Here is a 72,089-nt window from a genome sequence, read left to right on the forward strand (position 1 = left end):
CTTTCCCTTGGTACCCTTCGAAGGGTGCTTCCTTTTCTTCCCTTTGCCTTGCCCAATAGCCAAAACAGGGGTAGATGTTGGAGTAGGAGTAGTAGAGGTAACAACCGCCTTACCCTTAAGACCGGATTCCGCGGTCTTCAAGAGTCCTTGAAGCTTGCTGAGGGTAACTTCCTCCTTGTTCATATGATATGTCATTCGAAAATGATCATAACAAGAAGGCAAGGAGTGCAAAATGATATCAATTTCCAACTCCTCAGGGATGTTAACATTCAGCTTCAGCAAACGGTCCACATACATTTGCATCTTTTGCATGTGGGCCGTGACGGATTCACCGTCCTTCATGCGGGTAGTTATTATGGAGGAGATTATTTCGTACCGCTCCTGACGAGCACTCTGATGGTACCTTTCCATCAGGTCTTGGTGCATCTCAAAAGGGTAGAAATCTTCATATGACTTTTGGAGCTCGGCTGTCATCGTGGCCATCATGATACATGCCACCTTAGTAGCATCTCTCTCATGAGTCCTGAATTCAGCGATCTCCTCAGGAGTAGCAGTAGACTCATTAAGTTCTTTTAACTCCTTATCGAGGACATATTCCTTGTCCTTATAACGAGTAACCATCCTGATGTTCCTAATCCAATCCATGAAGTTGGAACCATCAAAGATGACTCTCCCACAAAGATTCATGAGAGAGAAAGAACCAGTTGGGTTAGAGCCTGAAGCATTAGTGTTGGAAGACATCTGAAAGAAGAAAGCAAGTTTAGATTAGATATATAGAGTCCTTAATAAGAAACCCAAATGTAATATTAAGGCTAGGATCCAATCACAATATATTATACTTAGAAGAGGGATGTCGTAATCTAAGTAATAATATATTTGAAAGGTAGGTGAATGACGATTCACCAATTTCCACCACGAAAACGAAATGATTTATTAGGTTTAATTGGATTTGAAATTCCTAGATTCTTTTGAGATTCATTGAACTTTTCAATGGCATGTTCTCGATTGTGCCCTTCAAGTTTTGTGACTGGGATGCTGAGGATCACAAAACAAGGTGTGAATAACCATGCTAATTCACTTGGTACCCTTAATATTATCACCTAATCAATGTGTCGGTTAACCACACACGCTCCATTAATCTATGACAAACATTAAGTCACCCTTCGTGATCCTTACTAGTCCAAGTTAGTGTGCCGGTTACCCACACACGCTCCACCAACGACTTGGTAAGGTACAAAGTGTGAATTCCATGGACTAGCATCATGTTCACATTTTTCCTAAAGTAACTAAGATTGGGAATTAAATAAAAGGTTTAGTTACTTTATAATATTCATTATACTTTTAATGAGGATTTAAAGTCATTGTCCTACCCGTTCGGCTAACGACCCTCCACCGATCAAGCAAGCGGTGGGTGAGAATGGATACCCATTAAGTCTCCATTTTATAGGCAACAACCTTATACCCACCTTATAGACCGGCTTCGTGAATGAGGCCTACTAACGGTATAACGACTTATTCTTATACATATATATAATAATTAACCATTAATGTTATGAATAGTATAAGGGTTGAATTTTAACTATTAGAACTCTAAGGGTTGGAATTAAAGTTTATTAAAGTGTGTGAAACTTTACAAATTCCAAAACTTGAGGGCAAGTTTTGTAACTATGCAAAACTCTTCATTTCATAACTTATGAATTAAAGGTTCATAAAAATGAAGACTCTTCATTTTCATGTAACTTATGTGTTTTAAGTGTGTGTTAAATAAAGGTGACCTTTGGGAATCCATAACTTGAGGACAAATTATGGACTCCATTAAAACACATAAATGATCAACAATTAATTCTAAACAATTCAGCAAATAATTCCTAAATACATAAGAACATGAACATGATCTTCAAAATTTCAAGAATCATATGAACACATAAAATCATGGAATTTTGATATATGCTATTGTAAATGGATTAGAACAACCATTACACCAACTAAAATAAGTTTTATAACACCAAAACAGTTTAGGGTAATGTTTCTAGTCCATTTCCAGCAGCAAAAGTCGAAAATATGCACTCAGTCGATCCTACTCGTCGAGTGCATGAACCTACTCGACGAGTAGGTTGAAGTTTGCCTTGGACTCGTCGAGTCCCCCCATGGACTCGGCGAGTCCATCATGCAGACAGCAACGATTTTGACTTTTTTCACTATTTTGCATCAAGTATCAAACAAGCAAGCCTAGGCTCTGATACCACTGTTGGTCTTGAGCAATCTAACACTTCCTAAGTGTGCATGCAACCCTAATAAACCTTGGATCTATGTTTGTCTAAATACATGCAAAATAATAAATTTTCCAAGGTTTATAACCTATCTAACATGGCATGGGGAACATTTCAACATAAAAGAGTTAGAAGAGATTACATACCTTTTGATGAGTTTGGTTCTAAGGAGTTTGAGGGCCAAGCACCAATAATGTGAATGCCTCAAATGGAATCACAAAACACCACAAACTCTTGGAAAACTTTGAGAGAGTATACACACTTGTATATATTCGGCCACACACAAGCACACACACACACTAGTTCACTAGTTGCCATTTCATGCTCCATAAGCATGCTTATATAGTGTACATGGTTGGGGTGAAGCCCTAATAACCCATGTCTTTTCCTTTCCAAGGATCCATGGGTTAAAAGCTCCATGGATCATCCATGGACTTCCATATAAGCCTAGCCCATTAACAAATGAGTCTTAGCCCACACCATATAAAACCAATAGCCCATAATCTAATTAGTCTTCCTTTTAATCTCTAAATTAATTCATAATTAATTTAAGACTAAAATTAATTAAATAACATAACTTCATATTAATATATTATAACTCATAATATATTAATAAACATATGTGTATAACTCTCATAAAATTATCCATAAATAGTTTGGATGAGATGCAACCCAAATGGACCATGCCGGTCGGGTCAAGTATATACCAAATAAGTTATGGACTTAGACACCTTATCCAACAAAAATATCATGCAGTTATTTGATTATGCAGTATGTTAGAACAGTATGATAGTACTAGGATAGGGATCTTCAGGAATTGCATGATAGAATTGCATGATTACATGATTCCTACTAGCCTAGGGTTTTCCTTATGAGATTGACATCATTATTATAGTTGCTTGTGTATGCATCATGAATATATATAATTAAGATCTTATAGCCTGAGAATGTTTGATTTGGACTTATGTTATGTTCTTATTGATTAGAGCTTAGGGTATGATTGGATATTCGTAAGTCTATAGGGTCCAGCGTTATGTATGGCTAGCATACATGAGTGTTACAGGGTTGGTGGAAATTTCATGGATGGGTGGGTTGTGTGAGGCCGGGAGGCCGGTTACGAGATATTTAGCATTCCTCTAGGATTGAGGATCGAGCGCTCGCCATGTTTATGTATATTGTTAGGGTGTTGTGGTGATACGTGAGACAAATATGGGTAGGTGTGGAAGGTATTATGGGCTCGTTCTATTGAAAGCACAGGACCCATACGCGTATCAAGGAAGTCACAACACCTAGGGTTGGGTAGGGAGTTGGTCCCCTGTCATATTATGGATTATCAGAGATGTTTTTGGTGTCTTACCAGAATGATGGTTACGAGACATTTTGAGACCGGATCCAGGTTAGGATCGGGAGCTGGCAGCCAGGATAGGCCAGCATTGTCAGAGGACCGTGTCAGTGAGATCATCCGGGAGGTGATCGAGTTTGTTTGGGGATAGTTACCGAAGATGTTTGGGTCTATTAAGACCACCATGATTGAGTATTTCGACGAGCGCTACGCAGCCATTGCTGAGGCGGCTACCGCAACAGCTTAGCAGCTGTAACGATGGTAGTGGGAGGTGCTGGTCAAGCCTTCCAGCACCAGGAATTGTTACTAGGACATATTCTGATGAGCATAGGGCTACAATTACTTGGTACCAGGGAGATATTGTATACTCGTTACATTCCGCTGGTTGAGCGGGAGAGTCTAGCACATGAGTTTCTATATTGAGGCTTCGGGGGTTTTGATCGAGGCCAGAATGTGAGTCGCGGGGACTCCAGAAAGGAGTGATGATTATGTTCAGTAGGGGTTTTGTAGCTAGAAGTAGACTGGTTAATTGATGGATTGGAATGTTATTTTATAGGGCAAGGATTGTTCCTGTTCAGTCTTTCAAAATCGAAGGAGTTATCAGACGTGTGACCACAAGATCAGGTTGTATCCCAGCTCGGGGTCAGTTAGTCGTAGGGTTTGGAGACAATATTCCAGAGTTGGTGAGCATGGGTGGGTCGATGTGGCATAAGTATTTTTGAGGTCCATATTGCCTTGGATCTCTTGTATCGGACGGTAAGGATTGATTGTACGGTCTATTACACTTTTGGGATTGTATACAATGTCTTGGGAGTAGTTATAGCCCGGGTTAGGGAGGAAGTTGTTTCAACTACTGCAGGTCAGTTGTGGATGATCAAGTTGGTGAGTGAGTCAGGGTGTGAGACCCTGAATGATATGATTTCTAGAGCCGAGAGCGGGAGATTTGTTGGAGCACTTTGGGAAGAAAGGTATTATATGGGAAATCTGTGGACAGGGTCCCACATGATGGTTATTCAGCATTGTCATAATTTAGTGGTTTTAGTAACCGTTATTGACTGGCGGGGGAAAGCATCAAGGGAAGTAATGTTGGATTAGTGTCTAAGTCCATAACTATATTTGGTATGTACTTGACTCGACTCGGCATGGTCCATTTAGGTTGCATGGCATCAGAACATTTGGATAGATCGTTTGTGAGAAGAGGACATTTGTGACATATTAATATATTATAAGCTCTAATATATTAATATGAAATCATGTTATTTAATTAGTATTGATCAAGAATAAATCTGGATTTAATTTAGTGATCAAAAGAGACTAATTAAATATAGGTATTAACTGTGTAAATCATTGATTTTTATATATGTGGGCTTATGATCCATGATTCCTTATGTTGGGTTTAACCCATGTGGTGATCCATGTATACTGCATGGAGGTTAAAATCCATGGAGCATAAGAAATGGGAAAAGTCATGGGTTACATGGTGTAACCCTAATATGCAAACTATATAAGAACCCCTTTAGCTCAAACAATTCGCACTACTGATATATATATATATATATATATATATATATATATATATATATATATATATATATATATATATATATATATGAGGGCTTGCTGATTTGAGCATGAGTGTCTTCTTTTCATGGTTATTCCAAGTGTTGATGATGTTGTGTGAACCATTTGAGGTGTCACACTTGGGGCACTAGGCTCTCGAGCTTCATGGAGTCCAGCTACATCAACAAGGTATGTATTCTATCTATTTTATTACCCAAGTATCAAAGATTGTATGCTAGTTAGGGTGATACCTTGGAATATTCATATTTGCATGTATAATAGAGAAAACATAGATCCAGGGTATTTAGGGTTGCATGTACACCATAGGAGTGTTAGAATGATCAAAACCCAACAAGTAATCCGTTGTTGAGATATTAGTTGGATCATCTATTTTTGGACTTCAGGATTTGGGGGTGGGATCATTCGAGCTTTAGGGACTGTTGGTTTCCCGGGGATTCAGGAAGTGTTTATCTAGTTATTAGAAGAGTGTGATCATTTGGGGTTTTCCAGTAAAGGAGTAATAATTGGAAAGGCCTGGTTGTCGTCAGATTGATCGTTGGAAAGTGAGAGGGATTGGGAATTCTCAAATTTTAATGTATTGTGAAAACTTAGTTGAATCTAAGTGGGGGAGAATCCTCCCGGAATGCAGAAGCAGGATTGGTTTTGAAACTGGGATAAGTTTCGCATCATTTTTAGGGAGGAAGACTGATGGGTTTTTGAGCATTCTAACACTTCCTAAGTGTACATGCAACCCTAATAACCTTGGATCTATGTTTGTCTAATAATCATGCAAAGTTGTTTTCCAAGGTTATGAACCTATCTAGCATACATAGGGTACAATTTTATTTGTATAAAAGATAGAACTACATACCTTGATGTTGAAAGTGTTCCTTGAAACCTTGTGAGCCTAGCACCTCAAGTGTGATGTCTCAAATGCTTCACACAACACAAAATGCAAAGAATAAACTTGAGAGAATACTCTATCACATGCAAAATCAGCCAAGCCCTCTTATTTCTTAGTGTCACTGATTTTGGGGAGAGTTACATTGCTTATATAGTGTGTTGCATTAGGTAAACCCTAATATTCCATGACTCTTCATTTCCTGATCCATGGGTTAACTCCATGGAGCATCCTATGGGTGGAACCCAATTTGACAATCCATGGAGCCTCTTAGCCCACTATATAAGATATGGAAGATTTACTTAATCTACCCATATATCTAGTTAGTTATCTTTTGATCACTTAATTAATTCTAATTAATTCTTGATCAAAACTAATTAAATAATATTATTAATATATTAGAACTTATAATATATTAATAACCATAAGTGTTATTTCTATCATTTAGTTTATTCAATTGCATGATGCCATGCAACCCAAATGGACAATGCCGGGTCGGGTCAAGTATTTACCAAAAATAAATATGGACTTAGACACCTTATCCAACAGTCTCCCACTTGGATAAGTCTAATAACTATCACTGCAATACTTCAGGAACCGATCGGCAATCGTAGCTCTTTCAAGGTCTCTCGGAACTAAGAAGATGTTGATACGCCATTTAAGATAAGTGATCATATAATCCTCTGTTCATGATATCAGTCGGACAATTACATGGAACAATGTCTTACTTATTGTCCAACAGTTTGTTTCCCGATTCCCGATTTGTTTGACAAAGACCTTAATTGAACACATCAACTTACTTTTGATCGGGCCCGGTACATAGGTCAAAACAAAATCATCGAGGGGCCCAGATATCAGCTTCTAATCCAAGAAGGAACAGATAAACTTCGACTCATATTTTTGTTCTTCTACTTGTTGAATTATACACAAAAGCACATTTTATAACATCGAGTTACAATGCGTTTTCATACAATCAATGCATAACCAATTCATAGGCAACAAATCATATCTCTAGGTTTGAAGACTTATATGATGTTACCGTCTCACGATCACTCGAGATAAATTCCATGAAGTGATTCCAGTGAGCGTGGGTTGATTCCAATGCTCAGAACTTATGAACACTCATGAAGTGTTATCTTATATCCTGACACCTACAACCAACTTCATGACAGTCTTACTTCATATCTACTTCCAACATATGACTGACTGTGAAAAGTTTGAATAATATGTGAAACCACAACATACTCTTCTGGAAGTCAAAACATGCAAAAGAAATTATAGTAAACGATTGACAAAAGATAGTAACACTTTACTCATAAATAAACAAAACTTTTATTCATCATCAAATGTCAATTACACTTTACAAATTTCATAATTTATCTAACTACTAAAACTTATATCATCCTTCAGCCCTATGCTCCGAGCATGTTGGAGATGATTAACCTTACTCAGTCCCTTCATGAGGGGATCTACTGGGTTCTCATCTGATGATACCCTCCTTGCCACGAGGATTCCTTCTTCTATGCGATGTCTGATAAAATGCTATTTTCTATGGATGTGTCTGGATCTCCCGTGATCCCTTGGTTCCTTGGCTAAGGCAACATCACTTTCACTATCGCAGAAAATTTCCATGGGCTCCTTTATAGCTGGTACTACTCCAAGGTCTCCTATGAAGTTCTTCAGCCATATAGCCTTCTTTGCTACCTCGCTTGCTGCTATATACTCTGATTCACAAGTGGAATCAACCACTGTCTCCTGCTTGGAACTCTTCCAAGTGATTTCCCCTCCGTTTAGGGTGAAGACCCAACCCGACTGAGAGCGGAAATTATCCCTATCAGTCTGGAAACCAGCATCACAATACCCTACAACTCTCAAGTCATCACTCCCACTGAGTGTAAGGACCCAGTCCTTAGTCCTCCGTAGGTACTTGAGGATATTCTTTACCGCAGTCCAGAGTGCCTTGCTAGGGTTCCCCTGATACCTGCTAACCATGCTCAAGGCAAAGGCTACATCAGGTCGAGTACATGTCATAGCATACATGATTGATCCTACAGCCGAAGCATAAGGTACTTGACTCATTTCTGCTATCTCAGCTTCAGTACTTGGGCTCTGAGCTTTACTCAATCTGGCATTACTCTGGATAGGTAACTCTCCTTTCTTGGAGTTCTGCATGTTGAATCTCTTCAACACCTTGTCCAAGTAGGTACTTTAACTAAGTCCAATTAGTCTTTTACTCCGATTTCTTAAAATCCTTATCCCTAGAATATAGGCAGCTTCTCCTATAACTTCAAAGAGAAACACTTCCCAAGCAAGGACTTAATTTCCTGCAGAGTTGGGATGTCATTTCCTATGAGTAGTATGTCATCCACATACAATACCAAAAGCGCTAACTATACTCCCACCAGCCTTGACATACACACAAGATTCATATTCACTCCTAGAATAGCCAAATTCCTTGACTTTCTCATAAAGAAAAGATTCCATCTGAGAGGTGCTTGCTTTAATCCATAAATGGATTTCTCAAGCTTACACACTCTATTAGGGTACTCGTTACTGACAAAACCTTCTGGCTGACTCATGTAAACATCTTCAATCAGCTTTCCATTAAGGAAAGCGGTTTTGACATCCATTTGCCATATTTCATAGTCATGAAATGCAACTATGGCTAACATAGACTTAATCTTGGCTACTGGAGAAAAAGTCTCATCATAATCCACTCCAGGAGTTTGAGAGAAGCCCTTTGCAACCAGTCGAGCCTTATAAGTGTGTACATTACCATCCATGTCAGTCTTCTTCTTGAAGATCCATTTGCACCCTACAGTCTTACGACCTGGTACATTCTCAACCAAGTTCCAAACTTGATTGTCATACATGGATTGTATCTCGCTATCCATAGCCTCTTTCCATTTAGCAGACTCAGGGCCTGCCATGGATTTCGCGTAGCTGTTAGGTTCATTAAGACCTACTAGTGTCTCACCACTAATAAGTGTCTCACCTTCTGCAGTAATATGGAAACCATAGTAATGCTCAGGTGCATTTCTTACTCTCATGGAACGCCTCAGAGGTACAGACTTGTCAATTGGCTCAACAGGAGTTTCCTCCTCAAGTTGAGGGCTAGGGTTTGAAGTTCCTTCACCACTTGACTCTTGAAGTTCTTCAAGGTCAATTTGCCTCCCACTGTCTCCTTGGCTTATAAACTCTCTCTCTCTCTCTCTCTCTCTCTCTCTCTCTCTCTCTCTCTCTCGAAAGACTCCTCTTCTTGCTACAAAGACCACATTATCACTAGGTCTGTAGAAGAGGTAACCAAAGGATCTTTGTGGGTAGCCGATGAAAATACACTTCTCGCTTCGGGGTTCTAGCTTATCATGAGACTCGCGCCTTACAAAAGCCTCGCAACCCCAAATCTTGAAGTGGTCTAGTTTGGGTACTTTACCAGTCCACATCTCGTGAGGAATTTTGACAACTTTCTTTGTAGGGACTAGATTAAGAATATGGGCGACAGACTCTAAGGCATACCCCCAGAATGAGATTGGTAGCGAAGCTTGACTCATCATGGAACGAACCATATTCAACAAGGTTCGATTACGCCTCTCAGCCACACCATTCAACTGCGGTGTCCTGGGAGGTGTCAATTGTGAGACAATCCCACATTCCCTAAGATAGTCGAGGAACTCTGAACTAAGATACTCACCACCTCTTTCGGATCAAAGCATCTTAATGTTCCTGCCCAATTGATTCTCGACTTCGTGTTTAAATTCCTTAAACCTCTCGAAAGTCTCTGACTTATGCTTGATTAAGTAGACATATCCATATCCACTGTAATCATCAGTAAAAGTCAAATAATAACGATTAGCATCCCTTGTGGTATGTTTGAATGGTCCACCCACATCCGTGTGTACAAGATCCAACAAACCTTCACCCCTCTCACAAGAACCTATGAAGGGTGACTTTGTTATTTTTCCAAATAAGCATGATTCGCAACTATCATCTGACTTTAGGTCAATGACTCCAAGACTCCATCCTTTTGGAGTTGGCCTATGCGTTTCTTGCTTATATGTCCAAGACGACAATGCCATAATGATGCTTTATCCAAGTTATTATTATTAAGAGAATCAATACACAAAACATTATTTCCTAAGTTATCAACCACAGGTACACTTTCATACACACCATCACAAGGTAATGCTTTAAAATAAAGAATATTATTAAAGAAAGCATTAATCAAACCAACTTCATTATCAAATGAAAAGGTAAAACCTTGTTTATACAATGCATGAAAGGAAATAATATTTCTTGCCATTTTTGGCGAATAACAACATTTATTCAAATCTAAACTAAACCCACTACTTAGCGATAAAGTATACACTCCAATCTTGGTGACAGGTGAAGCTTTCCTATTTCCCATGATCAAGTTTATTCTTCCTTGCTCCACATTCTCACTTCTTTTTAGTCCCTGCAGATCAGAACAGATATAAATACCACAACCGGTATCAAGGACCCAAGAATTAGAATGAGGTGAGTTGTTAGATAAGATAGTGTAAATACCTGCATGGTTGGGTTTGACTTTCCCATCCTTCACATCTTGCTGGTACTTTGGGCAGTTCCGCTTCCAATGTTCCTTTTCATGGAAAAAAAAGCATTCAGCCTCTTTTGGGTCAGAGGAAGGAGTGACGAAACCTTTCTTGGTTCCACTTGAAGAAGATCCATCAAGGGTCCTAGCCTTGGTACCCTTCGAAGAACTCTTTCTCTTCTTCCCTCGGCCTTTCCCGATTACCAATACAGGGGCAGAGTTGATAGGAGTAGGAGTAGTAACAACCGCCTTACCCTTAAGACCACTTTCCGCGGTCTTTAAGAGTCCTTGAAGTTAGCTGAGAGTGACCTCTTCCTTGTTCATGTTGTATGTCATGCGGAATTGATCATAACATGAAGGTAAGGAGTGCAAAATGATATATATTGCTAGCTCATCGGGGAAGTTCACATTAAGCTTCAGCAAGCGATCCACAAATCTTTGCATTTTCTGCATGTGGCCTGTGATGGGTTCACCATCCTTCATTCGGGTTGTTATCATGGAGGAGATGATTTCATACCTCTCTTGTCTTGCACTTTGATGGTATCTTTCCATCAAATCTTGGTGCATTTCAAAAGGGTATAAGTCCTCGTAGGACTTTTGGAGGTCGGTTGTCATAGTGGCCATCATGATGCATGCCACCTTGGTGGCATCCCTTTCATGTGCCCTAAAGTCAGCGATCTCTTGAGGAGTAGCAACTTTCTCATCAATCTCCTTAAGCTCCTTATCGAGGACATATTCTTTATCCTCGTAGCGGGTAATCATTCGGATGTTTCTGATCCATTCATTAAAGTTGGATCCATCAAAAGTGACTTTCCCACACAAATTCATTAGAGAAAAGGAGCAATTAGGATTAGAGCCAGAAGCAGCAGTGTTTGCAGACATTTGAAAAGAAGGAAAGTTTAGTTTAGAAATAGAGATAGTCCTTAATAAAACACCCAAATGTAGTATTAAGGCTAGGACCCAATCACAATATATTATACTTAGAAGAGGTATGACGTAATCTAAGTAATAACATATTTGAAAGGTAGGTGAATGATGATTCACCAATTTCCACCAAAGCCGAAATATTAAAAATATTTAATTTGGTTCTTAGAAACTCGTAGATTCTTTTGAGATTCAATGAACTTTTCAAAGTCATGTTTCAATCTCGAGTGTGCTCTCCAAGTTTTGTGACTGGGATGCCGAGGATCACAAAACGAGGTGTGAAGTAACCATGCAAATTACTTGGTACCCTTAATGTATTACCCCTCAATCGATGTGTCTTAGAAATAGAGATAGTCCTTAATAAAACACCCAAATGTAGTATTAAGGCTAGGACCCAATCACAATATATTATACTTAGAAGAGGTATGACGTAATCTAAGTAATAACATATTTGAAAGGTAGGTGAATGATGATTCACCAATTTCCACCAAAGCCGAAATATTAAAAATATTTAATTTGGTTCTTAGAAACTCGTAGATTCTTTTGAGATTCAATGAACTTTTCAAAGTCATGTTTCAATCTCGAGTGTGCTCTCCAAGTTTTGTGACTGGGATGCCGAGGATCACAAAACGAGGTGTGAAGTAACCATGCAAATTACTTGGTACCCTTAATGTATTACCCCTCAATCGATGTGTCGGTTAACCACACACACTCCATCGATACTATGATAAACATTAAGTCACCCTTTACCTACCTTGTTAAGTTCAAGTTAGTGTGCCGGTTAACCACACATGCTCCATTAACGACTTAGACAAAGTGTAAAGTGTAATTTCATGGATTAGCACCTTATTCACATTTTTCCTAAAGTAACTAAGATTGGGAATTTAATAAAACATTTAGTTACTTTATAATATTCATCATACTTTTAATGAGAATTTATAAGTCCTTGTCTTACCCGTTCGGCTAACGACCCTCCACCGGTCAAGGAAGTGGTGGGTGAGAGTGGACACCCATTAAGTTGCCATTTTAGCGGCAACAACCTTATACCCACCTTATAGACCGGCTTCGTAAATGAGGCGTACTAGCGGAAATAAGACTTTGATCTTATACATATATATTATTATTAACTTATAATTTTATAAGTATAAGGGTTGAATTTTAACTTTTAAAATTCTAAGGGTTGGAACTAAAGTTTTAATCAAGACTTTACTTGTTCCAAACCTTGAGGGCAAGTTTTGTAAACTTTCAAAACTTTTCATTTCTTGTAACTTATGAGTTAATAGAGTATTAAAAATGAAGACTCTTCATTTTTATAACTCATGTGTTATTTTAATGGCTTTTAACAAAGTGACTTTTAGTTTTTCCATAACTTGAGGACAAGTTATGGACTCCATTAAAACACATTGTGATCATGAATTAAACTACCACATAGGTTAAAAATAATTCCTATGATCATCTAAACATCATAAGAACAAGAAACATGAATATGACCAGTTTCAAGAATCAAAAATTACACTTAAAACTTATAATTTTGATAATTGTCATTGTAAATGGATTAGCATAAATATTTCACCATCTAAAACATGTTTTCAAGTACCAAAACAATTTAGGGTAATATTTCTAGTCCATTTCCAGCAACTAAAATCGAAATTCTTAACACAACAGCCTCTACTCGTCGAGTGCAAGAACTGACTCGATGAGTAGCTTGTATTTGTTCATGGACTCATCAAGTCCCCCCATGGACTCGGCGAGTTCATACGAGCAGAAAACAGAAAATCGATTTTTTCAAGGAGTTTGCACAAAAATCAACAAACAAGCCTAGGCTCTAATACCATTGATGGGTTTTTGAGCATTCTAACACTTCCTAAGTGTACATGCAACCCTAATAACCTTGGATCTATGTTTGTCTAATAATCATGCAAAGTTGTTTTCCAAGGTTATGAACCTATCTAGCATACATGGGGTACAATTTTCTTTGTATAAAAGATAGAACTGCATACCTTGATGTTGAAAGTGTTCCTTGAAACCTTGTGAGCCTAGCACCTCAAGTGTGATGCCTCAAATGCTTCACACAACACCAAATGCAAAGAATAAACTTGAGAGAATACTCTAACACATGCAAAATCGGCCAAGCCCTCTTATTTCTTAGTGTCACCGATTTTGGGGAGAGTTACATTGCTTATATAGTGTGTTGCATTAGGTAAACCCTAATGTTCCATGACTCTTCATTTCTTGATCCATGGGTTAACTCCATGGAGCATCCTATGGGTGGAACCCAACTTGACAATCCATGGAGCCTCTTAGCCCACTATATAAGATATGGAAGATATACTTAATCTACCCATATATCTAATTAGTTATCTTTTGATCACTTAATTAATTCTTGATCAAAACTAATTAAATAATATTATTAATATATTAGAACTTATAATATATTAATAACCATAAGTGTTATTTCTCTCATTTAGTTTATTCAATTGCATTATGCCATGCAACCCAAATGGACCATGCTGGGTCGGGTCAAGTATTTACCAGAAATAGTTATGGACTTAGACACCTTATCCAACAAAGACAACCCTAGTGGATGCTAGGTTTGAGTGTTGTGTGAGTTGGGAGTTCGGTAAAACTCCCCAGCATGTGAATCGCATCTTCTCGGTTCTTGATAGTCGAACTTGGGGAAATCAGGCTGGGATTCTAGCCATGAATTAAGTTCAGTGGTGTGTTAGGTTGAGCGCGTGTTCGACCAGTATGGAAAGTGTTGTAAGACTGTGGGGGTAGCTGTAGCATTCATTAGCGATCAGTTAGTATGGAAATTGTTGTAAGACTTCGGGGGTAGCCGTAGCATTCACTAGAGATCAGGTAGTATGGAAAGTGTTATAAGACTGCGGGGGTAGTCGTAGCATTCACTAGCGATCAGATAGTATGGAAAGTGTCATAAGACTGTGGGGGTAGCCATAGCATTCACAAGGTTAGAGAATAGGGATAGAGTGATGTAAGTCTATGGGTGTAGCCGCAACATTCACTAGGTTGGTAGATAGTATGAGCGCGTTGCTAGGACGCGGAAGGGACACTAGTAACCACCAGTTCGGGTGTAGCAGTCAGAATGTGGAAATCCACAGATTGGTCTATGGGTTTCCACGGAGGGATTAGACCTGGTTAAGCCAGTGATAAGACTGTAGGAACGTCACTACAGTCATGTAGCAATCGTTTTTAGCAGTGGATTTGGTAACGACGGGATTTGATGTAGGGATCTGATCAGTTGGATCAGGAGGTTGTTAGCGTCTCAGTGGCATGATAACTAGTGGTAACTAGTTCCACGGAAGGATCTCTTTCGGAAGTCGTGTGAGGCAACTATGTGGGAGTCCTTTAGCTCGGCGACCAGGCTAGAACCCGGTATTTCAGATGAGTGGTACTCGGTTGTGACGAATCAGGGGATTTTAGATGAAATGCAAGGATAGGTCCTTGGATTTCATGTTACTGGTTAGACCCGAGTTATGCATATAGTGTAGACCCGATTTATGTATATAGTGGTATTCCAATATAGGGTATTCCGTCGTGAGGATAATCGGACCCTACGATTGAGTGGATCTGACATGTTTGGAATTCCAACCGAGGGTCGATTAGACCAAACATGTGCGTGATACGAGGGTATTCCATCCTAAGGATGACTGGACCCAACAAAAAGTCCATTTTTTAAAAAACTTCAGTTTCTTCCTAAATAAAAATCAACCACTCAATATTTATGAACCCCATACTTGATTTTTACCGTTTTCTAAACATTTAGATGACTTTGATGATTATTTACACTAAAATTCAACTAAAATTGCAAAAATAAAAAATGCAAAAACGAAAAGAAAATCGCAAACTGAGCTCGAGTAGCCTCCCGAGAAGCACTTCTTTTTGTTGGAGTCATGAGCCATACTTTGTGTTGTCTCACGTTGAATCTGTAGGAGTTTCCTTCACCAATTGCATCTTTTGAGCCTTCCATATTTTCTTGTAAGCTTGTACCCTCCTAAGATAAGCCTTTTTAGAGTTATCCTTTTTAACCTTAGCATCACCCTCTTCAAGCTTTCTTTTTACCCCTTTATTCCCACAAGTTTAGATTCTGCTTTATCTTTACTCTTTAGTGTCATAGGTTCAACCTTCTTGGCTTTGTACGTTTGACTTGTTGAATTGACTGGATTTCCTCTTCCATTAATCTTTCTAATTCTTCAAGCTCATTTTATTCATCTATATTGAATACTTCATTTAGAGCATAATCATTCTGAAATCAATCTTCCACTCCAAAGGTAACATCTTCGTCTCCAACTGTCAATGTAAATTTAGACTTACGAATGTCTTCCAAGGCTCGAGCAGTATTTAGCAAAAGGCGACCAAGAATTACTGGGACATTGGTATCTTCTTTCATATCTAAAACACAAAATCAACTGGAAAAATAATTTTCCAAATCTTTACCAATATATCCTCGACTATGCCTTGAGGATGAGTCACTAAACGATTATCCATGTGAATCGTCATTCTAGTAGCCGTTAAATTTGGAAGATTTAGCTTTTGATAGCACCAGTAAGGCATTAAATTTATGTCTGCTCCAGAATCGGCTAAAGCATAAGTCTTCATGTTATTTCCAAATTGACATGGGAGAGTGAGGCATCCAGGATCTCCCATTTTCGTTGGTAATTCACCCAGTATCACTTTAGAACTCTGCTCACAAAGGATCACCTTGGAATTCTTCTCTAATTGTTGGCGAGTATCGATTAAGTCTTGCAAAAATTTTGCGTACTTTGGAACTTGAGACACTAATTCAATAAACTGAGTGTTTATAGGAATATACTTCACTTGTTTCATAAGTTTTAAATGTTACTGCTCCAATGGGTGAGTTTTAGCTCGAGAAGGAAATGGTAGCGGAGGATGATAAGTCTCAACATAAGCAAAAAATTTCTGATTAGACCCACCCCACGTCATGGGACTAGAATGCTCACGTTGTGAGAATGTAGATTTAGCATGAATTTTTTCTTTCTATCTTCGACTTCTTAAGTTGTGGTTCAAGTTGATGTGGCTTTACTTATAGGGATTCTAGGAACTCAGAGATAGTATCTTCTTCAGTTTCTATTACCATGACTTGTGGTTGAGGCTTTTTGTCGGGAATTTGTGGAGTGAGTCTTTTATTAACCAATGTAGTTAATTGTCCAAGTTGAGCTCCGATCTTTTGGGTTGATGCTTGATGATTCCTTAGCAAAGCTTGCTGGTCCCTCGTGAGAATTTATTGGTCTCTTTTCACCACATCAGTCTCATCATGTCGTTTCTCTGAAGCTTCCATAAATCTAGTCAGCATGGACTCTAAATTAACCTTCTTTTCAGGTGGCGGTTTCTCTTTTTGATAAAAGCCTCAGCCATTTTGCCTAAAAAAATTTCTTTTTTCTTTTTATATTCATCATATGGCAACCACTCTTTCTTTAGCTTCCTCCAGTCTTCATCATATTTGTCTCCACTTGAGTAGCATACTTGAGCCTTCTTATTCCCGTTCTTTTCCAAGTGGCAATCTTATGTCAAATGTGGACCATTGCATCTTTCACAAACAACACGAACAACATGTATGGATTGGTCCATCTTTTTCATTCTTTGGTCCATTGTATTTAGCATAGCTAAAACAGCTCTCGTATCTTCAGAAGTGCTACACCCAATGCCTTTCGCTCCATGATATCTAGGATTGTAGTATTCACGGGAATGCTTATAAAACTCTTCAATAAATTCCTTAATCTTACTGGTATTTTTCTTTGTTAAAGGTCCTTGAGAATCAACGAGTTTCCTTGTCATCACGTTTACTCCATCATAGAAGAATGATACCTCTTGTTGCTCATTAAAATCGTTTTGGGGATAAGTTCTTATTAATCCGTTATATCTATCTCATGCCTCGTAGAGGGATTCACCTGGTTGATGCTCAAAGTTTGCTATGGATTTCTTAAGTTTAGCAACTTTAGAGGGTGGGAAAAAATGTTCTAGGAATTGTTCACGCATCTGTGCCCAAGTAGTAATTGCACTGGGTGGGAATTCTCAATAGCATCTTCTCTCGTTGAACATTCGGGATGTTGAATTAATCAACTATGTCATTGACTTCATTAAGGTGCTTGTAAGCATCCTCATGATCTTTCCTGGAAAATGGGACTTCCTTAAGCACAGAAAGAATATGTCCCTTCAGCTCGAATGTTGCGGTAGCAGGAATTGCACGTTGCACTAAACCGGGACCGATGTTCTTTTGGATACTTTTCTTATATGCCTCCATGGACATGTTGGCAATATTTTTTCCATTTTGTCTTTTGGCTCGTTTTCGGTTTCTCTCTCTTCTTTTTCTAATTCGGACTTGGACTCGTATTTGGATTCATGAAGAGTAGGATTTTGCTCAAAACTTTCAAACTTGCTTTCATTCTTTGAGGAATTGCTCGATTCACCCACCTTCTTCCCTTTCTTCTTTCCAAAAACTGATTTAAGATCTTTAAAAGGTGACTTCTATGGTGGTTGGGTTTCTCCTACATTCTTATCCGCCTTTTTACGAAGGGCTGACTCTGGATCTTCAAGTGGTGGTATCAAAGGTGTGTTGGATCCACGTGTCATGCATTACTGCAACAAAAACATAAAATTGAACAAAAACTACTTAAAAAGCCCTACTAAACGTTCACCATGACGTGGTAGGGAATACCACCTCGTTTTGTCGCAGAAAATCCAAACAGAAACAAAAAACGAAAAAAGAAACATAAAAAAACTAATGCTCAAAATTAACTTTTTGCAGGTTTTGCACCCATAAAAAGGATCGATTAACCTAAGCAAATAAATTTCAAACTAAATAGTTATTCTCCAGCAATGGCGCCAAAAACTTGATGTGTCAAAATACTACTACACCTAATTTTAGCTCCTATCTAACTAGCTATTCGACTAAAGGCAGTGTAGATTTTCGCAAATAATATAGCACAAATAGTCGGGTATCGAACACTGGAAACAGATTTAATTAACTAATTTACCTACTAAAAATAATCTAATAAAAGAAAAGGTTAATTGGGTTTTTATCCGATTTTGCAAGTTCAGACAAACTTAATCACTTAACTATCAAATTCAATCAATAACTAAAAACACTTATGTTTAGTTCGAATCCACTTATCATCTATGGTTAGCTACTAATTAAGCATAGTTAACGTTGGTTACCAATTACTATATTATTAATAATTTAAGTCCAAATGTATTAATGTTTCACTAATTCATGTAAAACTATACATGGTCACACATAATTAAACACATAATCAGTTATGACTTATGAATGTAGCTATGTAAGATTTATTAAACAAACACAATTATGGTCATAATTTATATTCTCCGACAAATCTAAATTTAATTACTTTAATTACTTATCAAAGATTTTTTCGATCCTAGCTCTAGCATTTCAATGGTCACTAAATCACTAGGTATCAAGTTCATGCAATTTAATAGTCACTAAGCTACATAGAACATGAATTCAACCAATTTAAGTATCAAATATTATCATGCTAGTTATTAACAATCAAACACAAGCTTATAACCAACTACTAATATCCATAACTAATAAACTAATCCATGAGTTGGAGCCTTATCTAACTAAACAGAAGCAGGTATACTCAGTTACTCATGGTTGAAATCAAACACATAAATTTAATAAATAAAAACATAGTTGAATGTATCAAACTAAATAATGGTCATGATCTTCAATCAATATTTCTTCCTTGGATTCTTAACAATTGAATTCTATGGCTTATTTTTCTCCAAAACTCTCTCTCTAAAACCTCCTAATCTCTAACAAAACTCCCATATTCTTAAGTGCCAAGGATATATATATATATATATATATATATATATATATATATATATATATATATATATAGTTTTTCGTAATCACTCTGCTCACATCGTGAGATATTGCTCACTTTGTGAGCTCAGTTATAATTCGTATCGAACACTGATTTTGGCTTCCGAATGTTTATCTTCTAGAACATTGATGCTCACGTCGTGAGAGGTTATTCCTCATGTCGTGAGGTCAAGTGTTAGCTGAAATCTTCATCTTTTAAGCTTTAATCCTCCAAAGTTCTAATCCTTGTCGTTTTTGGTCCTTTTTATTCAAGAATGTTCATTTTGGCTGCAAAATACAATTCAATATTATAAGTACCCTATATCTTTGCAAATAACAAAAATATTAATCAAAATGTATTAAAATATTGCCTGAAAATGTGTAGAAATATGGAAATATCATCTGTGTATAACCATCAGTGTCTGGACACACTGATCAATCTATAGTAGATGGTGTGTTCATGCCTTTGGTGCTAATAGAATTTTTCAGGGTCTTCCATTTATCAGGAGATGTTATTCAGTTTTCGACATATGGACTTCTATCAACATATCTTTAGATTAACTAAATAAGCTAGCTCCAACAGCTTGTCTAAGTTGTACTTTTTACACTTACTTAGACAATACTGACTGTCTACAATAACCATATAAACTATAACTATGAAGTATATATTTTTCTTCATAAAATCTATATAATTGAGTGATACCATTTGACTCCAATAAAATCCAAAGGCTTGAATCGCATAACCAATTCTATCAACACCCAATAGGGTCTAAACACTATTTACTTGAAGCCCAAGGCCTTTACTTGATCCATTTATTGCCCACAATCCCGAAATAAGAAATTTCTCAAAACATGATGTTACAATCTTGCTTGTGGAGATAAGGGTGTCAGACCTTTGTCCCCTATCTGAGCCATGATTGACTTAGTTGTATTAGTGGTGCGTGCACCTATACTGGAGTTACCATGTGTCTACTTGTTGTCTATCGATTTTCCCACGTGGGTTCCAAGATGGAACCCGACTATCGAGGGTCATTTCTTTCTAGGTTGGAATAGGTGCCAAATATTAAAAAGACCATTGGCTGACCAGGCTATATATCAAGCGTCTTTGGTTCTTTACAGTGTGTTTAGGAGGCATGCTATCGTGTGTGTGTGTGTGTATATATATATATATATGGTACGGATACGATAGGAAACCAAAAATTGGTAGGGACTCCGATGACTATTATTCACCAATTGCTCACACTATTTTCCAACTGCCCACACTATTTTCCCCGTTTTTAAACCTGCCACACTACTTTTTTCTATTTGTATTGTGGTCCTATTTTGACTTATTTATAGTTCTAAAGAAATCTAATTTAAACAATGTTAATCTTCAACCTTTCTCATCAAAAAAGGAATACAAATAAAATCTAAATGAATTACAATGACCCATGCGAAGCATGGGTAACTATGCTAGTTTCATTATTATATGTAAACACCCTTTTTTCTCGTGCCTCCTACAAGAAAGTCATACCCTTCTAATGTGTCCACTTCACCTACCTTCTAACCAACAAAATGTATCATAACGTCGATGTGCACGTCTCATGCTTGATCTTCTGCACATTCATGTCGATTCTTTTATCTTCTAACCGTAGGCCACACCATCCATTTCAAAAAAATCTTGATTTTGCGGCAAAATAATTCGCCTATTCAACTATTTGTCTTATGAATTGATTCGTCTTTGCTAATTTAACATAGGTCAAAAATTACTTACATTTTATTTCAATCCTATATATGTTTCCTGTTACCATTCTCCTACTTTTTTTTACCACAAGGCATCTATTGATTTTGTCCATCTCAATCGCTGCTTTTGTGACTTACTGCATTTCAATCGGTGGTCTCCCATGGTTTTCCATGATTTCCCCTACGAGAGAATCTATCATTCACATGAAAAATAGAAAATTGTTTTCCATTTTTTTGGCCTCCATAACTAAAACTACCGAGGTGTATCGATTTTCAAGTAAACCCACTTGTTTGATTTGTCATCCAATAGGGAAATAGATTAAACATTCTCCATCCCTACGATCACTTCCAAGGTGTATCTAAGTAGAATAAATGGAAAAATCAAATCAACTAGCATAAAGTAATAATCTTTCACGATTGGTTGTTTCCTAATTTTGTAGTTCATTATTGACAATCCTAATGTTGCACAAAATGTGTTTGATAAAATTCCATATGGAATAAAATCAAAAAAATTCATCAAATTTATTCAAACATTTCAATGTATGTGTTAGTTGTATATTTAGCAAAATCATTTAGTAATCTTTGTTCACAAATCTACTCTAATAAATAAAGGTTTTTTTGTCACATGACACATTCTCATTCCCTTTGTCAAATATCATTTTGTGGTTATTTTGAATTAATTTTTTTTACACATGTCATTTTATAAGTTTTTCTATTTTATTGAATTCAATATAATATTTTAATGTAATAATTGCAAAATATGTAGTAATATATGGATATTAATTTCATTAATTAACTTACATTTTAATTTTAAAATTCCCAAATTAAAGCTCATTAGTTTCTTTTGTTTATTTATTTAAATTATTTTTTTAAATTTATAAGATAAAAAAACATTTTAATTATAATAATTTATTATTTTTCTTATTTTTCTTATAAATTCAAAGTCTTCAAATATTTTGATTTTTATATTTAACTTTTTTTTTAAATTAACCCCTTTAATACATGAGCATAACTGTGAACTTTTCATTTTCAAATCCTTATTATTTTGGTTGATTTTGATTTCGGATTGTTTGCAAGTCTTAGGTACGCTCCGGATCAAATAAGGAATACGAGGAATACAAATAAATTGAAAACCTATATATCTCATTGGAATCTTAAGATTTTTGGGTTTTGTTCATCATTGTATAAATTCTCAATTAGACCAATATATTCTATCTGAAATCAAAGCAAGTTCAATGTCCCTGATTATTACCTTTTATTTTCTCAACTTTTAATGTCATTGTTTGCCTAGAGATAGATTTGGTAACGATAAAAGAATATTATTAAAGACGCTTGTTTAACAAAGTGTAATTTCATTTAGTGAATTTGGATATCAGGGAAGGGAAATTCCCTAGGTGTGGTCTTTGATGGTTTAATGTTAAAAAAAAAGTGTCAACATACCTGTCTTTACATTCATATTTCTGGTGAGGTAATAATCAATTCTATTTTATGACTATAAAAGTATTAGATATGAGAACTTTGTTAAAAAAAACTTTAACAAATTAGAATGACATTTTGTAGTTTTATACTCCATAAATAAGATATAATTTCTTGGCACGTGTTTTTTTTTTTTTTTGCGACTTGTATCGATTTCATGTCATCTCAATGGTTTATCAGGAAAACCAAGAGAAGAGGTGGTCCAAAGGACCCCATTTCTAACTAGACATTAATGAATATGACATTCTTTTACTATCGTTGGGGTGCATCAGATTTTTGCTCCATAAAATTAGGGTGAAATGTGAATGGGGTGAAATACGAGCTCCATGCCTTGAATTGTGATCTTCAATCCAAGCTTTTAGTTGATGAAGATTACTACTTATCGAATTGAAATGGTTCTACAATGTGCCTTATTTTTATTTTTATTTTTTAAGATTTTAAAATTTTGTTTTTAACAGATGATATAACCTCAATAAGTTATAACTTACTTGACACTATATGTGTAGAGTCTTCATCCACGGGGTTGCAAACGATTGACCTATCATAGATCTTACAAGGGAGAAGGCAAGGCCAAAAGAATCAAAAGAAAATATGCTTAAATATTCATAGTGATGTTTAGGAAAATCAACTTGGGACAAGAAGATAAACTCTTTGATCATCTATGTGCAATTAAATTAGGTGTAAGCTTCCTTAGGCGTTAATCATTACCTTAATTTTCTGCAAACGATAAACTTAGCCAAGTTTTTAAGCATATTAGAGTCATTGGAAAAAATATTTACCATATTAGGGTACTTTCAAAAATATTTACCAAAATGGTATTATTTTAATTTGAAAACTAATATTATTATTTTAAAAAAAAACGCTTTTTTGGATTACCTGGAAGGTGGGAACGAACGAGACACAAATAGAAAGAAAAAAAAACATAAACGCAATTAGGGCTCCACCATCGTCTGGTCGTTGTCGGCTGTCGCACATCCACCATCGCCGGCCACCTACAGCCACATCCATCCGTCGTCAGCGAGCTGTAGCCTCATCCATCTGTTGCCCACACCCTTCCTCCATTCAAGGTATGCGATTTTGATTCTTCCTACATCCTTTCTGTTTAACTTTTTTGTTCTCTATTATCGTATTTTTGATTCTGGTTCTTTAGTTTTCTATTTACTTTTTTCTTCTCTATTCCTATTCTTGATTTTGCTTCTCATTAGGACGAACTATTGATCAAATTTCGTTTGTGTTTATTTTTTTCTTGTAGATGGATTTATCACAGCTTTTTTTAGATGAAAGGTGATTGCAAATATTTCCTTATGTTTCTTTTTTCTTGTTAGCACAAATTCATATGATAATTTTTTGATCAAAATTTGTTTGTTTTTATTTGTTTTGTAGATGAATTCTATAATAGATATGATTGACAATGAACTTTTTTCGATAATCTCCCAAGCTGTTGTTGTGACTAATGTGATGAATATAGACAATGAAGTTGAGTTAAATGAGATATTGGAAGATGAAATTGGAGATAAAGATGACGAGGACGCATCTTTTGATAATAATCTTAAAGTGCCTTCAACTTTTACTAATATGGAAGGAACAAATTTAACTATTGATGACAATTGGATTGTGACACAATCAACGAGTAAGAATGATTTTACGCAAGAGTTGGGAAAAAATTCTTTCAAGGATAAAAGGAACTTGTTAGAACAATCAAGATACATAGCATTAGGACACATAAACAAATTGAGGTCATTGAGTCACACCCAACTATTTGGACTCTAAGATGAAAGTTGTACTTGCAATCTGGTTGCAAATAGAGACTTCATGCAAGTAAACGTAAACGTAGTGATTATTTTGAATCACATCATATACTGGTCCACACACTTGTTTACACTATAATCTTTCTCAATACCATCCGAACCTAGATGCAAGCTTGATTGCTATGGAAACTAGACACCATATAAAAGAGCAACCTTCGATCAGTATTCAGGATTTGAGAGCTCAAATAGTTGAAACATTGGGTTATACTCCTTCATATAAGAAGCTTTGGGTTGGAAAGCAAAAAGCAATTGAACATGTGTTTAGAAACTAGGAAGAGTCTTATATCACTTTACCAAAATATCTAGGCGCACTTCAAAAGTTCAATCCAGGAACTATAGTTGAATGGTGTGTTTCAAGATCAACTGATGTGAATGAAGTTGAATTTAGGTGTGTTTTTTGGGCTTTTTCTCCCTCTATCCAAGGGTTTCATTATTGTCGACCGGTGATTAGCATTGATGGCACACACTTGTATGGTAAATATAAGGGTAAGATGTTGATTACAATGGGAATTGATGGTAATAATCAAATTTTGCCACTTGCATTTGCTATTGTAGAAAATGAATCTTATGATACTTGGGATTGATTTCTTTCTCATGTCAAGAATCATGTGGTAAAAGACCGTGAAGACATATGTCTAATATATGATCGTCATGGTGGAATTCTTAAGGTTGTCAATGAGCATGGATCTCCATGGTTGGAGCCACGTGGTTTTCATAGGTATTGTTATATTTTTAAAGTATTCTTTTATGACATTTCGATAACTTGCTTCATTAACTTACATTATTATTATTATTATTATTATTATTATTATTATTATTATTATTATTTATTTTAAAGGTATTTCTTACGACATTTCATCAACAACTTTTATGACAAGTTTCGTAATTCAGAATTGGAAGCTTTAGCTTATCGTGCCGGGAGTCAAAATCAAATTCGAAAGTTTAACTCCATTATGAAAGAAATTGAGAAGTTAAATCCACGTGCTCGACAATGGTAGGAGTGTCATCCACTTAATAGATGGACACTTGAACATGATGGTGGAAGGAGATATGGGTTGCTCACAACAAATTTATCATAGATTTTCAATAATATACTTAAAGGTGCTCGTTTTTTACCAATCACAGCTTGTGTGCAACTACCATTCTATAGAATGGTGCATTATTTTGATGTGAGACATCCTTTAGGATCTAGTTCTCAAGCTAACGGAGATGCGCATACTCCACATGTTGTTCTAAAACAAGTAGCTTTGATGGCAAAAGCAAGTGCACATTCTTTAAGATCTTTTAACCGAGAAAAATGTATATTTGAGTTGATAACTCAAAGAGGTCGAAATGTGCAAGTAGTTATTTAGAACAAAAAACTTTCACATGTGGTAAATGGGATGCATTTAAATATCCTTGTTCTCATGTCTTGAGTGCATGTGTCAAACTCTCTTTGAATAGTTGGCAATATGTTGATCAATGTTACTCGAATGAATACTATTGTGCTACTTGGGCATCTTAGTTCTCCCTCCTTTCTCATGAAGCGTATTGGTCACAATCACCATTTAATGAATTACTTCTAAATTTAGAACTATTACGAAGTAAAAAAGGTCGTCCTCATTCAAATAGACTAAAAAATGGTATGAATATTAAAGAAGAAAGAAATGTCAATCTTCGTGGAATTTGTAGACAACTAGGGAATAATCGAAAACGACGTTCGTCTATGCCAAGGTAGTTTTAAAAAAAAAATTATGGTATTTGTTGTGATTATTCTCTTATTATTATTATACAGGTAAGGATTTGTTATCGGTTCAAGTTCAAGTTAATTTTGATGTTTTTCTATTTTTAATAAATAATGTTGGAGTTGTTTTGTGGTGTTTTTTTTTTTTTTTTGTAACAAACAATGTTGAGTTATTTTTACCTTAAAAACATTCTATGTGAATGTTAGAGTTTTTATACCTTAAAATATATTGTGTTTTTAATTTATGATGGCTAAATTTTGATGGTCAAAAGGTGGTATAATAAAAACGGATATTAAAAAAAAACAGAAAAAAAAAGATAAAAAAGAAAAACTGTTATTTAAAAACCAGTAAAAAATGTAACAAAAAAACTAAAATAAAGTTGTTATATATATATATATATATATATACATATATATATATATATATATATATATATATAACAGTAAAAAGAAGGAATAAAAGAGAAAAAAGAAAAATAAGGTATTTAAAAAAAATGAAAAGAAAACTGAAAAGTAAAAAAAAAAAAATACCATTTTGATAAATATTTTTCAACGAACCCTAATATTGTAAATATTTTTTTCCAATCCTCTATTATGGTTAAAAACTCAAACTTAGCCATATGTTCCTTTAATTCTTGCTTTAGACTGTGTTCGAACTATTATTAACGTCATTGGGCTCAAAATTTTGGAACAAACTTTGGACTACATGTAAGTCAAATTTCGATGACAACATGGTTAATAGTGGTATTAAATATATTAATTAAATATGTTATGTCAAAGAATACAATTAGTCATTTAATTTTTTTTTCTGATGAGTTGTATTTTGAATATTATAATTAGGGAAAACAATGAAACTACAATGATGTGAATGCATTGATCACATCATTGTAGTTTCATTGTTTTCCCTAATTATAATATTGCCCTTTCATTGTTTTCCCTAATTATAATATTGCCCTTTCACTTTTGTTTATGAAGATATTGTATTTTGAAGAATAAACTCCTTATATGATCGTACCTTAAATTATGATATACCCAAATCACCCTTCATGGCCAGTGCTTAGCATGGGTCTTAAAACATAACTAATATATATATATATATATATATATATATATATATATATATATATATATATATATATATATATATATACTAGTTGTGTACCCGCGCAAAACAGCGGCTGCGAATTGTTACTTTCGACAAATAATTCCAATCGAAAACATATTTTATTTAAAGGAACACTCATACTGTTGTTGATCGGTGTTGCAATAACGAATAGTACTATCATGGTGCACATAAGGTGACATTGAGACTTTGGTTAGGAAAGACCCTTCTTTCCAAAAAAAACAACATGATAAGATATATATGTTTATTTATATAAAATTAATTCACTTGTTTGAGATTGGATGAAACGGGTTTTACATATAATACTCAAACTCCTATTTTCAATTATTCAATATATATAACATAATAAAGTTGAAAAGATGTTCAAACGTACATGATTTAGTTAAGCAAGGTAATTAAATTGTTTTGCAGTAAACTTAAAACCAAAACTACTATTATTTTGTTGTTAACCACTCAAAGAAATATGTAGAGGTATTTAATTATTTTAAATATATAAAAGAACAATTAAACAGAATAGGACCATTTCATACCAAAAATTCCAAACACCTCCATCTTAGCGTTCAAATGTATCATTTGGTAGGTTAAGTACTACGAAAAATTAGTTACATATAACAAACAAAATTTTTAAAAAAAATGTAAGGTGACAAAACAAGGTATGCCTATATTTCTTGGATAATTTCATTTTATGATTTGAATGTTGAATACAAATGATAGACAAAATCATTAATTTGAAACAAAGTCTTCAATACGCATGCTACAATAACAGATAACAATATATGTTATAGTGGACTCTTGATAAACCAAATCCTTAGATAAGAAGTACACATAAGTAAGCCATACGTTAATCCAACAAAAGCAATGTACTATTGAACATGAAACCATAGAGGCAATGTATTTTTTAAATGTATTGGTATACAACCAAGTCTGAACAAAAACCACATAAAAAACATTGTACTATCAAGCAGCATGGTACTTCCTAAATGCACCAGCAGACAATCAAAGCAAAACAAAGCGGAAAAATGGTCCAACTTAGAACATACCCCAAAATTTTGACAACAATGAGCTCTACTATGTCCACCATATTCAATGAGAAGTTGAAGAAATAACCTAGGCAAAATTAACAAATATAAAGTAAGTGGGGTGAACAACAAACTAAGCTCAAATGGTAACCACTTTGATATAAACAATAAAAGTTGCATTCAAGACATACGAAAATAGCAAGAATAGGAAAGACAATCAAAGATTAAAAAATACAACCTAAGGAATAAGTAAAGAGCAAGCTAATACCTTAAAGCCATAATTTCCAATTTTACCCTCTTTTAGCAACCATGGTTTAACCAAATGCTAAATATGCACAAATCCTTAAAAACAAACAAATATTCAAATGGAAACTATGAAGCTCAATCTTAACTTCAAAATCAGTTTTTGGCAAACAAAACCAAATAGTTGGATCATTTTCAAATTACATCAAATTATCTGGTACAAATCAATTGAAGGAAATCATACAAAAATTTAAAAATTAGATTCTTTATAGAAAAATATACTAATAAACTTGCAAATGACTTGCAGTGAATGGATCAAAAACAAAAAACTTCCTTGAGAGAACATTAAAAACATCTTATCAAAAGCAAAAAAACTCCCTACCAGTGAGCAAAGTTACTATATAACCAGAGTTTGTTACCATTCTTTGTAGTTTACCCTTTCCTTTTCCTCTAAATAGCTACTACTCACATTTTTTTGGCTTATTGGCTTTCTTCTTAGCCCTTTTAAATCATGAAACAAACTCATTTACTTCAGACTAAAATCACATATAGAAAAAAAAAATCACAGAGCAACTCAACCTGCTTATATAAAATTACTCTAAGATTTAAGATATCACCAAAAAAGGAAAGATAGATTTGAGATAAAGAACCATATACCTGAAACTATCGAGGAAGAAAATTTTCTGAAGAAACAAAACCTTTCTTCTCATTTCTCTGTTAAAAGTCAGACCAACAATGGAAAAAATATCGGCAATGAGAAGTATGAAAGAAAGAAATCTATGAAATTGAACATTTACAAACAAACTCGTTGCTACCTTCTGGTAATAAATTAAACCTTTATGCAATCTGGTAATAAATTAAACCTTTATGCAATCAGAAAATTACCTCAGTACTTGCTAACTTTAGTTCTTGGATCATAATGAAAAGCTTTACAGGTCCTCTTCTATAGGATAAGAATATTATAAATCATAAAATTAAAAATTTCTTATAACTAAAGAGTAATATCACTATATTAGAAACCCATAATATTTACCTCAATTTTTAAATTTAAAAATTCATTAGAGAGGAATAACTCAAAACTCAAAGATATATAACTGTAAACTTGAATAAATCAATACGCCCAAAACTTTACGATACACACTCGGTAAGAAAAATAGAAAAGTATATACATATGTTGTTGTTTCTTGAACCATTGGCTTGTTTATACATAGAAATAGAAAAATCAGTATTAAAATATCCAAAAACATGTCAAGAAAATTGAAGAAAATAGAAGATTATCGACAAAAACTAACCTCTTGCGATGGACTTCCATAAGGCTTCATATGTTGGGTCCTTTAATTCATGTTCCTGCCATTCTACAACCTGTAAACACACATAGATTTAGGCCTTTTATTAGAGAGATACAAAAAGGGACTCAGAGAAAGAGATGGTGTCGGTTTTTAGTGAGAAACAAAGAGGGTGAAAGAGAGAAAGAAAACGACGTCGAGCAAAAGATTCAAGGAAGCATAAATAAGTATAATACAAAAAGACCGAACCGGAAAAATCTATGAGAATTAAAAAGCGAAATAAATTGGCAGATGTTTACCAATTTAGGTACCGAGGCTTGCCGGAGAATGAAGAGAGTTAGGAGGGAGACGGAAGAGATTTGATAGAGAGGGCGGCCGAAGATGTGTACATGAGTTTAGGGTTTTCCACATAAGGAGTTATGTATCTGCGTGTATAGATTTGCTTTGGAAGCTTAATAAGATTGTACATGATGTTATAATATTTGTACCTCTTAATTTTCAAGAAACAACTAATATGCTTCATATATATATATATATATATATATATATATATATATATATATATATATATATATATATATATATATATATATATATATATATATATATATATATATATATATATATATTGCCAGCTGTGGAATAAATTTTGTAGTTCAAGAAAAACATGCAAATTATTTAGTCACATTTCAATTGATCAACCATGTTACATAAAAAACTATTTTGGTCTTCAAATAAAACACATATGCATGTTTCATCCAAAAACTATTTTCTGCAACGAAATAGAAAAAACTGTAAAACATTATTATATAATCGAACATTTAACCATTTTCAAAAATACATTACATAAAATTTTCTTTTCATCTTTGAATATATTTACATTTATTTGGTATTAAAAACCTAATTGTATCTAACTCGTCTTCCTTGTGGTTATGTTTTCCTTTTGAGATTATACTTATATATGGGTTTTGTGTTGTTAGGTTTTATTCGTTATCCATATCAAGAATGAAGAATGCAATCTCTAAATTATTATCCACGACAATATCTATACAATTTTTATAGATTGTCATCTTTAATAACTCATGGGTGACCATAGGTGTAATGAAAGGATGCTTCCATATAAAACCGTTTGCATTCAGTGTTCGATTTTTGCATCACATTGTAGGGTCGATGGTGTCTCCTATTTGTGTTAACAACTCTAGAATATATATATATATATATATATATATATATATATATATATATATATATATATATATATATATATATATATATATATATATATATATATATATATATATATCAAGGTTGTAAATAACGTAAGACGTGACTTGGCGGCAATGTCAAGCCTCAAGCTTTTCCGAGCATTGGCGAGTCATGACGTTTGTAAGGCGTGAGTTAAGGCGGAAATTTTCTATATAATTAATATTTTTATATGTGTTTTCAACTATTAATCATTTTTATACACATATATGAGTTAAGGCGGCATTTTGGTAAAGCTTGGCGGCAGTTGCAAGCCTTGGAGTCGTAGCGCGCCATGGCGGAGCCATTACGAGCTTTTTAGAACCTTGATATATATATATATATATATATATATATATATATATATATATATATATATATATATATATATATATATATATATCTTAGAATTCATAAAATTATACAATAACTAATACAAGCCAGGGCCAACTCAACGAGTTTGAGGGCTCTAAGTGAATCAAAAATTTGAGATCATTTAACAATTACCATACTTAATGTTATAAATCCTCCTACTTTATCCGGACTTAGGACCAATAATAATAAACTAAAAAGTATAGATGTCAAAAAGTCCCGTGGGGGCTCCGTCACGTTTCAGGAATTTTTTTTAAAAAAAAAATCGGGGGCAGGACGGGGGCGGAGGCAAGGTTAACCCCTGTTTTAATTTCAGGGGCGGGGCAGGGGTAGGCAGTCTCATCCCGAAACCCCTAGGGGAACCCCTTTAATAAATTACACATATATTTACATATAATAATTATATAAATATAATAAACAATAATATGATTTTGAGCTTCCAAAATTCATAAAAAAAAACATGTTTTTAAATTGTTAGTATAATGTTTTTAAAATGTTATAACTTTTTTTATTTTTAACATGTGAAACTGTACAATAAGTAATTATTTGTTACCTAAAAAATAACATCTTTTAGCCTAAATAACAACTTTTTTTAGCCCAAAAAAATATAACCCAAAATCAATCGGGAGTGGGGGAACGGGGGCGGTAATAAAGGGGATTCAGGGGGCTGGGACGGGGGTAGGAAAGCTAAACATTTCGAGAGCGGGGGAACGGGAAAATTTTGGGGGGCAGGGGCGGGGGATGTATTCCACGTTCCGTTTGCCCCCGTTGACATCCCTACTAAAAAGTTTACAAGTTGCGAAGTTCAATTTTTTGTATGTATATGCTTTTTGTGAATATATTTTATGACATAAAATTCATTTTCCTAGCATTTTTAGATGCAAATTCTTTAATGAAATTTTCATAATCAATTTCTTTTACTAACTATTTTTCGATTGACAAAATAGCTAATTCATTTAATCTTTCTTCTGACATTGTAGATCTTAAATAAATTTTTAACAGTTTTAATTTAGAAAAACTTCTTTTTGCAGATGCAATGGTTACAAGAATAGTTAACATAATGACAAAATTGCAAAAATGGTCCCTGTGGTTGGCAAAATTCTGCAGATTTGATCCAAAACGCAATGTTGGTGCACCACTGGTCCAAAATTGGATCTTTCTATTGTTTTTGGTCCCTGTCAACATAAAAAGACTATTATACCCTTATATTTGTTTTTTTTATTTTTTTTTATTTATTCAACTGTTTTTCATTAATTAAATTGAGAAAAATCTCTCTCTCTCTCTCTCTCTCTCCATGATTCATTAGAGGAAGAAATAGGGCATGTTCATCATCTCTCCCTCTCCACAACCTGCAACTAAAAACAAAAACATATGAACATCGTCTTCTTTGAGAGGAAAACGGGATTGTGTGAGAGATAGAGATGCAGAGAAATGGGTCCAGGAAAAGAAAATGGTTGCAAAGGAAGACTTGATTCACTCTTTCTCTTCCACCACCATCTCCGTTCTCTGATCATATCAACCACCATCTATCCACCGCCACCGCCATACAAATTCAGTCTCACCATCATCACCTTCATCCATTATCAGATTTTTTTTCACAAATCTCAATCATTCAAGAATCACCATCAAGATTAGTCTAACGTAAACAAGAATGAATCAACATCATGTGAGGTAGAATTGATTAACAAATTGTAAAGCAAATCATGAATGATAAAACAGATAAGATACCTATTCAACCATTTCAGAACCTGATTCAGCATACCAAAACCCCCACCATCTCAATCAATTTCGAGAATCATCATCGATTATCAACCCAACAACTTATCACTACCATTATTCCTCTTGATAAACCATCTCCCAAGACACCTTAATCACCCACAATCAAACACCTTCCTTCACCCCTTTCCCGAACCACCAGACAACCCTTAAATCGGATCCTTGAGAGCTGCGATCAAAAATACATATACACACCTATTAATCGAGCGATTAAGGTTTACTGGGTTTAAAGTGATTGACTCTTGACAGATTTGAAATCGATTTCGTCCCCTGATATGTATTCAACTTCTCAATCGATTTCAAAAAGTTTGTGTGTGTGTGTGTGAATCCTTACTAAAGCGATGGTGAGCTAAGAATTCTTCCAAATATGCAGATTGTTGTTTTAGAGGGAGAAAGAGACGAAATAAGGACAAAGAGGAGTGAATGAGATGAGAAGTGAAGATTTAGGTATTGTGGGATGATTGGCTGAAAATGTGATTTGATGAAGAAACTGATGAAGAAGATAAACTGATAAAGAAACCGATGAAGTGAAGATTTCGGTTTTTTTTGGAGAGAGAGAGAGAGAGAGAGAGGGAGGGTGGTATTATTTTCTTTTTATTTTTTTAATGAAAGTAGTAATAAAAAGTTAAAAATAAATAAAAAAGAATCATTAAAGGGCATATTCGTCATTTCAGGTTGGGTTTGGACTAAAAACACACAAAATGTCAACCATAAGGACCAAAACCACACAAGGTATCTAAAATTGGACCAGTGGTGCACCAACATTGCGTTTTGGACCAAATCTGCAGAATTTTGCCAACCACAGGGACCATTTTTGCAATTTTGTCTAAAATAATCATATAGGCAACATATGTATTTGGAAAAGAACTAAAGTTTTTAATGTAATTAAGTATATTAATAATTGTATCACGTTCTAAATGTACAATATGTCTTAAAAATTTTAGGTCATAAAATAAATCTAAACCATCATATTTAAGTTATCATCATGCTTTAAAGATTTTTCAATATTTAAACAATGTTCTTTTAAAGTATTTTCATCAAATGATTTTAATTTTTTACACTAAAAACCAAAAATATAAAAAGTAATGACTTTATCTACTTTTAATAGAAGTAATGACGTTATCTACTTTTAATTTTCATCAAACTCGTTAAATTGCTCAAATATACTTTTAATAGAAGTAATGACTTTATCTACTATATATAAAAAGTAATCAGTTTTAAACAACTGAAGAGGAGTTGTAATAGTTTCATTAGCAACATTTTCATCATATCATCTATTTCTTTGAATGATACGTTTTTCACAAAATTCAAGTTTTACGTTCATTTCTAAAGCCAATTCTCTTGCATATTCTAAAGCCGTTTCAAATCCATTTTCTCTATATTCTTCAAAGAAACACAAAAGTCCATTTAGATTATCTATAACATCATCGATACACATATCATTTTATTGCAAACTTTTACTAACTGTGTTAATAGCAAATAAAACATCATACCAATAATCATTCTTAATAAAAATTCATAGTTTTCAAGTTTATATGTAGCTAAAAATTTAGCCTCACTTTTAGTTTTTGGATCTCCATAATTTTTGAATAATTGTAAAAGTGTTTTTCTTAATTGTGGTGTTTGAAATCTAATTGTTTTTACACTTTCTGCCCTACTTTCCCAATGGTTTGCAATAATGATTTAAGTGTTATGTTTGATATATTATCTTGTAATATTTTTCACCTTTGAATTGATGAAGCAAATATCAAATATATATATATATATATATATATATATATATATATATATATATATATATATATATATATATATGTTTTATAACTTCAAAAATTTCACTAGCTTTATCACATGAAGTAGCCATATCACAAATTACTAAATTTAAACTATGACAACCACAATGAGTGTAGAATGCTCTAGGGTTGATATCTAACAATCATTTCTGTAACACTGTAAATTTCAAACAAAATTTTCATTTTAAAATCACATAATTTCATCAACACATTTCACAAAATCACCAATTGTCAAATTATCAAAAACACATATTCATAATTGTTTGAATAAAATCCAGGATCCTCAAAAACATAACTCCATCTCGTGTGTACAATCAAGCTGGCGCCTTCCCGTGATCCTGAGAAGTGCTTGAAACACATAACACATAACACGGTAAGCACAAAGCTTAGTGAGTTCCCCAAAATACCACATACATCTCATTAGCCTCTCATGGCTATATCTCGAGTAAGACCCTCCGGTCCCACAACTCGGGTGGACCCTCTGGTCCTAACTCGATAAAGCTCAGAATAATGCACATCATAAATCACAAAGACATAATGCAGGAAATCACAAAACTCAATAAAACATACAAGACTCTTCGGTCACACACAAAATTACCACGCAAGGTAAGTATAGTGAGAAGACTCACCTCGAAAGTAAGCAAAGAAATCGTGTACCCCTCGAACAGCTTAATCCATGCCTACATGTCATAAGCATCTCTAATTAACACTTAAATCACAACTCTAAATAAACCAAACTATTCTCTCTCTCTAACTCTTGGGATGGGTAAAAGACCATTTTACCCCTCCATGGTCTCCATAATCCCTGTCTTGACCAAACCCTAAAGTCAACACTCGAGTCAACAGTCCATGTTGACCCAACTCGTCGAATGCATCTATGTGACTCGTTGAGTTCCCTCGTTCCTTCAGCAATGCCACGAAAATCCAACTTAACTCATCGAGTTGTCTCTTCAACTCGTCGAGTTACTTATGTCCAGACTTGTCGGGGAAAACCCTAGCCGACTCGTCGAGTCATCTCATCGACTCGTCGAGTTCTTCCTGACTCTTTTCTCATTTAGACGTTTTAAGGCATATTTACAACTCGAAACTCTAGATTTAGCCGCCCAAGGTTGAGATACCACGTAAAGCTACAAGCTTTACGTCCATGCATGGAACTTAGGGCTTGAAATGCCAAAACAAGTTCCATTTAAGGTCTTAAGCATAAAAGCTCTTCTCTAGTTGGATAAAGTTGGGACCTTTGGGATCTAGGGACCTCATAGGGTCCAGATTTGAAGTCTCAATCTTTTAGCAAGCTCAACACACTCAAAGTCTCAAGGAAAGGTGGTAAAAGCCCTAAAACACCATAAAAACAAGATTTAATCAAAATAATGAGCAAGGTGGAGACTTTTTACCTTCAACAGAAACTATAGATGAAATAACACCAGATCCAACCATCCCTTCTCATTCCAAGCCTTGATACTCTCCTCTTATTTTCCAAAAGTACACTATAATGCCAAAAGTTATCTCTTCTTTTTCTCTTAACTCACTCTAGATGATTGGGGTTTCACACAGAGGAGTAAGGTGTCATAAGAGGCGGAAATGAGGACTTAAGGTCCTTTAAATAGGACACAACCCCGAAAAATTAGGGTTTCCTCTCACAGCACCACTCGTCGAGTTGGTCCCTCCAACTCATCGAGTCGGTCGAAAAACCCACGCAGCCAAAACCCTCTTTACTCAACGAGTCGGGGCCTCCTACTTGTCGAGTTGCTCAATCAAAATCTTGAAAATTAAAAAAGTATTATATCTGGGAAACAAGATGTTACAGTTTCTGTACACCTTGAAGTTTTCCTTTCATATTTGAATCATTGTCGTAACCTTGACCCCTAACATCATTTATATCTAGTCTATATTTTTAATTTTATCAACTATAGCATCATATAAGTCTTTACCCGTTGTATTATCTACAATTAAAAATCTCAAACAATACTCCTTAACTTCTATTTAAGTTGTTTAAAGATCTAAACATCGTAATATAATTAACATTTGTTCCTTATGACTTGTATAAGGAGTATAATTAAGTATTATTGAAAAGTATTTAGTCTCTTTTATTTTTATTTTTTTTAATAATTTTAGCTTTAACTTCTTCTCCTAATAAACTAATAAGTTCATTTTGCATATTATGTCCAAGATAATGATTATGAATTTCTTTGTCATTAATTTTGCTAATATATTATTGCATAATAAGATCAAATTTCACAATCATTTCAATTATAGTTAAAAAATTACAATTATTTTCTTTATAAATTTTTTCGTTGGTTCCATGAAATGCTAAATTATTAATTCCTAAAGTTTTTAATACAACAATGATTCTTATTAACACAATTTTCTAATGTTCTTTTTCTTTATTTATTTGTTTTTGGATTTGCTTGTCACTTGTTTTATTATTTGATAATCTAGTTTCTAAGTCAATCAATGACCTCATATTAATAACGCATCTATTATTTGTTTCATGTCTTTTTAGTATACTAGAAATATCATATCAATCATTGTTATATTTATGTGTTAATGAACATATAAATGTATTCATATTAAATAATTTACAACAAAAACAAAAAAACGTTATCTATATTTATGGAATAAACCAACCATGTGTGTTCGTATTCTTTTCCATTTTGTATTTTTTGCATATAAAGAGATGTACTAAAGCTTCTTAAATGTTAATCTTTTAAAAATTTAAAATCATAAATTTTAATAGAACATTTTTCTACAATTAAATTTCTTAAATTAGTATTAATATTATTTCATTTATTTAAATAGATGGAAAGAAGCTCATCTTGAAATTAAATCGGCCCTTACAATATGTGGCCCCAAGCCCTACTTTTACGTACTCAAGCATAAGGTCGGCCTGATACAAAGGTACTTTATGACCATTGTAGTGTATGACTTTTTTTTTCTTTTGTATAAATCATTTGATAAAATATTTTGTAATAAGATATGATGTGTATTTAAGTAATGAAAAATTAATTGATTGAGTTTTATAGAATATTTTAAACAAATAATGGTAAGTTAGTTAATTTAGAAAAAGGAACTTTGAAAGATGTTGATCATTAAAGAAGACAATTATAAATTTCTTTGAGAAATGTCACGTGGGACGGTGATATTTTTTTTTTATCAACAACAATATTCTTTATTTTACACTAAACTAATCATTTTGCGTCAAATTAGACTTGAACTACTAAGATATAACTTGAGAAACATATTTTCATATACACCTCATATTATTAGGTTACAAGCACTTTGATGGGACAATGATAGTTGGTACCGAGTTTTGAAGTTAATTAATTTTATATATAAACAACTTTATTATCTTACATTATCTTAATGAGGAAATGTATAAATATGAAAATAAAAAATTATAGATTTAAGATAAGAAAATAGTGGGCATGTTTTTGAGGTGTGGAGGTGTGATTTATTTTTGCATTAGCAATATAGAAAGTCAAATAAAAATGTCAAATATATTAAGAGGCTTTGCCACATGTATGTCATTAACTCGGTTGGTTGGCATTGGCAATTAATGGATTTTTAAAGGTTAGGTATTAAAATGAGGTATTCCCTAACGTGGCCTAAATGGGAGGAGAATATTATGAAGATCATATTTTTCTAAGGATAAACGTAAGGATAAACGGTACAAAAGTTATTATAATTTTTTTTGACATATTATTTATTTATATTTTTTTGTACATTTAATTTTATTTTATTTTTTTATTTCTTTTTTAAAATTTTCATATCTTGGTTATCATCGTACAACGAGTGAGAATGCAAACGAGCGATAAATTACGCTGCTAAGCCTTTTTGTATAGTAAAGTCAATTTTTTTGAAAACTACATTCATAGATCTAGAAGATATAACATTGTTATGCATGATCCGTTATACTCTACTAAAAAACTCTACCGCATCCGGCACAAGAAAACTAAAGGTATCAAATGCAAATTGTATGAACACATGTTGATTTTTCATGCACGGTTTCTCATATTTTGTGACCTTGTATATAGCAAATTTTAATGCAGCATGTACCGCCATAAAACCCTTAGCCCTCAAGCCTATGAGAGGGGATACCCTCGTAAGGTCCACACATGTGTGTTTCCCTCCAACCCATCCAAAAATCAAAACTTCAGTCGGTCTAAGGTTTGACCTTCATTCCGTCCGATCAGTCAGTAAATTCACAAGATCCTGTTTCTTGGCGGAAACCCCGACACACTTTAATCTGTCGAGCAAAACATCCCTAACCATATCATGTATGTATTTGAACCATGGGAGTTCTTTGCAATGGATTGCATGCTCTCCAAAAGAGTCCAAACATGCCTTGCGACACACCAAACATATATCCTCGGCTGAGAATATTGGAATCATGAGTCAAGATTTAAGGATGGTACGATACTTCGCATGAGACATATGTTGGCCCAGTCCATCTATAAGAATAGATAGAAGAAATTCTTGAGCATGTGGTGCACGTAAACATTGGAAAACTGCTTTTTACCGAGCCGTCATGTGGAAATGCACTTCCATATCTTGGAAAATTTTACTAAAAGGGGCACTAGCTCGTGTATTATGGGATTTGGGGGGCAATGTCCTTAGTAGAAAAATTGTTAAGGTCAATGTCTGGAAGCTTGTTACGAAAAGAAATTAAGGCACAAGCATAATCAGAATCCATATCATAAATGACGCTATCCCGTAAGATGTGGTCATGCAATACCCAAGATTAGGCCCTTGAGGAAACAAAAGCATATGAGGTGGCCTCTACTACCGAGTATAGACCAAAACCACCAAAACGAATGGGTAAGAAAGCAAGTCACCACTATATGTCGCCAACGAAAGGGACACCACAAATCACAATGTCCTCAATCTCCCCGCGCAACCCGTTATCGAAGAACAACGCTACCTCCCCCATGTGAACAGGTTGGCATGTCCTTAGCCTAAAGAAAAGTTTAGCAATATCCATACAATACCGAAGTAGAAGGATCCCACTCTGCAGATCAAACAATTATGGAAGAAGGCGCATCAAATTCACAATGTTTTCAACTCTCTTTATGGCTAAGCTGCTAATGAAACTAGCATCTCTACTAATAGCTCCCCCGAGAAGTTTCACCCCCAATGGAGGCCTCCTGATGCCAACTGGGAATAGCCCCTTACATAGCTTCCTACCATCACACGAGGGCCAAAAGAGCTTTGTTTTCTTGATATTCAACTAAAGGCCCAAATTTTGGCCAATAACCTTAATGATGTCTAATGCTTTGGCCACCTCCTCAGAATCTTCGATAAGTGTGCCCATGCATGGAGAAGTAGCTTGCAATTGTCTTTAATATTATGCAAGAGAGGGTGCAACACAAGGGAAAAGAGAAGTGGTCCCAAGGGGTCTCCTGCTGAACTCTAGTAGTAGACCAAATGTATGTGTCTCCTAGATATAACATTGTTGCTTGACCATATAGGAATTCTACCCACAAGGATATAGCAAGGAACCTCAATCTGACCTCATGAAGTAATGCGGATCTGTCAACAGTGTTAATGGCATTGGAGAAGTCCACGGTAAGCAAGGAGAGAGACATGTCATTGTAACGCTCATTAACACCCTGTTAGTGCTATGTATGTAACATCTGGAATCTAGAAGATTAATTGTGGAAATAAATCCCATTTCCTAGTGACCAACACGACAAGTTGATGGTGGGTAACTTGACGTGTTGGAGGCTTTTGGAACACGCGTTTTTATGAATCAACTTGGTGAGTTGGTGAAGGGAACTCAGCGAGTTGGATGCTGATTGAGAAACCCTAATTTTTAGGGAGTTGCATCCTATTTAAAGGCCTTAAGTTCTTTGGTTAGACTCCTTACCATCCTCCTCTGTCCAGAAACCCTAAAATCGAGCATTAACTTACATTGTTGAGTGTATGAGTTTAGGGAGGGCCTTGAGTGTTCATTTTGGTGCATGTTGAAGGAGGTAAGGAATTAGGAGTTGCATGGCTTGAATAAGAAGTCTTGGATCCATCATCTCAATCTCATTTGCCAAGTTTTTGAGGTATCAAGTTCTCACTGTTGAGGTCGAAAGTGTTTGAGAGGTGTCGAAACTTATCTAGTGTATTTTGAGTGTCGAAAGTTAGTTTGTCTGTTTCTTATAAGGGCAATGTTTGTATCAAAACTGTAAAGTTTAGTCCCTTATATTTTTTGTATGCTTTCCTGATACCTATAAATATGTGATGAATACTAGAGTTAGAGGATAGCTTTTGCTTTACAACTTGTATTATCTAAACACTTCTCTATATTTCATGAAAGCATAAATTGAGCCAACCGGATTATATTTAGATCTTGTGTTCTTAATTGTTTACTCTAATTTCATATTACATACTTGATTCAATCACTACATTTGGTATCAGAGCAGGAATCATTATGTGTTGATCTGATTTCCTCTAGTTTCAAAAGTATTTTGAGTCTCGTTCTAGATTCAAAAGTTTTCGCTCTTTTGACTCTGAAAATCTTAATAGATATTCAGTTTTGATTCAATTTTGCATTTAGATTGTTTAATAGAGTATTTGGTATCTGATTTCTGGTTGATTAATCCATTAATTTTCAATTGTTGAATCTTTTCTAAAAAATCTTCCGTACAACAATGGTGAATTTTAACATGAACACCATGACCTCTTATTCTCATCTTATTGGATCATCAACGGATATTCCTATGTTGATTCCTGAGTACTACGATCAATGGGCTGACCGCATGGAGAACTATTTGAATGGAATTGATGAGGAACTCTAGAAATGCATCACTGATGATGTTCATCCTCCTTCTATTGTACGAAGTGTTGGAACTTCTGCTACAAATCAAAATGTTAATGAACAGACTGAGAAACTGCTGAAGAATGATAAGAAATATATGCATGAACTCTGTGGTGCTCTTCCACCAGTCGTATACAATTATGTGCATAGCTGCAAAACTTCAAAGGAGATCTGGAACACTTTAAAGGAGAAGTATCAAGGCAATGAGAAAACAAAAATCAATTCAGTCAAACAATGTATGTTGGAGTTAACAGAGTTTAAGCAGAAAGAAGGAGAATCCATTTAACTGTATTATGACCGTCTGAATGAACTCATATACAAATGCAACATATATTGAATCACAAGGTCAATAATGGAGTTCAATTGAACATTCATCATAGGACACCGCAAAGAATGGCAAAATGTCAGTCTTTTGATAAAGACACAACAAAGTTTCAACTATTTTTCACTGAATGATCTCTACAATGTTTGAAAGCACATGAATCAGAAGTGAATGAGATTGATGAGGAAACAAGGATCAGTATGGGCGGTCCTCTTGATCTTGTGTCAAATATTTTTGGATGAGAGGTAGAGAAAGAAGTTGCTGAGAAGGAGAATTCAGAAGATGAAGGTTTGATTGTCAACTATGATGATGATGTTGTATCTTTTTACTCAAACAATCGAGTGAAGACGTTTTTTTAAAAACCTTTTAATGCAAAATCAAGAGCAAGTGAAGCGAAGGGAAGCTTTTCTCGGAAGTTGAATGAAGAAAAGAAGATTGAGAAGAAGGAAGTGAAGAGTGAAGATGCGAAGGTGGAGAAAAAGCTTAAAGGTGATTCTGGAATTGACTGTCATTACTGCAATAGAGAAAATCACATGGAAAATGATTGCATGTTGCGAAAGAAGGACAAAAAGAAAAATAGAGTCAAGGAGGAAGCTTATTATTTAGAGAGGTTAGAGGAAGCGAGAGCATGAATGAAATGAGTGTCTCTTGTTGTGAGAGGAGAATATGACAAAGAGGAAACATATCAGATCTGGTCGTCTGGATCTGATGATGAGGAAATGTGAAATCCTACTCATGGAGCTATGTTCGCAAGCTACGAGGAATAGGAAGAAGAAAAAGTCACATGAAGTTGTTTCGTATCTACCACTATTGAAAAAGCACCAATGACTTCAAAGCTATGTATTCTTTTTCAATCTTTCAATATTCCCTCCAGTGCATATAATTTGATATTAATTGAGTTTGATGATGCTATTACTTATGTTAATAATGTAACACCTGGTATGTTTTTTTCTCTGGGACTCGACGAGTTGGAGGATCAACTCGTCGAGTAGGGACGAGGCTGCGAACATTTTAAGTGACTGACTAGACGAGTCGGGAGACTGACTCGGCAAGTAGGTGTTGGATAAGTGAAACCCTAAATTTGAGGGTTTGCACCCTATATAAACAACTTAACTCAACCTCCCTTGTCCCTAACACTCTCTTGAAAGCTTCATATTGAACCCTAGCTGTTTGTGTGTGAGTTGAGGCCATTTTTGGTGTTCTTGTGTGGATTGTAAAGCTTGGAAGGAAGAAAGGAGCTTGGAAATTGAGTTGGGGCTTGTAGAACCGGAGATCTTACTTCATTTTCAGCAGCTTCAAGGTATAATGCCCCTGTCTTGACTCATCTATGTGTTTATTCATCTTTAACTTGGGATCTCTATGGATTTCTAAGTCATTTTTCGGATTTGGAAGTGTTGAGTGGACTTTGACTTCATATATGGGTCTTAAGAGGGGTCTCATGGCATAAAGGTGCCAACTTTAGGGACATGAAACCCCCATGCACATTGTAGGACACTTTATATGGATTTTTGAGCTAAAAACCCCCATGCATGTGCATCAAGTTTGTAACTTTACGTATAAAATGGACATTAGGAAGCCAGATCTATGGTTTTGGTGTGTTAGACCTCATTTAAATTGACTGTATGGAATTGGTCAAGGTTGGACTCGACGAGTTGTTCTTGGCACTCGACGAGTCAGTGACCATTGTGCACCAAACCCTTTCTGTGAATGGGTAAGTGTTAGGAAGGAAGTCCCTTGTGGGTGTAGACGCGAAAAAGGACCTGGAAGCCATGGGACTCAGCGAGTGGTATGAGCAGACTCGGCGAGTCCACAATAATATCCCAATCTTTGAAGATGGACTTGAAGAGTTGTTCATACAACTCGGCGAGTCATTGACTGGACAAGTTCCTAAGTTGGGGATGAACTCGACGAGTCGGATGAAGATGATCCAGATGTTATGATTGAAGGGGAACCCATCGAGTTTTTGCTAGACTCGACAAGTGGAGCCAGGGTTTTGTGTGGGATTAGATAAGCATGGACTCGACGAGGTTGTAGGCCAACTCAACGAGTCAGGTCAACTGAATGTTGACTTTGACTGAACTTAAACTGACCCTGTTTAGGGTTGTATGTGATGTATGTTGACTTGAAGGTTGTCGTGTAGGGATCGAAGAGTCGTAGGGAGTCGACTTGTACGCTGAGGATAGTTCAGACACTGCACGATTTTGAGGTGGGTTACCTTCCAGTAGGGGTGGGTCTAAAGCCACAATGTCGGCCCACCAAAAAGGGGTATTTAGAAGATAATGGTCTCTGTGATAATTATCTTGGTCTGGTTATGTGTTAGTTATGAGGTTTATCTGAGCAGTATGTTATGTGTATGGTAGGGATTAGTTTCCCTGACAGTGGTCCTTAGGACCTAAGGGTAGGTCAGTACCCAGATATGCCTGACTGTATGCTTATATCTGTTGATTGTATGCTAGTAGTAGGGGTGAAATAGTCCCCAGTTACCGGTTGAAAGATACCGATGTTGATTACCAGTTGAAAGATATCGATGATGGTTACCGATTGAAAGATACCGATGAAGGTTACCGGTTGAAAGATACCGATGAAGGTTACCGGTTGAAAGATACCGATGAAGGTTACTGGTTGAAAGATACCGACGATATTGTATGATATGCGGTATGATGGGGGAACTCACTAAGCTTTGTGCTTACAGTTTTGGTATTGGTTTCAGGTACCTCTTCGTCAAAGGGGAAAGAGTCGGCGGTGTAGCAGCGCATCACACACACATGTTTCCACAAGAAGTTTTTGGGATTGTACTCTGATTTTCAATACTTATGATGTTATGGTTTGAAATACAATATTATGATTTTGTAATAGATGTTTTTTGACAATGTTTTGGTAAAATGTTTGTTAAATGTGTTAATTCAAATATGAAATTTTTTACCTTGAAAATTGGGCCGTTACAAATAACCTGGTTATTTCTGCTAGTAATGATGCCAAATAGTTCAATACACAACTCTTAGAAACTCAGAGGATTTTGGAGACAAAGAAAACAATCATAGATCAATTAGACTTATAGTTAACTCCTATAATGTGTAACCGAGACAATCTTATATCTGAAAATAAAGATATGTACAAACAAAGAAACATATATTGTAACACTGAAAAAAGATTGTATGGGAAGTTAAATGTTTTACATCATTCGTCTGATATTAGCAAAGAACAACATAAGAAACTTTTTCCCTTTTTAGCTTTCAAAAAGGAGAAAATAGATTTGACTTCTTATGACTGTGAAAAGAATATTCTGGTCGAAAAGAATATTCTCATCGAAGGGTTAAATCTCTGACTATGACTATCCATTCACACTTGTCCACACAAATAAAGGAGGCTTAACTTGAAGCCTTGATACCTGAAAACGTGGCGAGTGAATCCCTTAGAGGAATGGATAAGAACTTAGAAGTCAAGGGTAACGGAGCGTTACATCTCATGGACCGGATCTGGACACCGAAACATGGTGGCTTCCGAGACTTGGTCATGACCGAGGCACACAACACTCGATATTCCGTTCACCCAGGTTCAGATAAGATGTACCTGGATCTTAAAAAGTTATACTGGTGGCCTAACATGAAAGCATACATTGCTACTTTCGTGAGTAAATGCCTTACTTGCGCAAAGGTCAAGGTCGAATACCAGAAACCCTCTGGTTTACTATAGCAACCAGAGATACCAGAATGGAAGTGTGAGCCGATCACTATGGATTTCATAACCAAGTTTCCCAAAACAACGGGATTGATACGCTTCGGAAAGCATGGGAAGCTCAATCCAAGATACATAGGGCCTTTCAAGATTCTCGTTAGAATCGGCCCTTTAGCTTACAAACTCAACCTACCCCGCGAGCTCAGTAACGCACATTCTACATTCCACATCTCCAACCTGAAAAAGTGTCTGTCCAACGAGACTCTTGTAATCCCACTCGATGAGATCGCGATCAACGAGAGCCTCAACTTCGTGGAAGAACCTGTAGAGATCATGGACCATGAGGTCAAGCAGACGAAACAAAGTCGCATTCCAATAGTGAAGGTTCACTGGAACGCCAAGCGAGGACCTGAATTCACTTGGGAGCGAGAGGATCAGATGAAACTGAAATATCCTCGTCTTTTTACTTAGTTAATTATAACTACTTATTTGCTTAAAATCTAATTTCGGGATGAAATTCCTTCTAACGGGGGGTGATGTGACAACCCGAAATTTTCATTTGTACGAACTCTATAGTCAAACACTTCAATTAAAAGTCAAATTCATTTCTGCTAATTTTAGCTCGGTTTAAACTCTGTTTGGGTATTTTTAAATATCTATCCTTCGAAAGAATAAACGAAAGGAAGTATACTTTAGGATTAATAGTACAACATTTAAGTCACAAAACTCAAAGAGTTAGGAGTTTTCAGCCCAAAATAGTGTTAGGGCCGAAAACCCTAAAGAGTATATAAATGATACTTAGTCACTTTTATCATTTTTACCATTTCCAAGTCAAGAATAATTCTCTCTCAAGTATCATCCGAATTTTTGTCAAGATCTTCAAGATTGTAAGTGTTTTCTTCCTTGTTTAGTTGATATCTTCTATTATCTAGTGATCTTACATGATTTCATCTGTGAAATCATTCCATTTTCTTAGATCTTCAAGTGTTCTTCAAGAACACCAAGAACACACACTAGTGTTTTGGGCCGAAAAAACCTTCTTTGCTTCCATATTGTAAGTATCTATCTCCTATACTTGTTATCTAGTAAGGATACTTAATTTAGAGCCTTGAAAACATCCATTTATCCAAGAACAAAGGTGTTTTCGATCTAGTGCATCTCCTTAGACCGAAAACCCTTATGAAAGGTGCAAAATGACTTTAAGCATTCCTAATGCTTAGTATTGAGTCTAGAACACTTCTTTGTTTATTGAAAGCCCTTGGAAATCACCTTATGCATCAAAGATCAAGAGTTTTCGGCCAACCTTTTGGACCGAAAATCTCTTGGACCGAAAGCCATATGGACCGAAAACCACAAGAAACATACCACTTGGACCGAAAACTCCCTTAAGTGGCTATACAACCCTTAGATGCAACCCTTGGTACTTCTAGCACTTGAATCAAAGTGTTTTTCCATATCCTAGGGTGTCTTAACTTGGTTAATTAGTTGTTAAATGACTAATTGGATACATATATGTGTTATCATATGATAAATAGGATCCGTGTGTGTGCTCAAGTCTTCACTTGACACTTAGCATCCTATACCATCCGTTCATCCAAACCACTCACTATAGGTGAGTCCATACCCCTTAATCAACCTTTTAAATGATTTTAAATGCTTTTATGAGGGGGGGGGAATACAAGTTGAATATCATAGTTATTATATCAATCACATGTGATTAATAACTATCAATCGATCGATTTAATATACTTTCAAATTGTTTTACCAAACATATGTCTTCAAACTGCTTATCAAATTCACTTTTGTATACCAAACCTTTCTTGTATAGTTTTCAAACTTATATATTGTTAAAACCATGTCTACTACATATATAGTTATATAAATAAGGTTTGAAGGACTTAGGACTAAAAACCGACTTTATCCTGCTCATTTTTTGGTTGTGGACTTAGAGTACCCGGTTGTTTGTCCATCTCATTTCAATACATTCAATCATACAAACAAGTCTACTAGTAAACTATACTAGGTATGGTTTAGGGTTATACTACTTACTACTTCTAGTCCAATGAAGCATACAAAGAGTCAGTCATTCATGAGTCACTACTTACTATGATGAGAAGCTATACAACTATACTATGATGAGAAACTATACAAAGATACTATTATGAGAAACTATACAACGATACTATGATGAGAAACACCACATTCATTATACAAGTACATACATTACATATACAAGTATACAATAACATAAATGTGATCCACTGTATCGGAGCATGTCTTCATTGTCATGGCCCGAGTTGTAACCAGAATCTCCTGGAGGGAGAGCGTGAATTTGCGTATAGATCTATACTGGATTGAATATCCTACACCTTGCTGCTAGCTACAGTGGGACCAGCAGGTCTTCGGGTACCAAATGTCATTTCTTTTGATGACTTACATTGTCGTGTTCATAGTCGATAGTATGGTACAATTAATCACATACTACCTTGATATAAATATGTTTTAAGGTAGTTAGTACAACAGTAGTTATTATGATACAACACTACAATACTACATTAATTTACCTTTTACATTTTTTTGGTGATCGCTTCACTTAAATGTAAATGTACAAACTATATTTTAATAATGATAGTTACAGTTGGGAAAATTATACGCTTTTACAAGAAACAAACATACAAAACAATCGTGCCTTGGTAGAAGGCTACTTTTAGTAGAAAATATAGGATTTTCTAGGAGTTACAAACCTTTACAAATACTTACAAACATTCACATACCTTTACTACAAACATTTACAAACTCGTACTTCAAACACTGTTTCAAACATTTTGATACAATCATAGACATTAAATACTTATGAACTCACCAGCTTTAATATTGATAAACTCTTTCAAAATAACTTGTATTATGAGGTCATCGGTAGACAGGTACCGATGCCAGCTTTTGAGAAGATGGAGTGCATACAAGACTTGTCTTTTATTTTGATTCATATTTTGGTGTCTCATAAACTACAGAACACAGTTGTATTAAAATTATATATTTAATGCAATGAATGATGTTGTTTACTTGTTTACTATTATACTGTGTTGTGATACTATACATGACGTCCTCTGCCCCAGAACGTTTCCGTCGTTCTTGGTTTTGGGGTGTGACAGATTGATATCAGAGCATCGTTTATAGTGAATCTAGTATATCAATCCATAAAAGATATACTAACTATAAACACAAAGGGATTAAAACACTTTGAGCAAGAGTCAATACATTTAAATAATAAAATATTTAATTAAGTATACATGCCTGCATTCATACTAAAATCAGTGTCACAATGACAAATACAAAAGTATTACGATTTTTGAATATCACAAGTAAGCTCGAGGATGTATGGTCAGTCCTGGGAGTGGCATAGCCTGATCAACTATGCTGGTCCGAGGAGTGATTAGCATATGCCCAAGAATGGTTATGATATGGAAACAACTCTAAAAACTTACCAACACTACTACTGTGAAAACACTAGAACATAAAACAAGTCTAAAATACTATGGGAGTATTTGTGTTACTAAAATTACTTATATGAGAACTAAAAAGGTCTCTATCAAGTAGTTCAATAGTCGTTAAGTGGATACGCTAAGGTTATATGAAATCTAGGTGTTATAGACTTAGAATATGTGATCTTTGCTTTACTTCATGTTCCTTGTTTGGTTGTGGATTTGGACTTAGGGTCACTTATTCGAAGATCTATCCTGCATTGATTTCATATAACTGGTATACACTATACAAGTATTGACATAACTGGTAAAGATCATCTTATAATTATCTTAGGTAGTACGCCTATTTATATAAGATTCTTATACCCCTTTTCTCGTGTAGATATCATGGCTGGATTCCATCAGCATGGCGACCCGTACTTTCCACCCCACGGAAATTTTGGTTGGCTTAAAGAAGAGCCCGAAGATGAGCATCAAATCCCTTTGGATGATCATCACGCAAAAGTCTTCTCGGATGGATCTGACTCCAAACCCGAAGTCAACAACCTACCCCAAGTAGGTCAAGCCCCAATTAACAACCCCCGACCAGCGTTTCAGGGTCCCACACCCTTGTGGGCAACAAAATTATATCGTTGGAGCGATGAACAGGGTCAACCCTTACCCTACAACGGGGACCGAAGCTTCTACAACATAAGCGAGGGTGGCTCGGCTGAATGAGCCCTACCCATCATGGTACACAGGATTGCTCAGAATGTCAAGCAAGGTCGGGCAGCCATCAACCGAGTAGTGGAGATCGATGCCAACTCTGGTGTCAACACGGTCCGCATTCGCCATCTCGCAGAGGTGATGGAAAGAACCAGAAGAACCAATGAGACTCTGTAGCAACAACTAGCTGCCTCCCGAGCTGAAGTCATAGAACTTCAAGTTCGCTAGAGGGCTCATGAACGACACCTTCAAAAAGTGGTTCGTCAGATGGAAGACCTTAGGGTTCGCCCGAGGAATTCCAATCGCCGTTAGAAGATGTCTAGCACATCTTTTCTTTTGACTAAAGAATAACCTTTAGTATCTGTGCTCTATGAAGCACTTGTCTGTAAAGTATTCCTATCTTTCAATACACTATCTAGTCTATTAAGTTGTCAAACATTTTCCCTCATATGGTTTGATGTAAGACCTACTGTTAGGTCATTTTTCCTGAACTCATTTACATCAGTAATACCAGTAATATTGATAGTTATCTAATCTGCTGGAAAAATCTGTACTCTTGTATTTCCCTACCCTCCTATTATACTACTATTTCAAAACATACACTCATTCAACTATTGGACTATGGCGATTTAGCCCATGGAACACTCTCACTATACTTACAATTCACTCTAACTATTCCATTAATCTTTATAAACTTATAGTAGAAGGATGCCTCCTCGCAAATCAACAAGGCGTAATCCTCCACCTCCTCCACCACCACCTCCTTCAGCAATCAACACGGCAACTCTAAATGCTGCAGTAGCTGCGACAGTGGCAACTGCCATGGCTCAGTATCACTCCACCGGTGCTAGCGGAGGTGGAACGCCGGTTCAATTTACTCAAGGTGAAATCCTTGTGCGCTCGAGAGAGTGCTCCTACAAGTACTTCACTAACTGCAAGCCAAAGTCCTTCAAAGGGATTGGTGGAGTCATTTCCCTCTCGCAATGGTTCGAAAAGACAGAGTCAATCTTCTAGATTTGCTCCTGTCCTGCCGTGAGCAAAGTTAAGTTCGCGGCGTGCACCTTCGGTTATTGTTTGAGGGGAACTTCTTCTTTGCGAATCACTTAGGATTTGACACCATTAAAGCATACTCTTCGTTTGTAAGCTTGCATTCGGAAAGACCAGACTCAGACCCATGCTCTGTAACTATCTTGCCCTTCGCAATGAGAGCTAGAGATCCCATTCCAGATACAACTTTCGCTTCTATTGTCACTTCACTTTCGTGTGCTTTCAGGATTCCAACAAGCCGCGCTAAGGTATAGTTTTTGAACTACTCATGTGTCGTGACGGTAGAAACCACTACCATCCACTCAGATCTAAGCCCGTTCATAAGCTTGACTTTCTGTTCGATTACTTCCCATCCAATACCATTTTTCATCATCTTACTTAGAAGATGATTGCAGCGATTAAAAGTTTGACTTAGACTTTCTTCAAGATTTTATGCGAAGGCACCAAACTCCAAGAGCAGGACTGTCTGGGTTGAATGTTTAAGATATGCATCATTCCATACGTTGCCATCCATTCCATACTTTGAGGGGAGATTTTAGAGTTTCAGAGTACTCCATGGACTACGGCAATGGGCCCCCTTGATGACGTGTAGGTTAAAAGCCCAAGACTTGTTTTTTCCCTATAAATGGTCATGCATTATTCATTATTAGGGTTAAGAGTGGGGCGAAATGTATCCGCCAAACATTGTGAGGTTTCTTATGTAGAGTTAGATTTTTAGTCTATTCTGAAAGTGTAATTCATTCTTCATGTTTTGAATAAATCGAGTATTCATTCAACATATTTTCATTATTGTGTGTGTTCTGATTTTCCGCATCTTGTTCATCAAATCACAATTAGGGTTTTAATCCCAACAGTTTATCTTTTGATGTTTAATACACGTATGTTCAATTAGAGAAAACATAGATCCAAAACAAATTAGGGTTGCATGCACACATATGATTATCTATTTTGCTCAAAACACATCACTAACCAGGCCAACAACACTAGCATCGCTTCCCTCCACTGCACCACCATCATCATCATCACCGCCCCCACCAATATTGCTTCCCGCCACTGCACCGACATTATCACCATCGCCGTCACCACCATTGCCTCCGCTGCCGCCACCAACTCCATCAATTAGCATGCCATCAGGAATTTCATCAAACTCCTCCAGAATGCAAAACTACCACATACCATCCATGTCCAAATTCCCCAAACATAGGAGAGAAGCATGATCCATAGTGGAAAACACGAGCAGGGAATTGTTAGGGATCGTAGTATGTCTAGACCAGGAGTCTCTGGCATTGGGATCATAGGAGTAGGAATCCACCTCAGCTTTCAACCCATTGCGTTCGGACTCTTCTCTGGAAACAAACGCCGCATGATTGATCCGACTCACAGCACCAGTAAACTCTGGATGTTCAATTATCTTGTCCATAATGCGCATGAATCCCGCACGTAAGAGCCAATCTCGATCATGTTGAGCAGCCTCCGCCTCCGTCCGAGCCTCCTCGAGGAGCTTCTCACGATCACAGACATCACGCTCCAAGCTCTCGTTCTGAATCATGAGCCATTCATTACCTTGGGTCATGGAATCTACTTTGTCTTCCAAGTCAAATCGAATCGCTTATGCAGTAGTTTTCTACAAAGCAAGAAGAGCACACCTCAGCTTAAAATTGTGAACATGCTTTTCGAGCTCAGCAATCAAACATTTCAGGTTGGCCTCCTAGATTCCACAAACTATGTGGGAAACTTCCATCTCGTTAAGAAGTTGGATTCGACGGGCACTAGCGACAAGATAGAACGTTTACAGGAAACAACATAAGACATATTATGAGATAAGGCGGGACTACCCATGGCCTCCATGTCAAGGTTTTGAAAACCAAACCAGAGACCGAACCGTTCGTCTTACTGGTTCGATGGTTCAGGTGGTCCAATTGGTCGGACGGGTCTAAAAAACCGGATGATTTCATAATTATATTTAATTATATAAAAAAATACAAAAAATGAAAAAATAAATATTTTTTAAAATTTCCGGTTGTGACCGGTTTTTACTGGTTTTCACCGGTTCACATGAACACCGGTTTTTTAGCCTTTAAGAACCAGATCCGAGACCGGTTTCCGATTGAACCGGTCGAACCAGCCGGTCCGGTCCGGTTTTGAAAACATGGCTCCATGTCGGTGACAACAACGTACGAAAATGCATGGGGAGGAAATTCCATAACATTGGTGCGCATAGACATGCGAGATTCATTTTGCAAACTCCAAGTAGGAGCAAAAACATTAGATCTAGAACAACCCCCATGGACCCCCTCACGAGATGGGGTTTGATGCAGCTCAGCACCCCCGGGACCTCCAGGGGGAGAAAGATCAGAAGAAGACTGCAGGATAGATTGAACAAGAACTATGGGCTGCTTAATCACCCCTCGATCCCCCTCGGATTGTTGCGCATCCTCATCAGGGATCACAACAACTGCCTCCAACATGAGGAGATCGAGTTCAACAAACGAGTAAAGTTGCGACTCAATTGAACCTGCCTCCTAGTGTCAAAGACATCGTTGGAGGTCTCCCCATGTCCAAGACAACATTCCTTTTAGCAATGGCTTGTTGGACATCATAAATAATGCCATATTTTCTATCCTCACCTACCTCCATATGGCTAGAAACGATAGTAGAAGATGGGGAAACCATCGAGATAGGTTGGGCAGCTAAACGCAGTTCCCCAACGGATGCCGAATATCCTTCCACAGTCGGCAACATCGAAGAAGTAGTCACGACGAGCCGATCAGCACGACGGGGATGGGGAAGCGTCTCAACCAGATAAGTCTCCTGGTGCTCCAGCTTCCCCCGATACCGCTTTCACAAGACCCCATCCATTGAGAGAGAGAGGATTCAACGCATGTCAAAGCGAAAACAAGTCAAGATTGAAAATAACCAGGCATAGAAAATCCCCCCCCCCCCCATTCCCAGCAAAAAAAGGGAGAGGAAGACTAGTATAACTACTCACCATCAGTAATAGTGTAGAAGATGGGAATCTTCCCCATATGCCTCCAAGAAGGGCTCATACCAATGCCAGTAAGCAAAATCTCAGAGTATTCCTCAGGCACAACTTGAATAGTCCTCAGGAGATCAACAATAGCCTGGTTGTGAGGACATAGCTTAGGAGTGACATCATCAAGGTTGTTCGCCCGGTATCGCCCATTGCCAATTCGATCTTGATTGACCCACAACCACTTATCTTGCCAATTCTTGGGGGTCTTACAGTCAGGAACTAAGGTATGCCCCCTGGCCAAACAAAGAACTTATATTTGTCGCCAATAGCACAAAACCTGAAGAAATACTTGAAGACGAAGTAATCAGGAAGCAGCCCATTGGCTCGACAGATCATCTCAAATGCCACTACCTTGTTGCAAGCATTCGAAGTTAGCATTTGGATGCTACGCCCATTCTTTTCCAAAATCTCCTCTTAAAAATCAGTGAGGGGAACGCGTAGACCAGCGTCGAGGGTTTCAGATAGCACTACAAGAAAAACAGCCTTTTTACAACATGCAATGCATGTTGTAAAACACTAAGATGACATGCAAATGCGTGTCAAGGAAGGCCCTTTCATAGCGAAAGACGACACGCTCTTGCGCGTCGTCTATTTACGACACGTATTTACGATGCGTAGTTACGACACGCATTTACGACGCTCATTTACGACACACATTTACGAAGCTCATTTACGACACACAACACGTATAAAGGAAGGCCCTGTCATAAAGGAAGACGACACACATTTATGTGTCATAACCTTACGACGCGCATTTACGACTCGCATTGTGTATCATTAAAGCCTCTGTCAAGAAAGTCCATGTCATAAATGAAGATGATACATATTTTTGCGTATCGTAATTTTAAATGTTGAAAAAAAAAAGATTATTTATAGATTTACTAATTTTCAAATTAAATTTGCATTTAATGTCTCATAATAGAAAATAAAATATCATATACAAAAAAAATACAATCCATTACATAAAATTTAATGTCATACAAAAAACTGTTTCATGGAAAGATAAAACAAATCAATAGAAGTTGTAACAGAAATTTACAAACTAATAGTTCTAATAACCTAATGTGTGCCTCACTATAAACAAGTTTTGTGCTGATTTTTTAAATGTGTGCCCCACTTGTCTCCACTATTCCTTAGTAACACCACTCAAGGACTCTAAATCTATGAACTTTGTAACATCCTGTTTTGGATCATCTGTGATCAGAGTTCGTGGGCTCCAAACCGGGCATCTCGTCACCTTTCCGTAGGTATGAGGACCTTTGGAATCAGAGTTGTATCAAATAAGCTATGGATGTTTGGAGATTTGGCAAGATAACCCCCTAAGTTGAGAAATGTGGCAGCGGAGTACGCTGGGCGTACGTATATGTACGCTTAGCGTACGAATGCGCGTGATCCTTAAGCAAGAGCCACTTAGTACGCTGGGCGTACTGGGCACAATGTGGAAACCTTAATATTTTAAGTGACCCTATATAAGGAATGAGATGCCCTCATTCCTGACCACTTTTCTCAGAGAACAAACCCTCCAAAACCCTAAACCTTCGTCCATAAGAGCTTGTGAGTGCATGAGAGCCCTTGGGATGACCTTGTGAGTCCTTGGAAGTGAAGAATGAGCCTTGAAGGGAAAGGAGTTGGAGTCCAGGCTTTGGATCTAAGCTTTTATGGGGATGAAGCATCATTGAAAGGTATAAAGATCAAATCTTTCATATTCCTTTTTGAGTTGTGCATAATATGGTTCATTTTAGGGCTTTTGGTCCCAAATTGAAGCTTTATGAGTTGATAAACTCCAGAGCCCATTATCTGTCCTTTTAAGTATTTTTGATGGCGTAGTTTCATAAAAATGAGATCTTGGAGGTTGAAATCAAATCATGCATGAGATAAGAGCTTAATGAGAAAAGAGAATGAGTGTTTTGTGTGGTTGTGACCACATCCACCATGAAAAGGCTTAAAGCACCTGAATTTATGGAGTAAGAGCTATTAGGAAGCCCAGATCTGAGAAATGAGCTAAGGTCTTAACAGGTTAATACCAAGAAAATGGACTAAACAAAACTGAGCGTACGCCCAACATAATTCTAGTACACCCCATGTACTGGGTTGAGGTCCCCGATCAGATTTGTGCATGCTTGGGTACGCTGAGCGTACCAACGGAGGTATGCCCCGTGTAACCTCTCTGTGGGCTTTTGGGCTAGACTTTATTATGGGCATTAAGGGTAGGACCTAAATCTTTGGGCTTGTGTATTAGAGACTATGAGAAGATAAATGTTATAAGTATGCCTTGGGCCCTTGAATTGGGCTTGCCATTAGATGTGAGATAGTTGGGCCTCAGGAGAGCCCATTTATTATTGGGCCTTGGTGGGCCCAATGGGTTTTAGGTCATTGATGGGCTGGTTAGTAGACTACCTTTATACCTAATGAGCGAGTGTTGAAAAATAGTTCCTAATTGGGATAATTGTGGGTTTGGCACAGAGTTAGAGGTTGGTGCGTGGCAGCAACATTTATAGGGTCTGTTAATCATCTGAGGTGAGTCTTCTCACTATACGTTACCTAGAGTGGTATTTATGTGTGACCGAAAGATCTTATGTGCTTGTTTGAGTTATGCATCTTGTCTATGTGATATTATGCTATGCGTTATTGTAGACCGGACCGGAAGGTCCAACGATATATGACGCCGGAAGTCTCAACCAGATCGGACCGAAAGGTCCAATGATATATGAGGCCGGAAGGCGCAACCAGACCGGACCAGAGGGTCCAACGAGCTAGATCGGACAAGAAGGTCCAACGAGCTACGAGAACGGAGGGTCCCGCTGAGACACACTGACCAGAGGGTCGTACAGAGTATAGCCTTGAGTGGCAAATTGTTGTATGTGGTATTTTGGGGAACTCACTAAGCTTCGTACTAACCGTGTTATGTGTTATGTGTTTCAGGTTCTTATCGGATCATGGGAATGCAGCGGCTCGATTGTACACACAAGAGAAAAGAGTCGCGAATGGGAATCCTGGATTTTTATAATTACTTTTGAAAACTATTATCAAAATATGTTATGACTTTGACACTTGAGATTTTGAAAATTATTATATGTGATGTTGGTAAATTTTAAATCGAAAAATTTGTTTGAAAATTTACGGTGTTACGAACTTGCTCATAGTATCTATATTGCCTGCAAATAAAATAAAACTACAAAATAAGTGTGAAGATGGATTATTATATTGTAAGAGAAGTAAAGAACCTTGAGCTTCCTCCAATGGGACATGTATATCTCCCAATGCAATATCAACTTGATTTCTCCAATTGGAAGGCCATATGAACCTCTTTTGTTTTAAAACTGAGTTTCATTGCAAGAAACATCAAGAACTTGCTTTTATTTCTCAAAAGAATCACTAAATGAAGAAGAAGGATGAACTACTATTGTTTCCTACTAAAGAACATAGATACCTTGTTGGATAAACTGCTTCCCACCAAAGAACTCAGTGTAACCTTGAGAGGAGTGAAAATGAAGTAGTGAGAGAAAAATGGTAAATTATAAGCTTCTTCTTAGCTAAGACAAGGAGAGGTGCACGCAGAGGGAAAACTAGCAACACAAGATGAAGCCAACATAAAAGATTCAGAATTTAATTAGAGAAAATAAATGAACTAGCCAGCAATTCAATTTAATTACCTATTTTGCAGTCTTTGAGGAGCTTTCAAGACCTTTCTTGAGCCCTAAATTTCTCCAATCTCTGAATCCTACCCCAAAAATTGTCAACCAGGGTGTTTACTTCATTGAAATCGGTTTACCAGTTTATTGCTATGGGATAGGATGTCATAACTACCGACTTCGATGTCAGCAGTGGAGATGACGACGATCGAGTTTCGGAGTGGGAGGTTGGGTTGTCGAACGATGATCTGACTCAAGATGGTTGTGGATGGCGAGGAGACTGTCGATCTGACTTAAGACAGTTTTGATTCGAGGAAATTAAGGAGATTTGATAGCGGCGGCGCTAGCGGTGGAGCTGGAGAGGAAGCTGACTTCGTTGATAGCAGCGGTGCTAGCGTTGAAAAGGATTCGTTTGGTTTGGACTCCTCAACTGCACAAGCGATTTCTGGAGGTTGTTGCACATTTAGGAGTGAAGAACGTTGTTCCTAAAACGATTATGTAGATGATGAACATTGAAGGATCGACCAGAGAGAACAGCGCAATTCATTTACAGAAGTATAGGCTTTTTGGTAAAATGGATGGACGGATCATCTAACGAAGGGCCATCTTCTTCTGATCCCTTTTTCACTTCCGCTACTATTCCAAGAGTTTTCACGATTCAGATTAGCAGATATTACATAAATTTTGGGGGTAGGATTCAGAGTGGGATACAAGAGAAATGATTGTTATTCTTCTTCGGTAGAAATGTTCACAATTTTGTATGGAATAAATGTGGAAAAAATCCATAGTTGTGAAAAAAAAGCCCTAGCTGCTTATCAAGAGGAATGAACGCGCCTTATTAAAAAATATATAAAGAGAAATACTTACACGACAAACATTTTACGAAAGGCGCCCTCCATGTTTTTTTTTCTTTGTTATGACACTAATTTTAGGCCACGCAAAAATGCGCGACCTAAATCCTTAAAATTTATGAAAAGCTAACATTAGTTTTAGGTCACACACTTTTGCGTATCATAAATCATTGTGTGTCATAAATTGCTTGTCATTGAAGGTTTGTTTTTGTGTAGTGTAGACACCCACCTTGCATTGGGGGGGGGGGGAGATAGGATCATTGATTCAGGTGATGGAAACTCAACTCCGCCAATTGAGGAAAGGCCATAAGCATCACTAAGAAGCATGAAGTCGGCCTCAGATGGAATAGTACCAGATTGAGCAACCATGGAACCAAGAACAAACCCTATAAGAAGAAGGAAAAGAAAAGAGAAAGAAGTAGCATGAATAAGAAATGCCTTCGACTTTATAAAGAATAAGGAAAGGTTGCATATTCAAAATCCCTGATGTGATGATGTAACAGTTTGCCATAATGGGCAGTCACGTTGCCGTAAAAATCGAAGCAACGATTGAATCGGAGCTCGACGCATGTACCGATCAGTTAAGTCCACAACATCATAGCTAGTCTAGCAACGTTGTGATTACTGGACTATAGGACTTGATGTGTAACACCCATAAATTTTTGTTTACGCCAAAATTTAAAACCTTTCAATCATAATTTAAAACCAACGAGTAACTGTTTACAAAACATTTTCTATCAATATCCATCAGAGTGTCCCAAAATAAGATCATAAGGATGAGGAGCGGTACGGTCACGCCTTTGCCTTGCCATGATCTCCTCCTGAAGTACCTGAAACAATAAACTGCAAACTGTAAGCCCGAGGACTTAGTGAGCTACCCCCAAGATACCAATACCACACTGGAATACCAAATCTGTAACCATAAATCAACAACATGCATACTGGACCATTGGCCTGACTAGACCGCCCTATAGGGCCTACAGTCTACTGAATCTTCAGTGAGCCTTCGGCATGACTGGACCGCCACGTGGGCCTACAGTCTTCCCGGACCGCTCATAAGGTATTTTGGCCTTTAGCACAAAGCAAGACAGCCTCAAACCAAATCAACGAGCAAACAATCATGTGCACAAAACTAACATATACTGGCATATATAGGCATCAAACATAGCTAACTCACTAATCATCAATCACAGCAATCCCTCATGACTAGAATACAGACCTAGCAGGCCACTAACATCCCGATCCCTAAGGATCATAGAAGCATAACATATTGTCTATCCTGATTCCAATCTATCAGATCATAACCATATATATATATATATATATATATATATATATATATATATATATATATATATATATCATAACGATAACAACTAAAGGGCCGACCTTGGTGCCTTAGAGCCTTTTGATATAGTGAGGATAACTCACCTCGCAGATGTCGACTTGGTAGATAAATCCCAACTCTCGGATCACTCGCCAAAGACTCCTCCACCTATTACCATAGTACGAGCATACTCATAAATCCTCAACCTCACAAGTACTCCATAAACCAACCAGTCAACCCCAGGTCAAAGTCAAAGTCCTCAGTCAAGGTCAACAGTCCCTGTTGACCTTAACTCGCTGAGTTCTTTGAAGTTCTTTCCCACTCGCCAAGTCATTAGGTGACTCGTCGAGTTCTCACGATTTTCGATCGAAAACCTAAGGCCACCCATCGAGTTTCTTTCTTGCAGCACGTCGGCTACACACGCATTCATAACTCGAGGGAAACTCATCTGATTCGCCGAGTTGTTCATACAGCTCGTCGAGTCTAAGGCAATCTTCATCGGACTCGTCAAGTTGTTCATCAACTCGTCGAGTTCAATGGCCATCTTCATAAGACTCGCCGAGTCAACCTTGCGACTTGCCGAGTGCCTTCAGTCCTTAAGCCATACAGACTTATTTAAGCCATGTAATGGCTCCAAATTATAGATCCAAGCTTCTAGAACATGCTTTTCACGTAAAGTTGCAAACTTTACTTTCATGCATGACTAAAAAGGCTCTTAATGCCAAATCTAAGATCTTAATGGGGTTTCATGCACAAGGAGGGCCTCATCCACGACCAAAACAGAAACTTTGTGATTCTAGAACTTGAGAAGGGTCCATATCTGAAGTTACAACTTTAGGTCTAGCCCATAGCTCACTAATATGACTCCCAAAAATCCATAAAACCCTAAAACTCAACCATAAAGAGATCTTGAAGAAAAGGGGAATAAAGATTGCAACTTGATACCTCCAAAAGATGCTAGATGAGGTAATTTCTATTTCCCACACCTTCCTTGCCTCAACTCCTTTGCTCTTCAAGCTCTTCCCTCCAAGCAAATCTTCCTTCCAAGGTCTAAAACACACTACAAGGAGTACCACACGAATTAGGGTTTCACTGAGCTCTCAAAGACTGTAAGGAGGCCAAAGGAGGTTGAGGCTTCCTTAAATAGGTTGCAACACCTCGGGATTTAGGGTTTCATCTGCCAGCTCCTACTTGTCGAGTCCCTTCTTGGACTCGGTGAGTAGGTCACTAAACACGCGATCCCACCCCGCTGCTACTCGACGAGTAAGGCAACCAACTCGTCGAGTAGGACTTAAAACCAAAGAACCTTTTATTTAATCAATACTTGAGAATCGGGGCATTACATGATGACGTGCCCTAGCGCGCACAAAGAAGTCGTGCCCGGTTGCGCCAAAGAATTCCCCGAGGCATGACGTGCCCGACAGGCTAAGCTCGAAGGAACCTAGCGCCTGTCAGCGCCCCTAAGAGCACGGGGCCCGCGGAGAAAGGCTTGACCCCGCTAGGGGCGCCTTCCACTATGGGACAAGGCAGATGCTCAGAGCATTACCGCCTGAACTAATTATTGGCTATGATAGCTTAAGGAGCACGATCCGTCGATCAGCGTCCCCGATCCTGTCAGGTCTGACGCCCTTGTCTCGTACAGATTAGCAGAAGGATTCAGTATAAAAGGATACTCTAGGTGCCATGGGAAGTAAGTGATTCTCTCTCAGTTTACTCACAATACAACCCCAAGTTTATCCACTGACTTGACCATCAGAGCGTTTTCCTAGGAGCCCCCTCCCGGAGAATGGTTGACAATCCTTTCTCGTTGTAACCTCACAGGTTCATCCAAATCATAGAAGGCATAGGGCACTGCCGCAGGGGAACCAGGTCACATCAATACCTATGATCAGGAGAACAAATCCCGGATAGAATCTTTTACCTTTTCAGGAGTGGCAGAGGAAAACGGACCTTGATTGGTAGATCATGCTTCGAGCGTAATTTCTTACCATTGATGTAGGGGTGCCATGAGAGGCGTTCTAAGAGGTACACATGTTGCTATGGGAGGCGGCTAGTACTATTTTGTCTCAACACGGGCTTTGACTCTTGGGCACCAAGGAATGAGTGTGAGATCGCAAGAATGAGGGCGAGATCGAGGACTCGATGTTAGGCATACGCCGGTCTTTGCTCAAACCATCTGACGGTTCCGTTATTTTTGATGTATTCTTGGTGGGATACATTAACAATACACATACACACACTAGTTGTCTGTCCGCACAAAGCGGCGGTGATAAATAGTTTTTTGAGCAAATAGTTTCTTACTAGGGAAAAAATTATTAGATTTTATTATTAGTTACTATGTAATAAAAATCATCAGTTTTCAATAAAATATTTATGTTTATACTTTATTGGGGACTATTTTTGCAATTTTGTATTTTATTTTTCTATGGACGGTAGAAATATATCCAAAGAAACTAATTTTTTGTTTCTGCGTTGATTTTCATTTGTTTATTTTTATATGAACACACAACTACAAGATCAATAAAAAAAGACGGAATTAACTAATGATAAAAAAAAGTTTACTTGATCCTTAGGGAGAAAAATGATCTCAAGCTTCTCATTTTTTTGTTACTCTTCGATCCATAAAAGTGAATTTAAGGCCTCCATCTTTGAACAAAGTATTGATAACATGTTATATAATGAACTAGTTCAACTCAGTGAATCATTCCAACATGCACTTGATCATATATGTGTTTCAACTAAGTTTACAAGTACATGATAACTCGTTTACATATATAAGTGTTTAGTAAACCAAAAATTGTAAAAGTTATGCAAATAATTTTTTTTTTTTTTTTTTTTTCGAATGGACCAAAGCCTCGGCAAACACAAACATAACTTCTATTTATGAAAGACTTAAATGTAAGCAACCTTAGTATTAACAATTATTATATACCCATGATACTCATAATAGTACATACGATTATATACTTTGTAGTTTGATTTTGACCGGAGGAATGTTGGTTGAGAAGGGAAAGTCCATCAACCACCACGGAATAGTCGATTTGTCAAAACACATTAAAAGCAAAGCCCCACGATAAAATAATAAGCAAATAATAGTAATAACCATAGTAATGTCATATCATAATTAAAATGCAACATAAATCATTTCATCCAAAAAATTGACGTAAATTGACGTGCCAACAAAGTTACTTACTAAACTCAATATATATGGTTATAGTTTGTTTTTAGAGGAATGAAAAGTTTTATACTTAATTATCAGAAAATTGAATGATTAAAAAAACAAATTTATTTTTATATAAGTTGTCACCAGATAATGTGACAATTGATATAAAATCGGGATGTTAAAAAAAATAGAGATCAGTTTATCTTTTTATAATTAATCTTTTAGCAATTACAAAAATGATTATTATTTTCAAGACGATTGTTTCAAACTAACTTTATATTACACCAAATTAAACGTATATTTTTCTCACAAAATTCACACTTTGGATTCAAATTTCAGTTTTGGACTGAGGATATTCGACACAAAAATTAGAAACTTATTCTAAATTTGAAGAAGATATTCGAAATTTTGAGAAAGTAATTCATTTTTATTAATAATGTATAACAATTTTTTTTAAAACAATAACATAACAAAAACAAAATATAGTAAAATATAAAAGTATAACTTATGCAATTTAGTTGAATAACAGTAAAAACTAAACATTCCAGATTTAAAAAAATATAATATTCTTTTAAAACAATATTTGGTTCCGTAAAGAAAGTATTAGTTTAATGGTAATATATATATATATATATATATATATATATATATATATATATATATATATATATATATATATATATATATATATATATATGGGAAAAGTGAAGATACCTTTAAGGGTATATAAGCTTAGGTACCCAAACTCATCTGATTATATCGTTTTGTATCATATATATGTGTTATAATTGTCCAATATTCTTATAAATCAACTTCTAATTTGAGTTAACTCCAAGATTTTTATAAAATTCATATTTATCTTCCTTTTACATAATTTTAACTTTCAACTATAATATATATAGCCTCTTAGGTGTTCGGCGAAAAAATATGATGTACGAGGAAGATAATAGTGAAAATTTGAAAATATTGAAAGTAATCAAATTAGGTATTGAAGTTTAAGAAATTATAATGAATATATTAAACAAAACGACGTATTATGGTGGGTTAGGGTACCTAAGTTTATATACCCTTACGGGTATATTCGGTTTTCCATATATATATATATATATATATATATATATATATATATATATATATATATATATATATATATATATATATATATATATATATATATATATATATATATATATATATATATATATATATGGAAAACTGAATATACCCTTAAGGGTATATAAGCTTAGGTACCCAAACTCACAATACTATGTTGTTTTGTATCATATGTGTACATTGTAATTGTCCAATGTTTTTATAATTCAACTTCTAACTTGATTTACTTCTAAGATTTTTATAAATTTCACATTTATCTTCCTATTACATAATTTTCATTTTAAACTCTAATATACATAGCCTAATAGGTGTTCGGCAAAAAGAAGTGATATAAGAGGAAAACAATAGTGAAATTTCGAAAATCTTCAAAGTAATTCAAGTTTAAGTTGAAGTTTAATAACATTATAATGAATATATCAAACAAAACAACTAATTATATTGAGTTTGGGTATCTAAGCTTATATACCCTTAATGGTATATTCACTTTTCCCATATATATATATATATATATATATATGCGCACACACGCACACACTAGGTTTACACCCGTGCAAAGCGGCAACGACAATTACTACTATTTCGATGAATGACTTTTATATTTAGAAAATGTTATTTAAATGTTTCAATGACTATAAATTTTCCGGATGATATGTTAGAAAAATTATATACCCAACCTTTGGGCAAACATAATGCCCACGTTAAAAAAAATAATTAAATATTTTCGTTGATTATTTTTTACTATAATTAGTTTTGTTCTTAAAAAAGATAAGTGGTTTGTACATAACAAATTTGTACATTAAAGTTTTCAAGCATATACCTTTTAAATTTCAAAAAAAAAGTTAAATATGTTTTAATATATATATATATATATATATATATATATATATATATATATATATAGACACACTAAATGTCTGTCCGTACAAAACAGCGACAATAATAGTTTTTTTAACGAATAGTTTGTTATGGGGAAATAATTTATTAAAATTTATTATTAGTTATTATGTAATTAAAAATTAAAACTTTTAAATAAAATATTTGTGTGTATACATTATATTTATTATAATAAATGAAGGTTTTTTTGCCAGTTGCCATATTCTCATTTAATTTGCCACATGTAATTTTATGGTAATTTAAACTAATTTTTATTCCACTTGTTATTTTATGGTTTTTCTATTTTATTAAATATCAAATATTATTTAAATAAATCTAATAATAAATGCATATCAATTTCATTAATGGATTTTCCTTCTAATTTTAAAAATACTAAATTAAAGTTTTATTAATTTTTTTTATTTATTTATTTAAATTATTTGTTTAAATTTAAAAAAGAAAAAAAAACATTTTAATTTTTATAATTCAATATTTTTCTTGCTTTTTTTATAAATTCAAACTTCTCAAATATTTTGAATTTTATATTAATTTTTTTTAAATAAACAGTTTATATTATATGTTTATACTTCTAATATAAATTAATTAATATTGGCTTATAAAGCAAAAATTGACTAAATATATATGAAAAATAATAACTAATTATCCTGTAAAAAATTCAGATGCTTAACTTTATCCGTGTTATTTTTGTAGTTATCTTTTTTTAAATGGGCTAATGCCGTTTAGGACGGATAAGAACAGAGAATCGATCATTCACGTCTCTTATAAAATTCGTGTGCTAATTAGCTGCTCATCAAAGTCTCAAATCAATTAATCATCTCTCTCCCTCTCCTCTCCCTATCTTATTTCCTCTCTCTAGAAATATCTGTCTTTTAAATTATTTTTGTTTGGCTCATGATTCAAAAGATTGACGAATCACAGCGTTTTGCTTCACATGCTGGCTAACATACAAAAACTTTCGAAGATCGAAGTTGCAGAGGAGAAAGAAAAATGCATCATTAAGAAAGTTTGAAGATTCTGTTTAATTTATATGAATCTTAAGCGGTCAAAAGAGGGATAAGTTCATTAAAGAGTGTAATTATGTAAGTATATGCTTATTTCATTTCGGTGTGTATTAATTTTCTTCTGATTTCAAGTGATTTGAAGTTTAAACTGGTGTTTTTGCTTGAATAGTGCTGATTTCGGAGATTCATGGAGAATAATGTTGATATCGAAAGTGAAGGAGGAGAGAAGTTGGAGACAAATGGATCGATTTTTGAGGAAAGGGATATGATACGAGAGCCATTGCTTTTGAAGAGCAGAGTCAATACGACGTCGCAGATTGCCATCGTTGGTGCTAACATTTGTCCAATCGAGTCTCTTGATTACGAGTAATTCGTCACTCTCGCTGTTCGTATTTAATGATTTCTATTTATAACCAAGTCCTGCATACACAGACTACGTTTAAAAGAATATTAAAAAGCGATAACAAAGTAAAGCTACTTTTCAGAGTTTTAAGCTTTTTTCCTCATCGATTTGTTTTACTTTTTGGACTTTCGATTTCAGAAGTGAAGGATTGCTTTTGGGAAAAAGCCGATTTAAGTTATATGATTAGCATGTTCATTAGGTTGACCTTGAGATTCACCTTCTTTTTTAATTGAATGAACATGTTATGAAAAGAACATGAATGAATTATAAATAAAAACACTAAATCTTGCGATCTTATCCAAATCAATCAAGATTTTTTTTGAATACGATAACCGGAAATTTTGAAACAATAAACTTGATCCACAATTTCTGCAGGATTGTGGAAAATGATCTGTTTAAGCAAGATTGGAGATCCAGGAAGAAGGTGCAGATATTTCAATATGTTGTGTTGAAGTGGACACTTGTACTTCTTATAGGAATAGCTACAGGGCTTGTTGCCTTTTTCAATAACATTGCAGTGGAGAACATTGCTGGTTTCAAGCTTCTTCTCACTGGCAATCTTATGCTTAAGCAAAAGTAAGCCTAAAACCTTGTCAACCTTTTGCTGTTATGTATTAACTAAACTTTCTGTAGAGTTTATTTAGAAATTGGTTTTCATACTTATGAATTTGACTATATTGTAAATACAGTTATTATCAGGCATTTGCTGCATTAGCTGGTTGTAACGTGTTGCTTGCAACTTGTGCTGGTGTTCTTTGTGCCTATGTTGCCCCTGCAGCAGCTGGTTCTGGTATACCTGAGGTTAAAGCTTATCTCAATGGTGTTGATGCCCATTCTATTCTTGCTCCAAGCACCCTCTTTGTAAAGGTTTGTATCATATGCACAATAATATGGTTTCTCTCAATCTCTCTTTTTCATTTTTTTTTTTAGTTATAGAAAGAAAATTTTCAAAAGTAGAATGATGATATAATAAGATTGTTTTGATCAGATATTTGGATCAATCTTTGGAGTTGCTGCTGGATTTGTTGTGGGAAAAGAAGGGCCCATGGTTCACACTGGGGCTTGCATAGCCAACTTATTAGGTCAAGGAGGTTCACGAAAGTACCATTTAACATGGAAATGGCTCAGATACTTCAAAAATGATAGAGACCGAAGGGATTTAATCACCTGTGGTGCTGCTGCGGGTGTAGCCGCTGCTTTCCGGGCCCCAGTTGGTGGTGTCCTCTTTGCCCTTGAAGAAGCTGCCTCATGGTATTAAATCATTTTCGGTTGTTTCTTTTATTTCTATCAAGTCCTTTATCCCTAAAGCAGTGAATGAGTAATGATATATGTCTGAATAAACCGTTTGAATGAGACTAAATGACCAATTTAGTCCAAAAAACAAATTTCACAATAGGCATTCTATATAGATCAAGTAAAAAAGAAACAACCATGTATACCTGTTTAGATCCATTAAGCTCAATAAGTAAAAAAGAAAGTACCCTTTATTTTTTTTGCTTATGGAATATTTAAATCTTATTTCTAATTATCTTGTAGGTGGAGGAGTGCTCTTCTATGGAGAACTTTTTTCACTACTGCTGTAGTAGCTGTGGTTTTGAAGTCTTTAATAGAATACTGTAAAAACGAAGAGTGTGGATTATTCGGTGATGGAGGTCTAATCATGTTCAATATCAATAATTCGGTTCCTGCTTACAACACTATTGATCTTTTAGCCATTATTCTACTTGGAGTCATCGGGGGTATTTTCGGAAGTATCTATAATTATCTCGTCGACAAGGTCTTGCGTACTTATAGCATCATCAACGAGTAAACCCCTCATCATTTTCTTTTCTTCTTTATTAATATAATAACATACATTTTTATGATCTTGATACTTGATTCGTGATGTAAATTACAGGAAAGGTCCTGCTTTTAGGGTGCTTTTGGTAATTATCATTTCAATTTTGACTTCTTGTTGTGCATTTGGTATCCCATGGCTTGCAAAATGCATCCCGTGTCCCCCTAATGTAGGTGAAGAATGTCCGACAAAAGGACGAACCGGAAGCTACAAAAGCTTCCAATGTCCCGCGGGTCACTACAATGATCTCGCTTCACTTCTACTCACAACAAACGATGATGCCATTCGTAATCTCTTTAGTTCTCTTAATACAAACGAATTCCGCCTCACAAGCCTTCTACTCTTCTTCGTTGCAATGTACTTCCTCGGAATCATAACCTACGGAATCGCGATTCCGTCCGGTCTCTTCATTCCGGTCATCCTCGCCGGAGCTTCATACGGCCGCCTCGTCGGCCGCCTCCTCTCCCCGATCGCGAACCTCGACGTCGGCCTCTTCGCTCTGCTCGGTGCCGCCTCGTTCCTTGGCGGGACCATGAGAATGACTGTCTCGTTATGCGTGATCCTTCTAGAACTCACCAACAATCTGCTAATGCTTCCGTTAATGATGCTTGTACTTCTCATTTCAAAAACCGTAGCCGACTGTTTCAACAAAGGCGTATACGACCAAATCGTGATAATGAAAGGCTTACCGTTTCTCGAAGCGCACGCGGAACCCTACATGCGGCATTTAGTTGCCGGAGACGTCGTTTCCGGCCCATTAATCACGTTTTCTGGGGTCGAAAAGGTTGAAAACGTAGTCCATTCGTTAAGGATGACGTCACATAACGGTTTTCCGGTGATCGATGAGCCGCCGTTGACCGATGCACCGGAGTTGTGCGGGCTTGTGTTGCGGTCTCATTTGCTTGTTTTGCTTAGCGGGAAGTTGTTTACGAAACATAGGCGGTTGAGTGGGGCCGAGACGTTGAAAAGGTATCATGCGTTTGATTTTGCGAAAGCGGGGTCCGGGAAAGGGCTTAAGCTTGAGGATTTGGAGATAAGTCCGGAAGAAATGGAGATGTATGTTGATTTGCATCCGATTACAAATACATCTCCGTATACGGTTGTGGAGACTATGTCTTTGGCTAAAGCTGCGGTTGCTTTTAGAGAACTCGGGCTTCGACATTTGTGTGTAGTGCCAAAAACTCCCGGGGTAAGCTTTCCTACTTTTTTATGGGTAAATTACATTTTTGGTCCCTTGAGTGTATTTCGTTTATTTTGTTACCTTTTTAGTCTCTGCTGCAAGTAAAATGACTATTCTTTTTGGACCAAAATTGCAAAGATAAACTAAACTCAGGGACCAAAAATAGTCATTTTACTTGTAATGGGACCAAAAACATTACAAGAGAACATTTTTTAGGATCAAATTTGCAAAAATCAGCTGAACTTTGGGACTAATAATAATAAATACGGTGTGATGATGTTTGCAGAGGCCACCGATAGTTGGTATCTTGACACGACATGATTTCATGCCGGAGCACATTTTGGGACTCTACCCACACATCGACCCACACAAATAGATGAAAGGGCAATATAGTCAAATCATGAGCTACCCTACCACCATACTAAGGTGATATTGTGGATTATGAATTTCAGCAAATGCTGAGGTTAAAAATGTATTTATGGTCCGAGGATGTTGTGATTCTTTAATGAAGTGCAAAAATAAGCGTATTTGGCAGTTTCTTTGTTCGTTTGTATTTTATTTTCTTTGGTTTGAAAGTGTTTTTGAGGGAGGAAAGGAAAGGAGAAGTGTAGAGTATTCTTTGAGGTTTTATTTGCTGTAATATTATGAAAATGAACAGAAACTTGATCTTATTCATATGTTAATATGTTATGCAAAGTGTCTTCTTGTAAGTTGGAACTTTCATATGTTGGGTTTTTTATTTGGCCTTTTTCTAATATTTTGTAATGATTAAACTTTGGCATATAAGCTACAAAACCAATAGTTATATAGAAAGTACTTTCGAACCTTTCACATCAATTCAAATATTTGGTTTCTTTGTTATGTGTTTAATTGACCAAGTCAAAAGTTGAATCAGAATGACAAGTTGGGAAAGTTATTTCAAAAAAGACTAAAATGGTTGTTTTCCTTTGATTGACCAAAAAATTAACCAAAATTTATCATGTTTCGTAAAATTCAGCACGGACCAAGTTGAAACGCTAAATGCCAAACCATTAAGCCAAATTTTGAATATTTTCAGGTGTTTGGCAAAAAAAAATAAAAAAAATTGCTTATTAGCTTATAGCTTATAAACTAATAAGTTAGAGGGTATTAACTTATGAAAAAATGATTTATTAACGGTTTGTCATCATTATAAATTATTTTTATCGAAATATTTTTTTAGCTTATAGCGGTGTGGAACCGCAAATTGTTAAGGGACGTGATTCCTCGTATGTCAATATGCATTGCACAAAGGTATAAATACAAGGTTGACTTCTTGTGCCAAGTACATACAAGATATGTATAGAGCTAATGGGTCTATCAATACAATACAAGATACACTATATGGTCCACTAATAGCCCCCCACAGTTTGATCGGGAGGATAATTGTGTATATTCAATCTAAATTTGAAATCATTGAAGAGATGTGAGGGAAAACATTTGGTGAAGATGTCAGCGTACTGTGCAGAAGACAGAACATGGAAAACTCGAACGACACTACGAGCAACTAAGTCACACACGAAATTAATGTCAATCTCAATATATTTCATGCGTTGGTTTTGAACTGGATTCACAATCATGTAAACGGAACTGATATTGCCACAATAGAAAATAGTAGTTTTGGTTCACGAAGGAGGTTGTGAACCCAACATGTCTCGACGACCGCGTTAGCAACGTTACGATACTCCTCCTTGGCACTAGATCGAGAAATGACTCCCTGCCGTTTGGAAGACCATGAAATGAGTTGTCACCTAAAAATACACAACAGCCAGAGATCGAACGACGGGATACGAAACTAACGGGATACGGGACTAGGGATGTCAACGGGAGCGGAAATAGCTACCCCTGCCCCCGCCCCAAAATCAATTAATGCCCCCGCCCCCGAATCCCCCGTTTACATAGCCCCATATCCAGCCTTCGGATACCTTCATCACCCCCGATCCCGCCCCCGTTTTATAGGCTTAAAATTTATTTATTTATTTATTTATTTTGCTAAAAAAATTTGTTATATTTTGCTAAAAAATTTGTTATATTTTGGGCTAAAAATTATTTTTCATAACTTTAAAAACTTAAAATCTAGTTTTTTAACAACTAAATAATTAAAAATCCAACATTATAAATTCAACATTACAAAATGACAAATCCAACAAACCTACAAATATAAAATATGACAACTCCGACATTACAAAAAAAAGTACAACATATCCAAAATTATATGACCAAGTCTATGTTTTGGGGATATGTCTTTATGGGTTAAGCCCTTGCACTATTAAGCATTATGTACTTGGTTTGAACCTTTTTGGGTAGTCTCAATGGATAAAGTTGGAAACTTTATCCTTCTGAACCTTGCAGGGATTAGATATGAGCTTTGGAGCTCTTGGAATCGGAGAAAACAACTTATTGTATTAGGTTGTTGAATCTCGGGCAAACACGATGTGTTTGCAAGCCAACACAACGTGTTGGCTGGGTTGGCTGGGGTTTTCCTATTATCTGGATGTCGACGGAACACAACGTGTTTGGTCAACATGAGTTGTTGACTTTGACCTTGACCATAAGTTTAATCAGGGTTGACCATGGGTTATGTTG

The 72,089-nt window shown here is 35.9% G+C and overlaps 1 protein-coding gene and 1 long non-coding RNA gene across 2 annotated transcripts; both read left to right on the top strand.

Moving 5' to 3' along the window:
- The first annotated feature begins 23,593 nt into the window (after positions 1–23,593).
- Positions 23,594–25,855, top strand: LOC145018340 (uncharacterized). Its single transcript, XR_013666960.1, has 4 exons — positions 23,594–23,699; positions 23,885–23,916; positions 24,016–25,158; positions 25,332–25,855. It is a non-coding gene; the product is annotated as an uncharacterized LOC145018340 (long non-coding RNA).
- Positions 25,856–65,837: 39,982 nt separating this feature from the next.
- On the top strand, positions 65,838–70,195 carry LOC145014451 (chloride channel protein CLC-c-like). Its single transcript, XM_078972820.1, has 8 exons — positions 65,838–66,143; positions 66,235–66,431; positions 66,844–67,044; positions 67,158–67,335; positions 67,457–67,719; positions 68,005–68,274; positions 68,366–69,494; positions 69,772–70,195. Exons 2-8 carry the CDS (start codon positions 66,253–66,255, stop codon positions 69,859–69,861), a joined length of 2,310 nt encoding a protein of 769 aa, XP_078828946.1. The 5' UTR covers positions 65,838–66,143; positions 66,235–66,252; the 3' UTR covers positions 69,862–70,195.
- Positions 70,196–72,089: the final 1,894 nt, after the last annotated feature.

The sequence above is a fragment of the Lactuca saligna genome, chromosome 9 (genome assembly GCF_052625555.1).
Source record: "Lactuca saligna cultivar CGN05327 chromosome 9, ASM5262555v1, whole genome shotgun sequence".
NCBI classification, from domain to species: Eukaryota; Viridiplantae; Streptophyta; class Magnoliopsida; order Asterales; family Asteraceae; genus Lactuca; species Lactuca saligna.

Bases quoted from the DNA above. Each gene is read 5' to 3' on its own strand.
- LOC145014451 (XM_078972820.1), top strand. From the start codon at position 66,253: ATGGAGAATAATGTTGATATCGAAAGTGAAGGAGGAGAGAAGTTGGAG. The intron at 66,432-66,843 runs GTAATTCGTCAC...CAATTTCTGCAG, and splicing joins ATCGAGTCTCTTGATTACGA to GATTGTGGAAAATGATCTGT. The intron at 67,720-68,004 runs GTATTAAATCAT...ATTATCTTGTAG, and splicing joins CTTGAAGAAGCTGCCTCATG to GTGGAGGAGTGCTCTTCTAT.